Here is a 60,948-nt window from a genome sequence, read left to right on the forward strand (position 1 = left end):
TTCACAAGTTGTTGTTCTGTTTGGCTGGTCTGGATGATAACAGGTGTGCACAGTAGAAGCCGGTCAATGTAAAAAAAATTACTATATATTTTATCTCAGTGAGACTGAAACATAACATTAATCATATTCTTAATTTGTCGGAGGGTAAGTAACAAAAACAGTTTTTTTTTCTCTTGCCACTTTCCTTGATGTAAACCACATCAGATGTAAACTAAAAAGTCATAACAGAGGAAAGGATATGCAGATTATCTTCTGCAGAATAAAAACGATAATTCAATATCTGTGAAAATCCCTCTTCAGCAGAATTCTGCAAACATTAAAGAGGTCAAGAAACAAAGGTAATAAAGGCTATAAAGATCTCTAGGGCAAAGCTGAATAAATATCTTTTTTTATCTTATAGGAAAACATGTGCTGCATAAGACAGAGAGATGTTACAGCTAGAGACAGCTGTGCACACAAGGAAAACACCTTTACCACGGTGCAGTTCAGTGCAGTCTGTTGATTGCATCTCCGTCATAAGATAAGAAGGGCTGCAGGCAAATAGGGCTCGCTGAAGACGTGCCCCCATGCTCTGTCAGATTTTCATTACCACTACGCTCACGTCCTAAACAGGCCCATGCAGTATTGGTAATTACTGATGCTGTGTCAATCTTTCAGGATTCATAATCAACTGTTTTTCTACTTGAGGGAACTAACAACGCCACCTCTAATCCATCCATCCATCCCCTCACCAATACCCCTGCCCCTCCTAGTCCATTTCTCTGTAGACTCTTCAGTTTAAAACACCAGCGTAATGACATGATAGTATGCATTAACTTAAAAAGCACTGGATTCCCGGCAACCACCACAGGTACCGGGGAGATTTTGTGTGAACAGTGCTTGGTGAAAGGACAGGATTGTCATCAGAAGATACAGCAAATGAGGGCTGACCGAAGGCAACAACAGCCAAGTAATACAAAAAACGTCACATTCCGTCAAGAATCAAAAGCAGAAGCAGTCATTTAGGCAGAATATTAGGAAAATCATTAGGGAATTTGAAGGATAAGTAAAACCATTTATGATCCACATTTTTAACAGGTTGTTATTCACATTTTGTTTCTGGTATGCAGGTGGGCCCTTCGGAAATGTCATCAAGCTAACTATCAAGAAGCCCTGACACAGGCAGACAGAGATTTTAAAAAAAACTCTCATTATGCAAAGTATCTCAAATGAATCCAGAAAACATGGAAATAGATATTGAATACAGACAACACCTTTACTAATGTCGTATGCTGCCAACGAAAATCCAATCTCTCTTCATGCCAGTGGAAAATGTCAGTTACATTCACTGTTCTCTAACACATAGAAGCTGCTAATAACAAAGCCCCGGTTTATCGTTCAGCTAAAACATGTCACAAGTAACATGGCCCTCTGTGAAAACAACAGTCTGGTAGGTGCTGCTGAGACACACAAGAGAGGGCCAGCTAACCCTTCCAACACAAACAAACACACACACACACACACACACACACACACACACACACACACCCACACACACAAACAAACACACACAAACACAAACAAACACACACACACACACACAAACGCCTACCCCCCTTTGAGCGAGCAACACACTGAGGTCTAATCGATGCAGCTCATTCATATTGAACCACAGACATCAGGGAAAGCCGGGGGAATTACAAGCAGCCTCCACTGTGAGATCACAGCCTGGAGGAAGCCTGAGGAAGAAGAAGCCTGCCTTACTCTGGAAGCCTATTGTTTACTCTGTTCACTCTCCACAGCTTTTCTAACAGCATGGCTACTGGCTCTCCAAACTCCACAGGAAAATGACACTGAACAGCTACAATGTCACTAGAGCCTGATTGTTAAAACAATACACCATGTGTAGGAATATTTCAAATTGTGACAAAAAATGTGTTGTCATGGGTTGTCTGTAGTTTCTCCAATATATATATTGTGTCCCATGAATTGCACTTCCTCAACCACTAGTAAGGGATATTTCTAGGCATTTTTCCTCAATGATAAGTGCCTAGAAATGTCCCATGTATTGTATTTCCCTTACCAAAAGACTGGGACATTTCTAAGCATTTTGCCTCAATGATAAGTGCCTACAAGTGTCCCACATATTGTAGATCCCTAATCACAAGTGTTGGACAATTCAGGCCATTTTGCTATAATGATAAGTTCCTACAAGTGTCCCAAGTATTGCAGATATCTAACCACAAGAGTGGGACATTTTTAAGCATTTCGCCTTAATGATAAGTGCCTAGAAGTGTCCAGCTCATTCTGATTGGTCGGGGCATTTCTTTCTAGACATTTTGCTACTATGATAAGTGCCTAGAAGTGTTGGGGGAATGCTATGTATAAAGCAGGCACAATATAAAAGTGTTCTCAAATGGGTGAATGTGACCAGTAGTGTAAAGCACTTTGAATGGTCATTGTAAATGGATAATACAATATAAATGCATTCCATTTACCATTTATTGCATTCCGGCTTTGATGAGAAGCCATCAAAGCCTTTATTTATTCACCTTGCATTGATTTTACAATACATACATACAAATATATATATATATATATATATATATAAATATGAATACACACTGCTCAAAAGACTTGTTGCATAGGTAGGCCAGGTCCTCCAGGATGGCACATCCAAAAATGCAGTTCCATTAAGGTTTGCTGTGTTCTGAGCACAATCTCAAGAGCATGGAGGAGATACCAGGAAACCGGCCGTTACAAAAGGAGAGCTGGACATGGCCTGAGAAGGGCATCAACCCAGCAGGAGGATTGGTACCTGCTCCTTTGTGCGAGGAGGAACAGGAGGAGCACTGCAAGAGCCCAACAAAATGAGCTCCAGCAGGCTACTAGTGTGCATGTTTTGGACCAAACTGTGAACGTTCTGCTGCCTGTAACATCACCCAGGATGACTTGTTAGTGGTTGTCAGTGATGGCCTGGGGAGGCATATCATTTGAAGGTCGCACGGAACTCCATGTCATAGCCGGTACCCTGACTGCTGTTAGTTACCAGGAGGAAATCCCCAGAGCAGTTGTCAGACCTTACACTGGTGCAGTGGGCCCTGGGATCCTCCTGTTGTTCCTCAGAGTGTGTACGCAGTTCCTGGATGCCAAAGGCATTGATGCCATTGACTGGGCCACACGTTCCCCTGACCTAAATCCTTTTGAGCACCCATGGGACGTTATGTATCTAACAGAGCCAAGTACCGCCACAGATTGTCCAGGAGCTCACAGACCCCAGGACATCATCCACCGACTCATCAGGACCATGCCCAGATGTTGTCAGGAGTGCAAACAGGCACGCAGAGGCAAAACAGAGTAATGAGTCACATTATGAGTTGTTATGATGAAATTCACGCAAAATGGATCAGCCTGTGATTTAAATGTTTTACTTTGATTTTTATAAACTGTCAGTTTGACCCAAATTAATAGCCCAATGATGATTCTCAAAGTAGAGAGCAGGCACAGCTATTTTAAAATTAAACCAATAAGTGGAGGGAAAATAACTTGCAGTTCACCAGTTCACAATCCATGCCTGGAAAAGGAGCAGCGAAGCCAGACAGTGGCTAAAAGCAAATGCCTCCACAGCAGTCTTCATCTGCCACTTATGGCCCATACCAAGTTCAACACAAGCAAGCACTTATATCCCATTCACACAGAGAACTCACCAGTAAATTCTGCTTGAGCCTTTGGTCACTTAGGGTCTCCGGGTTGTGTCTCAGAACTCTGCTGTTGTTCTCTAGAAGATGAAAGCTGTCCAAACTCTGCACATCTGGGAGATGGTGGGATAAAACTTCATTTCTTAGCTGTTGGGTGGACAGACAAGAACACAAAAGGTCATTTAAATTATTTCATTCAAATAGTAAATAATAATACCTTCCCTCAATCGTTATCACAATAACAATGACAGTTTTACAATTAGATTGTGTATTTTTTGGATGACTTGTTCCAAATTACCCTTCACCAACTGCTTCGAAGTTCCTCTGGTGACGAAATTTGCTCATACTCAATGTGTCAGTTAAGTGTGGGTGAATAGGTGCTCCGAGTCAGCAGGTGGTCTAAGTGGAAAAACGGCCAACAGCTACACTCGATAAAATGGGAAGAGAGTGTGTTCCCCCATCATTGATCCTCAGAGTTTCAGTTTGACAATAAAAGGATAAAATACCCATTGGACAACCTGCCATCCTGCTGCTTTGGGTGCAGCTTTGCACTACACCTCAGGTTCATGGAGAATAAAGGCACTCAAAGGAAATTCACAAATTTCATTAAAAATAAAAAAATAATAATATTTGCATAATGAATAAGCTTTGAAGATATAAATAACTGATGGGTTGTGCTAGTAGATAATCTGTGCAAGTCACATCAACTGATTGGTATAATGGTAACTTAAGATCAATATCCCAGTCACCCAGATGCTTCACACAGCTCAATTCACATCCAAAACTTGCAAGGAACCAAGCAACACGTTGACCAAGTGTATCAATGGAAAAACAACACTCGAGAACTCATTCAACCAGATACTTACAAACCCACACAACTATAAGATGCCAACAAGGTAAAATAACATCCTCTCTCCATGTTCAACCACTTAGCCAGCACCGCTGATAGCACTACCTAAACTGCTTGTTATTGCCAAGCTAGTGGAGCTGGCTGGAAATAATAATGCCCCCTATTAAATTATTAATGGCTCAAGTCAGGTGGAACCAGATGCTGCCTTTGTGTCATAGAGGGAGAGTTGAAACTTGACTAAAGCATCGGCGGGCCATCGCTGCATGGAGGTAAAGACTTCATGGAACAGACAGGGATTCTGCTGGGTGACAAACAAAACACAGGATGTCATGACACTCGCCTGGCTGTTACCATGTGACATTTCCCTGCAAGAGCTCAGACAAGAGGACGATAGTTCAGTAGGTTGTTCCATATGGGGGCATAGCCTCGGGTGCAGCTGGCAGTTCACCCATCCTGTGTTGGTGTCGCTGTGTACCCTTATACCCTGACATTTGTGGCCATGGCCAGAAGATGACCTTTTTTAGTCCAAGCCATGCTTTAGTGCTGAATATTAATGCTATAGTGCTGTGTGTCCGCCACTCACGGGAACAAATAGTGCTATTTTTAGCCACATGTCCCCAGCTGTACATCTCCATCCGGGGGCCAATGGGCAATTAGTGTTTGTTTCTCATGGCAGGAGGCAGTGCCCTAACCTCCCTAACGCAAACAGACATCTGGATGAAGGCTCTCTCTGTCCTGCTTGTAACCCTGCTGCAAGGCATGACTCCCAAAGCCATGTAGATGTCGCCCTCCACCTCAACTTTCATCAGGGCTCAAACACTCTTTTCTCTTCAATCTACTATCATCAGGTGACTTGTTAACCTTATCATACCATAATCTGTGTTCTTGGGTGGAATTTTTACTGATGTATGTGAGGGAGTATCAATTCAAATTGTCCTCAATGTTAAGAAGAATATATGTTTGTGAAGTTACTTCGGGGGTTGAGACGAACAGCGTCCCTGGAGACATTGGAAGAAGTGTTTGAGACAGAACAGGAGCCTGCAGGACGAAGGTTTTATGTATGATTTATGATTCAATTATTCTCAACTATCACTTCCTTCCGAGTGCCTAGTAGTGAACTTAGCACAGACTAGAGACAACACAGTATGTCCCAAAATGTTCAGGTGCAAAACTTGACATAATATTGGTCCATTTCTCCACTCACAAATATGTTGCATTGGTAAAACAAATCTCGCATTAGTTTAATCTAATCCAAATAGGCCTACAAACCAAGAGTCTGAGGTGACTTTAGGACCAATTTAAATTCATGTATTTTCATTAGTTATTAGAGAGAAACAGTCACAAGCTTCTTGCTAATGCTACTTAATAGCTTTACCCTGGCTTTGTGAGTATATAAGCTACATTTAGACGATTTCAACATATCATGGTTAGATGACGAATCAGGATCACATCAGACTGAATACATTTAAACATCTAATCGTGAATGTTCTAATGTTGTAAACCATATTCTTGGAATTCAGAACATATAAACATAGTCATGTATTTCCTTAACAGTTGAAATGTCATATCATCAAAGTATAAGAATAACATTTTGATTTGGGGATGTTTACATTCACAAAAAAGTTATCTTGAATCCCTGTTCCGTCTAATTGAAACTGGTGGAAGGTAAGACACATTTACAAACAAACTACCCTGCTCAAAAGAACAGATAGCAACTAGTGAACAGTATGTCAGAACAATATGAGCTCATTATTTGTGATAATTGTAAAAATGAGATTTAGTTTTCTATTTTCGTCCATATTATAACAAATATTCATCCAGGTATTTGTTATTCAGGCAAAATGAGACACTAATTATTATTTAACCATACAGCCATTTGCACAAACTCATGTTAGCCTGTAGTCGCAGATTATCAGCATTTCTACACTATTACTGTATTTCATGATACATTTGGCTGAGCAGGTATAATGAGTCAGTTTGGGAGTCCGTCATGACAGCCTCTTTATTCATTTTAGTGAGGGCAAAGCTAATTCAATACAACTTATTAGAGCTTGTTCATGCAATTACCCTGTTATCATGTTCATTGATGCACCAGCTGGGTGAGCAGTGGATTGGAGAGCAGGCTTACCAACCACACAGAGATTTACAACATAAAACAGTGAGGTGCAACTATCAGCTAACAGAGAGGTATCCCTGCATAACTACAATCACGGCACAATCATGGACACACCCAATTCCCCAATCCCCCAATCAGTCATGCTGCAGATTATATCCATTTCTGTGGTATAATATATGAATTGTAGGAATTTCAAAAGGCATCAAGTTTATTGAATAATAATTACAGTGTTGTTACGCAGTGATGTTACAGTGAAGTTCACCTTGGACCTTTTGGATGATGTGTTAAATTATGTCATAATTTATGTCATAGGTAATGTATGAACCAAAAACATGTTTTTTGAGGTCATAGTGACCTTGAACTTTGACAACCAAAATTGAATCAGGTGATCCTTGAACACGTGTACGAATTTAGAAGAAATTCCTACAAAATGTTGCTCACAGTAACAAGAAAGGGACGGACGGATGCATTGAAAACAGCCGGAAAACTAAATGCCTCTGGCCCAAGCTGTCAACACCATGGAGGCATAAAAAAAGTCATTGGGCTGCAACACTCACCGCACAGCCAAGGCCTTTTCTTTCAGGCAGTCTGTTGTGATATTACACTTGATCAGAATATTAGAATCAATTACATCCTCAAATAAACACAAAGCTTCAACTCTGGAGCACAGTAGTATTCCATTAATTTTCCTCATCATTAAGAGTGGTGTAGAAACAGCTAATATGCTTGAACTCATTGGCCCAGAGTGTCTGTGGTGCAGCCTACAACCCTCAGTTCAGAGCCTATGTTATCAAAGTGTGAGTAATTGCCCCCAACATGGTGGACACAGATTCAAGAGTATACAAGGACATGAGCATTATAAATCATCAGACATTACAGGACACTGCTCTTGTTGCCTACTGTTCAATCAATTTTAAATTTACACTTCAAATGGACAAGGGTTCAAATCCATCAGTGTCATCTTTTAAGAAAAGCTTAATTTAGCAAATTTTGACACTGACCATAATTTACCTTATTAAGAAAATATGGGTTGATTTGGACAAAGCAGACACTGTCGTCAAAACGTGTAAGCAGGACGAAAGGTACAAAGAGGGAGTCTGAGATTGAACCTGCAGAGATAAGCTTTTTTTAATACAAAGCAAATCCTGACAAATAATCATCACTGCCTGTGGATTTTGGCAAGATCCGAATAATCATCCCCAACTGCTCCCCTCAGACGTGATTGTCCACCTTTCACAAAGAATCCAAACAGCCCTCCACCTCATCTGCACTCAGTACAACGAATACCTCCACCAGAACCAACTGCATTGTGGACTACATTTTTGTGCAAATGTGTGTCTCATAAACTCTCAAGCAAATCAAACAAACACAAAGTTAACTTCAGTAATATACATTTTCTTATAGCTTCTGATGAGTGCAGGTCCCCGGGGGAGTGAAAGGGAAGGACAAGCGGCAGGGTAGCAGCACGGACAATTCCTGAATGCACTTATTGGGTCAAGTATTTACCGAATGAACAGTCATGATCAAAATTAGTTCTGTGAAGTTATAACTGTTGATTTGAATAGGTTTTGGGTTAATTGCCCTGGGGAGAAAACATAACCTTGGCGGATAAAATGACAATTCAGAGTAATCCACACTCTTAAAATGTTGCTTCCAATATATGTTTTGTCAGGATTGGCTAAAATTCTACTGGTGTCCAAGGTCGTGGCTTGGATTCCTTTGCTGATTTGTTACACTGAAAGTGTGACAGCAACAAATGAGTTCTGTGTCACATATGTAAAGCTGTGGTGACAAAATAACACCACCCTATGAACAAATAGCTACAGCTGATTTCCGGGCGCTCATCTAATCTCGTGCTGTTTACACCAGATCAGTGTTGTCCATCTGACTGAGTGGACAGCCCTGATCAACTCCAGGAACAATCAATTATGAACGTAGTCAGATCCCTGAGGTGATTACTGGCTACTCTCCTCTGACCTCCAGCGAAGTCAGCAGCCAATCCCTGCCGAATGTCCGAGCACGACTACAGCAGCCAGTCAAATTGCCAATGTGATGACAGCTGGCACAACATACCTACTTACATCACATTTGAGCAGCAGAAGCTACGCCGTCACACTAACTTCCTCTGAATTATACAAACATCCATATATGTAAAGACACAATCCACAACGTATACACACTGGTGCATTCAAGTAGATACAGATGTCGACAACAGCATATACATAAATACAAGGAAGATGTGTGTAGAGCGGATCTAGTTTAGAGGCTTAAATGGTACAAAACATCTACATTAATCTGCCCTCACATGTAGTTACCCTCAGGATACACTACAGATGCATACTTGCTTTGTCATGCACGGGACCGTCCAACAATCAGAACAAGTGACGCGGCTGCTGACAAGGATAAGGCACATTCACTCTGCTGTCACTGACTTTCCCGGGGCCATCTTTACAGAGATTTCCCAGTGAAGACGGTGTTATGTAACGGCGGCCGCGGACCCTGCTGTTCATATCACTAATGCCTGACACTGTGGTGGGGTCACGTGCCTTATCCAGGCCACATCCAGGCGCCAGCAGCAGCAGTGTTCCAGCTGTTACTACAGCCTAGCTTCAGTCACTCAGGAGCACGCTGAGCCGGGCACCCCTCACACTGTTTCATCCTCCACTGAGCAGCCATGTTTAGCGCCACAGCCCTCTTCTCACTTTTGGTCACACCAGCACTGGAGACAATGCGTCCCACTAGCATTGCTATCCAGTTTATCTAATGCACATCCATACTGAAGACATTGATTCATTATTTGGGGACTTTAACAGGACAATGCCACATACTGAAAGGTCATAGCATTGTTAAGAAAATGATCTATATATCCTTGTCACTGTACACACTATCTACATACCTAAACACACTAGGTTGCCCAACACAGCCCCTTGAGTTTTTTTTCTGAATTGACCATAGTTTCTGCATTGTGTCTGTTTAGAGCTCCGTACATGCTCTGGTCAGATGTGAATGCCCATGGTTCCATTCATATTCAAATGAGGCTCGGCGTCAGTTTTTCGTTCCATGCATGCATAGCTGTTCACAAATTCCATTCCAGTAAGGAGATATATTGCACCTGGAGGATACGCAGTTTACACGTAAAGTCGGCATATTTACAAATATCCACCTTAGTGGACGTGGGCAGAGAGTAGAGGACTGGCGGATGTCAACATAATTCAGTATGGTGATATTACACTACATATTTGGCACATCTGTGTTATATGTATGTTAGTATCAGTGTAAAATGAAGAAGAAATAGGACTAGAGAAATTTCAAAGATATTTGTTATTGCCCACCAGAGTGCAATGACAAGTTGATTTTGCAGTATATTTAAAGCTGATCTAAGTAGTAATTTTATAGGTCTAGGGTGTGAAAGGGGCCCCTTCTAATGAAGAGCCTGAATCTACAATTCTTCTCACCTCTTTGTTTTGGTTCACACTTTTTTTCTCCGGACACAGCCACAGAGAGCAGATTTTAACACAAAATCACAGGGAACACTACCTGCCAAGCTCAGTGCCAGACTTAAATTGAGCATCTTAAGATACAGATACTTCAATCAGGGACTGCTTGAGACCGTAAACAGGGCTAAAGGGTAGTCAAAACTCAAATTTGCTAGGTGGACAGAAACATGACTAAAATAATTGGTAATCATTTAATTGCAAGTTTAAAAGATCTTTATTTATAATATCTTAACTGTTACACACACTACAAAAATCCAGTGCAAAATCCAATTAAGCAAATACCAGATGGATTCAATACGAAATAAAAGAGTGTGATTCTAAATCAAAATAAGTATAGTTTAGTAAGTATAGTACAGTGTGGTATAAAAGCAAAATGTCTGAACTTTCAATGCGGTAAGCCCCACCCATTTGCTGCGACCACAAGGGCGAAATAAACATCAAGAATTTTATGCAAATATTGTTTGACCTAAGGCTGGATTAATATTATAATGCTCAACAACAATATTCGTCCTCCCCCTTGAACTCCCCAACACCAATCCCCAACTTTCTCTCTTTGCTATCACCTCATCGCGGAGAAAACAAATTTGGGTTCAAAATATGAATACCTGTCTCCTGTGCATAGTGAAGATAAAAGTCAGTTGATGGCAGCTCAGGGATAACCAGTGAAATGATGAATGGCCATGTCTGCTTGTCAAGGTGGGCAGGAGTAACGGTACAGTATGAATGGGGGATTTGTCGTCAGAGTACTTCCCCATATCGGAGGTGTGGGTCAAGACTGACAGGCCTAATTATGGAGGCTCTTCAAATGAGTGACCTTGGGAATCGGAAGAGACATCCATACCTGTGCACACATGCACATACACACACAGACAAGATATGTTCCCACAGAGGAAATCTCGGCTCAGTCTTCACTGTCCAAACCCACTACTGCCCTCTGCTCTCATGACTGCCACCTATAGGATCTTGTCTCACTGCATAGTCTGAGGCTAATGACACCACCAGCAGAAACACTTATCTCCTTTACACACCTATTAACCCCCTTATACCACAGCTATTCATACTGTGTACACAAAAATTCAAGAACACCTATTGGATTGAGAAAAAAACACCAACACACTGTATAAGGTCTTGTCGTCACAACTTTGGTATGGATATTCTGCACAATTTTCCGATATATTCTAAGTACATTAATCAACATCATGGCAGGCCACATATGACGAATCAATTAACTTACCCGCTGCAATCCTTATGATTTTCTCTACATAGAACTAACACATCTGCTATGCATGTAGACTCAACAGAAAGCCCCTACTGACAGGCATGAAAGTGACAACCGAAATCAACGTCAACCCTGATTATCATATCATATCACACACAGACAACATACACCGCTCCTGCTTTGAGGAATCTTGTGTTCCTTTAATATCCTGCAGCATGTTTGCAGATAGGACAAGAAACTGAATCAATGTAAAAAAATAAAGCAGTGAAATTCTTACTGCATGCAAATGATGTGCAATGTCCTCTGGCTCCTCACAGTCCTGTCAAACCTTCACTAGTGTGCAGAGCAACTTAAAACAGATTGATCCATTTCATGAGAAATGCATGGAAGGGTCAATGGCAATGGGCGTGTAAAATACAGAAGATATAAATTTCAGTTATCTTAGATGCTAACAGTTGAACGCACCAAGACATGTTATGATCATCCTTATCCCTAAGCTGCAGCAGCAGCAGCATCAGGAGCAGCAGCACAGGGATCCTGCACCAGAGCCAGTACAACAATTCCTGGCTCAGAAAAACACGGCTTGACAGCAGGCGGAGGACGGTACAGTACCTTAAAGCAGCAGCAGTTAAAGGACCGGTGCAATGGGAAGTGTTTTCCTACTGTGTTGGCAGGACAGAAAAGGAGCCAACAGCAGGACCGGGACGATGGCTATGGCAGCTCTGTAGCATAAAATGGTTCATCAGTGCACGGCAGAAAGAGGCACAGCCAGGCAGCGCAGGGAAGGAGGGAGAGAGGGAGAGAGGGAGACAGAGAGAGAGAGAGAGAGACAGAGAGAGAGAGAGAGAGAGACACACAGCCAGCGAGCATCATTCAGCTCACACTACAGTGGCTGTGCAGCAGAGCACACACATCAACACGCCCCCTTTCTCTCTCTCCCTCTCTCTCTCACTTTCTCACAAACACACACACACACACACACGCTTAGTCACACAGACACAGATATGCAGGGGTGCAGAGGCGTTATAATGCGCAGCAGCACTGAGCAGTGCTCCCTCTCCAGGATGTCTTTCGTCTCCGTTAATCAAAATTGGTCATTCTCACTCCTATTCTCAGCAGTCACAGACAATCCCGTCAATAAACCCTCCCAGCAACGTTCTACATCATTCGTGCCTCTCCACCTCACCACCACTGTGCAGCAGCCATGATTGAAGATGGCAAGGTCATGTGAGGTGGCATACCCTTTGCTCTTTGCTTGGACTCTGCTCCCGGTTTTGTTGCAGTGCATCTCAGCTTTCTTTCTTTTTTTTGTAGGGACTCTGCCTCATCTCGTCACAGGTCATTATGCCACACAGGCTCCCCCAGGAGGCTTGCCTTGACAAAGCCTCACTCACTGAATGGTGGGCTAGCTAGACCAATCAGCTATCACAAACTGCAGCAACACCATTAGCATCCAATCACAGATCAGGAAATCAAGTGCAGAGTGGTATTAAAGGGGATTATTTGGGCCATCCTGGGTTATTTTTCCACTATGGAGGGATGGAGGAGAGCAGCAGAGCGGGTGCAGTGTGGCTGCCCTCTGTGGCTCACAGTGGTGCTGCACTCTGTTCGGGAAGAGGAGAGAGGAGGAGCAGGGCCCAAAACAGACACACTTTCCTCAGTGTGGATGCCTAGCAACCACAGTAGCTCCTTACCCCTGTTAAGATCCGTCCCTCCCCCTCCAGCAGGACCCTCTCTGCAATTCCAATTGAGAGCCTATATTGCACAGTGGCTGTTTAACACTCAAGGCATTGTGACTTCACATGCGATTGATGTCAAATGTTCCCCCCTATGTCCTCTGCAATGAGTGGAAACCACACCTGATGTTAAGCACAATAATATCAGCTGCTACAGACAACTGCGCTGTACATTTGATCTCCTCTTGGGCAATCACTCATTTAACTACATGCATAGAAGAGCAGGATTAAATCCACACTATTATTAGAGTTTTATATTCACTTGACAGGTACACTGTATTTCGTATAAAATGTTTAGACCAATTTAGTTTATTATCTTCACATGTATTTGTTTATATGCATACAAAAAATGTATATATAATTTTCTTTCTGTGTATATATATAAAAACAAAAAAACATAAATTCAAAAATATTGATATTGCTTCCCATGAAAAGTTGATAAGGGGTGGGGCATGAACCAATGAAGATCCCATTAATTTTGAAGTGGATCCAGAAAAATTGTCCAATCCAACATTTTTTGGAACATGATGATAAGGGGCATTAGCCTTGGCAGAGTTATGTGCTCTCTTCTAGTTTTATATCTTTACATAATATGCACAGTGTGATTGTGATGGCATGTAGCAGAATCAGAAAGTGAAAGATCCCGATTCGTTTTATATGACACTGATTGGGTGAATCATTCGAATAAAATCATTAGCTGTGGGATCAAGGTATCAGACAGAGCTATGTTAGAAACATCCACTAACCGTTGTTGCTGTTGGTCTCGTATTAGCTTATTTTATTTTTTATATAGTGATTCAGAAGATAGCTGCCTACCTTGTTATGTTACAGGGCACCAAACCTGTTCAGACAGCTGTCAACGGATGTCAGGAGGCAGAACAGGAGCTCCGGGCCTGCCTTAACTCAGCTGACTGAGACACGTTTGGAGGTGTGAACAGCTGTTTTGACATTCCCTTTTGTGAAGGTTCTGCAGATTAACAAAATGCTGTGTGAATTGCAACAACAACAGCATTGAGAGCTATGGCAACTTACACATATATTTTAAAGAAGTGAAAAAAATATGAATAAAAGGGAGCAACATGGATATTTGGGGATAAATGTCGATCCAGTCGCATGAGATTCACACAAGAAATAGACAGTAAAAAATCATTAGCAATAATATTACTATCAAAAGGGTTAGGGTTATGGTGATTCAGAATAGAATTACCATCATCACGTCCTTCCTCTTTCCCATTCCAAACGGGGCATAAATACTAACATATAAGGCTACAGACCAGAGGAACTCACTTATTGAGGTTCATTGTACAGCAGGTCCTGTCCTGCCTCCTGCTGTTTGCATGCAGAGTGAACTACTCTGATGCTGTCCACACCTGCCTACTCTCAGTCCTGTCTGAGGACTTTGGCACAACTTTCATAACAAGCATGAGTCAACAGGAATTAGAGCTGTGTGATATGATGGTGTATATCATGTAAGACAATAATTGACTTTCATAAGTAGCCTTCAGAAATGGCCTGCCTGGAAAATGCTACAATAACAATCATTTGATTTCATCAACACTAGAGGACACTCTTCCTGTGTCAGATACACAACATAACTCAGTTATGGACAATTCTACTTCCCATCATCCAGATTTGAGTATAGTAATAATAGATCATTGAGATGTTTTGATACCAATGCCAACATCAGAAATGCCATCCCATCCCATATGAGCAAAAATGTTAAGTCGGACGTCAGCGATACACAAGTTCATGTACTGTTCCAAAACTACTTCCAAAATTACTTTCACCCAGAGAAAACTCAAACTCTTTTTCCATCAGATCACTTCTTCACTGCTAATAAACAGTTGCACTGCAATGCCACTGACAAGCACTGTTTTTAGAGCGGTACGGAAAGAGGGATTTCAAGTACCGGTAGTTCATTGTTAGCCAGAACTCGCTAAAATGTCAGCAATTTGCCAATATTTCACTCTGGAAAGTCCCACAAGTAAAATGCAGACGGTTACTCTATGCAAGACTTCAGCTTCGAGCAATTCAAAGGTTGTAATTTTTTTTATATTCCTAGATTTATTTATACACAATTTTCAGTTATGACAAACTATTTAATACAAGAAGTTCTATGTCATTCATTCTCTGAATGCATTTGTTTTTCAAATGGCTTAACCTGAGCAGGGCCAAACAACAATGGCAGCAATCATCCCTTCCACACAGGTTTAGTAGCATACAACTGTTAAAATATGTCATATTAGTTGTTTCTTGTTAAATGCCCTGGTATTGGATCAATACTCAATTGGTCCAGTTATTTTTTTCAGGAAGGGAGAAATGGTATCAGAACATCTTACATAGATCAGACAGAAGTTTAAATACATGCCCAAACCCAAAGGAAATAAATATAGAAACCACTATAGTTTACATGCTACACTACTACACATGATTCCACCACCACAACAGTTACAGCCAAAGCATGTTTTTACGTATACAACACTGTAATAATGTTACAGTCTGAATGTTAATCTGCACGTGGACACTGATGTAAGATACTCAGGCTATTTTCTTACCCAGCTTTATTTAACATTACTGAAAATAACAGCTTTTATTTTATATCATCTAATTTCTGCATTAAATATACAGCAATTTAAAAAAGCCATGTTCTCCTAAATTGATCCCAAGAGCAGGATGGTACCAGCAGCACTTCAACGCCAGCCACTTGACTGACCGTTCAGCTTCTTGTCTGTCCTTGTGGTGTATTATGTTCAGTTTCTGTGAATCCCTGACACTCCGAACCTTTTTAGAAAGTTACTTGTGACACAAGATCAACTAAAAGTAAGGTTTCCCGCAAATATACTATATATATATTATATACACTATCTACAAATACAGACTAGTGCAAAACATACAACAAAGCTGCCAAGCAATTAGTTGAAACTGTGTATTTTAAAATGTATTAAGTAAAATGCATATTACATAATGGCTTGTTATGTAATCTCTTTATGATTTAGCAAATAGCATTTCGAGAAAATAAAGACTTACAATGTCAGTTTGTCTATGAGCTAAATCAGCATAAGAGATGAACGCCACATATGGTTGCGCTCATTAATGTTGAGCCCCGGTGACAGTGAGGCAACTCGGCCTAGGAGTACAGGGGGAGGTCAGATTATGGCTTCAGGCATCTAGTGCTGACCCTGCCGTCGTCCACCACCGGCTGAATCAAAGCTTTGTCCATTTAAAGCTTAACAACCAGATCACAGGATAACAACAGACCACACTCACCTTATCAGTGCCACTCATCCGGCTGTTCTCCTTCGAAGTGGTTAACCTTTGTCTCTGGCTCAACACGGCTTCCCTCTGAGACTGTTTCAGGAGTTTCTCCACCACGCAAGTCTGACAACCCATCGCCCCCTAGCCCGGGAGAACACATGAAGTTGAGCCACGCATCACGTCATGACACATTCTCTCCGATACATTTCCTGTTTTGTTGCAAGCAGTAGCTTACCATGACAGAACAGTTTGCATGCTTCCCCGAGCGCGTGTCATGGTCAGCGGCTCCAGATGATGTCATAGCTCCAGCATGATCTGATTATAAATATCTGTATTCAGCAGTTACATAATGATGGATGTCGGATTATTGTCAGTACACACAGAGCGACAAGATGCCACAGCTGCCACAGGAAATGCAAAAAAACCACTGAAATCACCTTCACTTACATTTTAGTGATACGAAAAAAAGAGCAACGTGCAAGAAATTCACTGCGTCTTTAAATAATGTGTATTTTTTTGTATATTTCTATGTGTTTATTCATTCAATTTAAAAGATTATAGCATCACATTCATGAGATGTCAACAGCATCATTATAGTTTTGGAAATACATGGTGTTGAAAGGTAATATAAACATTAAGATTATCTAGAGCTTAGCATTCAAGCTTTCCGGACCTTAAAATTATGATTTGCCGTGGCCGTAGGGTATAATATGATTACAGACTAATAATACTCTCAAACAAATCCACTCTATTTGTTTAATATCTTACTACCACCCACCTGGGATGCAGGATAAGCCTTGCTATAGCAAAAATGAAGCTGCAATTCCCACACACAGTGGTCTGGTCATCAGTTACAGTTCCTCTGGGTCAGCCAAGCCAGCGTTCTCCAGTATCTCTGCAGAGGAGACTGTTAGGTTTTCCTTCCCCGTCACTTCCAATTCCAGTGAGACCGAGCACTTTACTTTACTCTGCAATTCACTCCTATTATTTTTAAGAGCAGGGACATATCTCATATAGTGCAAACACTCAGTAACAGAAAAATCACTCGACAGCCTTCAAATGTGATGAGAGTAATTTCTACAGAGACCAAATAAAGCAACACCTCTTGCATCACTGTGACAGACTGCAATAAGAGGTCCTCGGTTTCCCTCTCATTGGCCGGAGAAATCTTTTGTTTCTGTTTAGTCATCCCCAACAGGCCTGTGCTCATTATGTAAGAGTCACAGGCAGATAATTTGTGAGTGAAGCCCTACAGGGTTATATTTGTGCAAACATAAGATGTTCACAGGGGATCTGATTTGGGATCGAGTAGAGACACTTCCTCCCACTGTCCAGAAATTAGGATAAAACATGGATGCGTACGCTGCCAACTTGTGTGTGTGGAGTTAAGATTTTATGGACTAGGGATTGAAGGATGGGGCCACAGTAGCGAGGTCCTGTCGATGTACACACTGAAACAATCACAAATCAGTCTCACCTGTCCATCACGACCTTTCATTCGTCATCAAATAACTAATTAAATCCAAACTTATCAGATAATTTGCAGTTTGGTTGATGTCCAATTGAATAACATGGAGGAGGCGAGCGGGATTTATGACGTACAGTACCTGGACTGAGAGGCTTTGAAGTCCCTTTTTTCATGAGCGGTTATATCGTACATCTTTCTATAGAGTCTGTGGTCGTGATCAGAGGTCAGTAGAGGAGACAAATACTGTACTCAAGAAAGTTTAAGTAAGAGTACGTAATTAAAATAACTACTATTGTAGGTAGATTGCATAACTTTCCACAGAAATTGAGCAGAAGCCAAAAAACACCTACACAATAGTGTGTCCTGTACAGAAGTTGCAGGTACGTTTCCATCAGTGGCGGTAGGATAATAGTCGTGGCCAAATCATTCTCTTATCTACCATACTGAAAGACTATTTATCGTGACTAACTTGGAGATAATCATTTTATTATTTTTATTACACAGTGTCTTTCAAAACAAGGGTTTTCATTTTTGACTGAGGAAGGTCCAACTCATATCAAATATAAGTAGGATGTATTTCTCCATGTCTCATCTCTGGGATGGGCGACAGGCTTAAATGACTAATGTTTAGGTTCATGTACTGGCAGAGACGAACACCAGGCTCCGGGGTTTACACTATGACAGGAAGCAGGTTTAAAGCATGGTACACTGGATGTACAGTCTGAAACTAGCGTTAGCACAGCAGACGCCCACTGTACTCATGTCAGTGTAAGTCACCATGGGTTTGTGATGCACTGACCTGTGAAGCAGACCTCTCTGTAACAGTGTCCTGCTGGAGCTTCATCCATTCTCCTGCTATGACAGATCAAAGACATGTGAGGCCAGTCACAGCTACTGTGACTGGCTGTGGAGCAGGATAACATGAGCTAACAGGTAGGAGCTAACAGCTAACTAGCTGAAAGTTAACTATAGTCATGTAACAGAGCTCACAGAGCATTTAGCTGTGGCTAATGCTAATATGATGAGTAGCCCGTGAATATCACGAAAATAAACAAGCTAAACTACTCGAATATTCGGAAAAAACAAGCTATCGGCTAGCCTTGATTTTTTTTGCATTTTTTTGCATTTTTTTTGCTAGCCTTCAATTACCTGCTGGGACCGAGGCTAACGTGACGCAGCAAAGACTAACTACTGCCCTTGTTCTACCCTGTTCCTTTGCAGCCATGACAGCATCTCATGCAGCATCAGACCCCCTGTGGAGCTGATGCACCATTTAAACAAGGTCAGGAGGTTCACTCTGGAGGTTCAGCGGTGACCTCTGACCTCTCCTACTTTTGTGTACTTCCCTATTTATGTCTTGTCAACATGCTCACATAAAGTAGTCCCTACAAGTAATTTACTAAGTACATTTTTCAGATAAAACACAGAACAATAAAACCTTCTATTTTTTAATATATAAATATAAAGAACAATACAAACATTACCAGACATACGTTGGCACAATAAACATATTTACATATATTAGATATAAAAACATAATCGTCATCGTCATTATTATAAAAACATAATAATAACTTAAAATAAAAACAGTATAAATATAGTGCAAAATATAAACATATACAAAATTATAGAAAGTTGTCACCATCAACATTTGGAGGGGGACATTATCCTTCTTTCTTTTGATGCTAACAGGAATTTGTGCTCATAATGATCCTGAAGAGATATATAGTTTATGATCACACTATAATATTATAGAAGCATATTTACGTAAATTCAAAATGCTTGCTTTCCTCATCATCTAGTTTCTATTTTAGTGGTGTCTGGGTGAATCATTATAACAGCACAGAAGTGTAAGTTTAGTGACTACTATAATACTATATATTATTGTGGTGTTTGCTTGTACTGCAGCAGATCTAATAGATGTTTGAGACAATATCTGTCTATTTCTATTATCTGCTTAATAAAGAAATTGTTAATTTTCTTCATTCTCAAATTTAAATACTCCGCTTACTGTCACTCTTAGCATCACAGACAACACGGAACATGTTGAACAGAATGTATTCTATATTATTCAAAACAAAAATATTATAAATAAGAATACACAACCTTTTCACATATTTGTTCTTGTTTAACTTCAACATGGCCATAAAAATGACTCGTTCAAATACACCACTGTGTCCAAGCTTAATCTCAGTTCATAAAGTTACTTGACATGACATCGTAGATGTCTGGATCAGTGATCTGGAAACATCGTCGTACAGATTTTGAGGACATTCACTGGCATTTCTGTCTAAGTGCACCTCTGAAGTTTTCTTTTGATCTGATTCATAGAGATGAAAGAACCTGCCCTCCAGGGACCTGCCCCCACTTTTGTCACTAATCTTGTTTGGTTGAATACACGGAAGTCAAACGCAAAGTGCTAATTAAACCTGAAGTAAACAGCACCCTCAGTTTTTTTCTTCTTCCCTCTAAATAGGGAGTCTCCAAATGTTTGGATTGCTAAAGAACAGAGAGAATGACCTTATTTCAGAGGTGTATTTAATTTATCTGGATTGTTCACCTTTATCACCCTTGGTATGGCACTAGGAAAGGAAACAAACAAGCACACAATCTGCAGGGACCTTTTTATTATTATCTTTATTCACCTGACTGAATTCGTATGTATAAAATACAAGATATAAGCTAAAAACACGAACAAATAATCGAATGTATCAAAATGAAAACGCGTGCTCTAGAAATATCATTCAAGAGTCCTATTTTACAGCATGACATCTTCACAACTAGTATTTCAGTCATCACACACATTGATCATGATAAATACAGTTCAATAAGTTAAAGTTCCATATTAAATGTCAAGGAGGCACTTTGTAAGAGCTATTAAATCAATTGATGACTTCCACTTGATTAATCCTAGCGAGATTCCTTGTTGTAGTAGCTTTTCATTTAGTTCCCATGGATTACAGTAAATATACAATAGAACAGGAGAACATAATGATTATACAATAGAGACTCAGAGCTATAGTTAAAGCATTTTGTAAGGCACACATATTCTTCGAGACTGAAACCACTCCAATGTCTATACAATGCTAAATATCAAGCTGCAGCAGAAAGCTTAGCATTAATGAAACAGCCTGCCTCTGCCCACAGGAAACAAACTGACCCAAAAGGCACCTCTGACGTGATATATCTTGGTACCGGCACTAGTGACTTCCTGGAGCTGCTACGTGTTTTCTTGCCAAACAGCAAACCTCACAATGTGGACAAGAGTCCAGGAAGTCACTGCATCTGAAATACACAAGGAATAGTCTGGCACATGATAATCCCCCATGAAACCTTTATATGTCAGGTCTTCTGTAACCTTTGGACTAGACCTGGCCAATAGGGATTTTTGTGGATGGATCAAACCATTATGACAAATAATTGTAAATGAGGCATGCAATTTATGGTTTAACCATGAACTTTATCATAAATAACCCCAAATTGAAATAGAAATCCAACTGATTGTTTGTTTTAATAGATTTTTTTCTTTTACAGAAAATCTAAATATAAGTGCACATCTTTTCAGCATTGTTTTTTATACTGTAAAAAAATCTACTTTTCATTTCAGCAAATATAAACGTTTACCTCAATTTGTCTTTGAAAGGCTCATATTGACAGATTTGTGTTAGCATACCTATATATGTGGCCGGGCTCCAATTTGGACAGAGTAAGGCTAGCTGCTTTCTGTTCCAGTCTGTGAAGCTAATGTTAAGGCTTCTGGTGGTGTAGCTTCATATAGACATGAAACCACTAGTCTCATCTACCTCTCTCTGCAAGGAGGCGATTAAAAGTATTCCTCCAACATGTAAAACCATTCCTTGAGATACAGAAATGTCTGAAGGTGATACACAATATGAATATTGGAAGCAACAGAGAATGTACACCAGTGTATTGTGATGTGCTGTCAGTGTTCATCATATCAAAGCTACGGCAAAGGGAGAGGTGCAAAACCTTTGTTCTACCTGTATAGAACTGCTCCAGAACAGTGTATCATGAGGTCTGATGTTACCAGATCATCTCTGTTATGCTGCTGGATAATATTTTTATTAAGCTGTTTCCTGCCTCTTCACTGCAGAAGCAGCCCACAGTGCTAACAGTCTGCAAACCATGACACCCATCACTCAAAGACTCCGACTATAATGATGAGTAAAAAGAGGAGAACTGCAGCCCCACATGTGGCCAGGCAGAGACGTTTCTGTCAAAAGGAGAAGAGAAGAGGAGTCAAAAAGGGTAATTAAAAAGCCTTTATATCATTCAATGGCTAAGATACATGCATTGATTCATGGGTATGGATGGACAGATGAATGCTGGGTTTGAGGAATGGAAGGTGTGGAAGTGGCAGTACTCACAGAGGACTCACACAGGAGGTTTGGTTAGTCCAACAGACAGGCCAACAATTAGTGCAATGACAGCAAGCAGGATCAACAGAGCAAAGGCAAGGATGATGCATTTCTGTCAATTGAAGAAGAGGTGATTATTTTACCTGCCACTATAAACTAAGGTACATTTTAAAAAGGCTGCAAAGTGGTCACACATGACTTGAACATCTTGTGTAGTAGACATTTACACATATTTTTATTCAAGAGATGTAACTAAGAAAGAGCCCATACCCTCCGGGATTTTTTCTGGTATCTCACTGCCTTTTTGGTCTCCTCCTTTGCACGGAGAATGTATTCGGCTGCGTTGGAGACGTTCTTCTCAATGTTGTCAACCATTTCCCCCTGTAAATGAAAAGATCAGACATTTGTTGTAGATTGTGTCTTGGTACTGGTGGTACCAAGACAGTGTTCTAGACATTTTCCTGGACAATTCATGTTAATCAAGGTTCCTAACCTCCTGCTGCGTGGATGAGACAAACTCAAAATAAATGTCCAGACCTAATTTTCCGAATATTTTCATGCTTGAAAACTGTTTAAACGTCCAATTGATAAGAGCATCTTTTACTTACGAATCTTTCTGAATTAACTCCTCTGTTACCTGAGTTTCTACCAGCATTGCCATGTCCATGAACATGGCATGGAGCTCTCTGATGCTCGTCTCCAGACGAATGATGTCTTGGTGTCGTGACTCTATCTCGTTTACAGCCTGACGTGTGATCTGTGAATCAGAAATGATCTGAGGGAGAGAGAAACAAATTTAAAACACAAGTAAACTGTCCCTGATGTGTGAACGAATAAAAGAGGCATTGCAGCTCACTACCCCCACCCCAGATCATTTGATTCTACACCACCACTAGATGGCAGTAGCAGCTATTATTTCTGCAATCCAAATACACTTCACAGGAAAGCATGAGAGGACTTACATCAGATGTAAAGATGGATGGAGTTCCACTTTCTAACATGTACTCCAGCTCCTCAATAGTGGTCGATCGTCCAGCTAAAATAGAAAACAAATAAATCATGATTTGATTAATTCCTCTTCCCCTTGAAAAAGAGAATGCCCACAGCAAACTCTGAGTACTTAAAATATTATACGTAAAAATGAATGTTAATCTATATAAAATCACGTTATTTTAAATCAATGGACTGTTTTGACGGCATACATTTACCATATTCAAAGAACAACCGTTAGTTCTAACTATCAGAAGATGAGAAATGTCTGAACACCAGTTGATGCGCCAACTTTTTTACTTTACCTCAAAGGTTGGAAACATTTCGCGTACAGGTAAGTACATACATGGGAGGTAAAATATATAAGTTTGCTGGACATTTCCCCTCACCTGGTTTCCGTCACTCCTGTCCAGCACCTAGTACTTTATCAAGTTTGGATGGGTATGTTTTGTATACTCTCTAAGTTACTAATATCAATACCTATGGATCAGCCTGTTTTGTCTGATTACAGTTCAACAATGCAACATGAAGCAGTATGTACATGCAGAAATATCAATATTTTACAATGGGATGTGGTTTCCACACACATTATGTCCCTACACTTTGTAGTATTGTGTCTTGTCATGCAACTGTAGCTGTTGGTCTTTCTCTGAAACATAAATTATTTTATATTCTGGGAGGAAGACCAATTAGACCCTCAATCAGGGAGTGTATCCGGGCTGTGTAATAATCTGGTTTGTAATGATGTTGCAGAGTAAAAATATAAATAATAATCCTACATCAAAAGATGCTGCAGACAGGCCACATTTAAAAATGGAGAGGCTGTTGTCACCCCCGGCTCAGGGACATGAGCTAGATCAACTGAGAATAATTCACAGGGCTCAAGTAAAGTGTTTGTAGAGAATAGGTTGCAGCTATTGTAAACTGCAGGGAAAGTGGACTGAGCTCTGTGTATGATTAAAAGATTATTTATCTAACACACTCTGTTTTAATTAGAGACTGGTGATCTTGTGCTCATCATTCATGCAGCACGCTTTTAAAAAACAATAAAAAAACATGACTCTGGCATTTAAAAGACAAATCCCCTCAGAGTGATATGAGTGTGAGAACCAATGTGAACAACAAATATGTGGTACGGCACATCCTGATGCGTGTTTAATCCCAGGGTAATTCATTTGTCTGGCAGTGCTGTGAAGCTGCTGTGTATTAAGTTTGCTGTGTGAGGAGAAGAAGAGGCTTCATTGTAGCTCCAGTGACTGAGCAAACGGAGAAGAAAATGTCATATATGAGCCACTCGGTGGGATATAGCTGCAAACACAGGGCTGACTTCAACACATTGAGGTTTTATTCCAAATGTAAAAATTTTCATTAATAGCAATATATCAAAAGTCGAAAATCGATATATCACTTATACATTGTGCAGCACAGTGAGGAGATATAACAAACTACCTCAGATTTGTAAAATGTTTTGCTCTTTATCAAGAGAGATTAAACCAAGCACAACCTCCATTCAGGAGAAAAATATGGCCATAAATAAATAAGAACGTTACTTTTATCCTGACAATTATTGATATTGATTCATATAACTTTTACGATATGGCCCAGCCATATTTTCGCCACTGTTAAAGAAAGGTACACTGAGAATTAGGTTGAAGTGAGTCACCGCAAGACTTAAATAACGTGTTTAAGAAAAAAAGGTTTTCAAAAATCCATAATAGAAAAAAAATTATTATCTAAATCTCATTGCAACATTCATCAGACAACTGTTTATTTAAATAATGTGATGTTTAATTGTAGTCCGCTCCTGCTGTGGTCTTAGGTTTATTTATGGTTAGGGGGGAAGCACTTGTAACTATAAGATTATGAGGAACAAAGCAACCCCTTGTAGAGAAACAGCTGCAGAAATGCTATAAACAGAAAGCTTTCTTTTCCTGAAGCCATGCCTCCTGTTGTACAACACCCTCCCTGGAGAGACTGAGCTGTGTGCAGGTGCTCGCTCTATGTCACACACCTTTCTCTATAGTGACTCCCCAGAGAGACAAATCTGGGACACAATAAAACACAGCTCTGTTTCAGCTCGCCAGCAGACATCTAGGACGACAGGTAACGCCTCTGAACGCTGTGAATGAATGGTGTGAGTCTGCAACTGCACGGGCCGTGGTTGGTGTGGCTATGTGAAAGAGAGGGTGAAGTACTGTTACACAGGCCGCTGAGCCCTTTGCCTGTTGCCTGGGCAACGCAAACACAGTGAGGTATCGGTCTCTTCCACCTGCAGTGGAGAACTGGAGCCTCTCATTAATGCTGGCCGCAGGGACTATGGGAGACGGCCCTATTTTTTGCCTTTCACTATTGTCTCATGTTACACATAATACAATGCGCCTGATACACACTGTTGTTGCATTTGTTTGTCATTAACGTTCAGAACCAAGACGACAAAACAAACTCCTAAAAAAGTTGTTGGAAATATAAAGTTGTCAAACTAACTTAACCCAAGTTAACACTTATAATCCAATCCTATGTACTTATAATTATGCTGCTGCAGACACAAATACTGCTACTTTAAAGTTTCTATTTATTCTGGCTTGTGAGTATGTACTTTGTATCTTTATATAATTTGCTGGTGCTTTATTGAATTTCTATTCTGTGATCATTGCTACTACTCCTCATTTAACCTCCATCAAAACTCACATGACACTGAAAGTCTGATGTTTGGATGAGACCAATTGTGACTTAAATATGTTGAAATGAAAAACCTTGACATCTTGAAGAGATTTGAAAAAAAAAATTTCCCATCCTGCTGCTGGTGTCTGTTTATCAACAGTCAGGTTTGTGTCCAGAGAAGCAGAGGAGGAAACCGGTGTGGTCTGTTTCCTGGATCCTGTCCCAACAGCGCCTCAGGCTTTCATTTGTCACTCTTTTTATCTCTAGATTTAGTCTGGCACTCACAAATCTTGTACGTGCGACTACATTAAGGCCAGGGCCACTTGTAAGGACTATTTCATGTCAGCATGACCAACTGATATCATTAATATTTCTGCTCAAGCATCAAAGTGTGTTGCCTAAATATGGCCCATAATTTGTGGCCTTGTGAGGGGCCAGTGGGTTGGTTTTTTGTCACTCACTTATCTCCAGCTGTCTCTGGATCCTGCCTTTGCTTCTTTCCCGAAAGAAAACTTGCGTCTCATTGTACTGGGTCATGACCTCCACAAACTTCCTTGACAGCACTGTGTGCTGAGGACAAGTGAAAACACAAGGACAAAGGGTGAGTCTGTAGATTTGTATAACCAATAACCCCCCCAAGCCCAAGTCAAACTCATTGCTAAAGTTTGGAATCAAAAGTTATTTGTACACTTGTTTAACAATGAACATGGCAGCTACATTCTCAGATCTGATTGTGAAAATTATATAATTTTACTATGAAAGGTTGGATATAACATTATCTAAATTTTCTTCATAAATATTAATGTTCTATAAAATGGGTTAAAAAGATCCTATTGGGGAAGTAAATGTAACTGATATGTGACGAGTCATTCATCAATGTGTGTCCATACCTGTGTTTTCTGGATCCTGAAGTCAACAGAGGATCTGTTTGCTGAATCATCTTTTGGCAAACTCTGCTCCATGGCTTCAGAGGGAGACAGTCATGATATAATAATACAGAACAGTCCAGACCACATCAGCTTTTGTACAATGTTGTTAATGAATATAATCATAACAGTAACTTTATCTTTATGGAACTTTTCAAAACTGCTTTTACAAAGCGCTTCATTCAGAGGACAAATAAAAACAACAGAGGCAAGAAGCCGATGTGAAAAGTGATAAATAATGTTAGGTTCCGCTCACATTTTAATTTTGTTCGCACCACGTTGGCGTTCCCTTTGATATCATTGGTCAGTGCATCCAGTTGATCCTTTGTTCCTTCTCACACACACACACACACACACACACACAAACACAGATACACACACACAAACAGAAACACACACACACACACAATGGATATACATTGACTGTGAGAAAAAAAATCATGTCATCCAGGTAACCACTAGTGACCCTCCCTCCTGTAAATATTGAACTTACTGTGATTTCATCTCGTAACTTGGCAACGGCCCAGTGGGAATTTTCCATAGATCCCACAGCAAAACCTTTTTGTTTCTTTACTTGTTGACCAGTACCGAGTCATGGATCTCAAAGCACTCTAATATGTGATATTAAACATCACTCATGACGACATGGCACTGCAAACAGGTGAGTGTTTGTTTTTCAGGGTCCTCGGCCCACACACTGAAAATGGCCACATATATTCCAGGTATGAAGCTTTAAATTATTATTTTAGACTTTAAAGTTGAAACAGTTACTTTTAAGAGAGAGAAACATTTGTAGTTATTTTAAAGGTGCCTAAGATTTGCAAATGGCAGCATGTTTAAATCGCTGTATGTTCAAAACTTCCTCACAGAACAAGTCAAAGCTAATTTTTTTTGGGGGAAAAACGTTGCTGTTTCCTTTAACAGGTTTCCTGGAAGCCAGCCATTCATTTACAATAAGGGAGAGAATATAACAAAGGAAGTGAGACATTTGCTACATTTTCTCTCTCAAAAGCCAAAGTCTTGCCAAGCACTTTTCGAGAGGACTGAGAGGACACACGAACTCCTGAAATACAGGTCTGATATCAGGATGCTCTCTATCTTCATCCCATTGTGTGTTTTTTTTTTTTTCCTTCCCCTCAAGGACACACTTACTGTCATCAGGGTTGGGTGCAGACAGGATCATGCTGTGCATCTTCCTCACCTCCTCCACCTGGTAGGCGATCTTGTCAATGAGTCCTCGAACTTCTTCAACCTAAGTCAAGTAACAACCAGAGTGACAACCAGACTCCCAGTACCATGGCTCATCCCACACAACCCAGTGATACCCACCCTCCTGAAGAAGCTCTCCATGAACCCGTCTCTGTCCACCGTGACTGCCACATCCTCGTCTGGTGCTGTCCGGCTCTGTGTGGACGGAAACGACGGCAGGGTTATGTATCAGTCAGTGTCTACAGGTGAAGTAAGAGAGGACACTTACAGCAGTCAGCTCGGCCAGTCGATCCTTCATCACCGCGCTCAGCTCGTCCACAGCCTGATTAGAGAAACATCCTGTCGCTCTCCATGTGGGACGCTGAGCCTCCTCAGGTGAGCGGAGCAGCGTCACCGAGACGATACAACTGGGAGAAGAGTGCGCACCAGGTCGGAAAGTCTGAATCCTATCAAACCTGATGGTAAATTATAGCTCTACAAAATAAAAGCTCTACGACGATAAAAATCCAGGGTCAATGCTCGTGGTCGAGTCACGTCACCACAGGAGTGCAAATGATCCGTAATAGATCCACAACACCTCTTTCCCTGGGTAACGCCTTCTTTCATCACACACCCCTCCTCTATCTGTCTCTCTCTCTCTCTTTTCTCTCTCTCTCTCTCTCTCTCTCTCTCTCTCTCTCTCTCTATCTCTCCCTCTCTCTCTCACCCTCTCTCTCCCTCGGGAGGATACACTGGCTGTCCGTCGCAATCTCTATTAAATTCAATACTTCACTTATTATATAAACAAACTGAATTAATGCAATCACTGAAAATGTCAACTGCAGAAGAAAGTGTTATATTTCCCCCAATAAAAACTAGGTTGCATCTTGATTATACTTCGTGATAAAGTACATGAGTCTCTCGTGTTTTTTGTATCATAAAATAAACAGTGACACAGTTTTTTCATCAGATGGTGAAGTTCACTTTGATCAAACGCACCAGTAAGCATATAGCATCATATGAGAAGGTTTAATGAATAATAGATAGCGGTACTGGTTGGGCACTAATCATTTGCCCATAAGGTGGCGCTGTTCACTATCTTATTCATGTGAGGTCACATTGGGAGCCTGTGAAGAGCTTTCACAAACACTGAAGTTAAGTATTAAGAGCTCTGACCTACATATCAGTTGACAACTTTCCCTGTTTAATATTTCTACTTGATTAACCTCATTATTGCTTATTTGTATTTGTTGAAACCCCCTCAAAAGTAGCAATTCATCTTTTCAGATATTATATTAGTGCGTCGCAGTGATTTTTCTGGATCTTCCTATATTAACAGACTTTTGGATTCAACAGCAGCCGCATCCTGTCGTTGTGTTGTCGTGAAATTAAACCCAGACTAGTCACAAATTCGCGCGCTAATACCTTGAATACTATGTACGATGAATACGCATCCTTCATCCAAACAATATCTGGATTGCGCTGCGCAGATCTTGAGCTCATTCATTCACTGCGCAAACTCCAATTACGCACAAACAATGCCTTTGACGCACAGCTCTAACGCCCCACCTCACAAGATCCCCAAAAATGACATCACGCTTTGTATTTCCCACGTTCAGTCCAGCAGCTCTGTACGCCTCCACGGAGCCTCTCCACACTCCCTGCACTTTCCAGATGCAGACACAGAAACTCAACGAAACAAGGACTGGTACAAAGTGAGAGTAAAGATCACGGATAACGTTTTTTCGGCGTGGAGCTGGAAGTTGGGTTTTTTAACATGAAAGGTTTTTCTGCCAAATGCCAGAACTTTAAATTGATTAGTTTTACTTTACTGGATTTTTAGTTAGTTTTTCTTATCTTTAAGTTTGGAAAAATGGACTGACCAGAGGTTTTCACATCTTGGAATAATGAGTGACTCCTCCAGGATTCATTTCTTCATGGGGATTTAACAGTTATTTTAGGAAAAAACTGTAAATCGTCAATTTACCTGAAGCTATGGAATTTCCCTTGCGATTTCACTTTTTTACAGTTTTTGTCTCAAGTATTAAGGTAAGCTTATGAAAACACATTCAATCCCCATTCTCTGATATAAATTGATCATCTGTATATATATAGCAGCTTTTATAAATACATTTAATTTCTTTACAGGTTTATGCTCAAGTGGTACAACCTGTGAAGCATCCAGGTAGTGATGAATTTATGTATGAGTGGTGTCATTCCTTATATTCTCCACAGTGTTTTAAATTGCCACATTTATTACAGTTACATTATACTGCTGTATTGGTTTAAAATATGCAGTGAACTCTAAAAACGGATTCGTTTTCTTTCTTCTAACTTCCAAGTAGAGGGTTTTATTGATTTGTTTACTGCTTTTCTCATTAATTTAGAATAATCAACTTTTACATCTGCTATGTTCATTTTGATCAATCTTTAATCCACCCAAAATCCAAAGCGGTGTGCCAGGAAAATCGATTTGGAGTAATGAAACCAAGGCTGAATGGGGGGAAAAGCTCTTTCTGGATCCTTGTTTACCCGTGAACTCTCCGTCCAGGCCTGCAGGTGCTGGCCACGGCCTCACATTATTGGCCTCTTGATGCTGTGGACGGAATCCATGAGCTGTGGGACCAGATTGGAAAGAGACCAGGTTATATTAACGGAAGTAACATAAGTATGTGCATACATAAACAGTTTTGGCTCTATGCACCACCTTTAAATGGCTTTGTCTGGATGCACTCTGCATGGTCCCAAGCTGTTTTGCACCATCCACCTTTCAGCCACAGTCATCATGCTTTTTAGATGTACTCAGAACTTATACAAGATTCATCACTGAAATTATAGGATCAAATATCTGATGTGTGAAGTAATGTGATTGTTAAATTCTGTAGTGTTGGATTTGCAGCCATGTTGTCGGTAAACCGGTTAGATCATGTTGTTACAGAAATGTTGATGAGGGATCAGGTATAGACTTGAGCATGATGTGTGGAGTCCCCGAGTTTCCTTCGAGCGCTGCCACCGTGTGCTCAGCATCACTCTGTCTCATACCTGCACACCACGTCCCTCCTGTTGTTCTGCTTTCACTGTTCTCCTGTGTCTCCCGTTCTGTGTCTGCATAGGTGTGAATCACTGTTGTCTCTCCGTTGTCTTTGTCCAGCTCTCAGAATCCACAACCACACTGTGCTCCCTTCCTCCCATAACTCTTCCTATGTGTATACCAATGACTCTGCCTACACTAACATTTCTGCAACAGTAGGTGAGGATCACATCACTTTCTGCTCAGTTTCTGCACCATCCACTGCTCTCTGTTTGTCGTCCGTATGCACACACGGTTGATTTGAGCATTTCATACTTGTCTCCCTGTTCAGTGTCTTGCCTGTTCAGCACAAGATTAAGAATTCTTGTCTTTCAATTAAACCAGCATTAAGTCAAACAAGAATTGCAAAAATACCAATACGTTTAAGCAACTGTTAATGTCTATGATTTTTTTTTATGAGACACCAATAAAGCAGATCAGTTTAAGAACAATTAATTATAGTTTACTGTTCAGTGTCTTTTTATAATTGTATTTGTTGAATGAGCAGATAAATAAACACATATCGGTATTATTTGTAGTCAAACTTCTGGCTCCACATTTTCAAGCACATTTACATCCCTGATTTATGCTCTGCCACAGACATAGTTGAAGGCATGGTTAACAAGGGCATCTTTCTGAATGGAGATAATGGCGGCACCTTCCTTCACTTTGGAAACTACCAGAACTCTTGCATCAGTGACCCTACTTTGTGTGGTCCTGAGGGTGAGTGCACTGGAGCTAAAGCATACGATAAACTTTCCAAACCATTTTCAGTCTCTTGTCTCGATGGTGACAAATGATTTTCCATCATCCACTAGGGATTACCTTCTCCTTTTTTTGGAAAAACCATGAAGTCGAGTCCCGCTATGCTGTGGCCTCTGGAGGGAAAGTTATATCCAACGGCTTCTCCGTTTTCACCAATCCCTATGGAGGTTATGTGGAGTTTTACACTCGGGGCAACAACCACAGATGGAAGGCCAACATCGATGTCCCAGGTACTGTGACTCAGTCTGTCTCTCTATTACTTTTGATAGCCCTTGAATTTTGGGCAATTTGTTATAAGTTTCTTTATAGAATTTGATCAGACAGAAAGTCTGTCCAGACAGTTGTTTTAACAAGAAAATAATAAGTTTTTTAAACATTTTTGCCATATCAGAATATATATCAAAATATCATGGATGTGTAATGACGTGATTATTTCCCTCTTCAATAAGGTTGAGTTACAAATGTGAAACATAACACGGGTTAGACTTTGACCAATACCTTGAGCTTTCTGAAAATACAGTTTGCAGTCCTCTGAGATTAAATGTTTTTGAAAAGTGTTTTGACAAAAGTGATTAAACCACATGAGGCTTGAAATGATGTGACTTAAACTGGTCTGTACTTTGCTCTCAAATGACTTCTGTCACCTTTCTTTTTCCAGCAGTAACTTAAGCTTGTGTTCATGGGGCGTCAATAATTCAATGTTGATGTGTTGAGTTATAGAGGATTAAGTGTCATCTGGTTCTCATAGAGTGGGACATGTCCAACTTTGAGGACATACTGTCAAAATCTGTCAGTCATCTCTTTGGTGTCTTACAATAGGGGGGAGAAGCTCGATGTGCCCTCTGACCAATGTCTTCAGAATGTTACACCAGAGATAAAACTCTCGCCATAAAGAAATGAAAGAGAGGGTTGAGCTGTTTAAAGGGGGTGGGGGGGTCTGTGGCACATGTGTTTTATATTCTGACCACAAATGAGATGTCCTCTGGTTGTTTTGCCTTCCTGGCAGACATGGTTTCAGACAGTGAAAGTATTGTCTTTTGAGAATCTCCTTATTGTTGGTTTACCTCAGAAAAAACGAGATGAAGAAAGTTGTCTTCTCTCTGTGGGTTAACTTTTACTGTAAAGAGCTTTGAGGACCAGAAGAGACTTTGGCCTCGAGTTTGACTCAAGATTTATGGACCATTAATCATAGAACAGCAAGGACAAATATAACATTTAGAATGAAACAAGTAGTTCATTAATCTTTTAGTTGGTTGAAATGAATCGGCAAATACTATGATTAATGATTTTTGATTTGAGATATTCTAAACAAGCTTACATCAAATAAATCGTAATAACTTCGGTGATATACATGAACTTTTTATCTAGTGCCACCATCAGGTGATCATTCTTATTTTCACCAACACTTTGGTTCTTGAACAAATACCTGCATGATGAGAATTGAAAAATGTGTTTCGAATGAGTGGTTGTCAGGAAAATGGAAGGACGTGCCAATTATTTAATATCAATTTAAGAAAAGCTATACATATAATATGTAAATTAATCTTTAGATTTAGTCATAAAATAATGAGTGAATCAAGTAAATGTTGAGTAATATATAATGAAACGAATAATTGGTTAATGCTGTAAAAAGTTGGATGTATTGTCTTTAGTGAGATTTAAAGCAGTGATTATCATTTCCTCAATCTCAAGAATCATTAAAAACATTTGTTTACAAGATTGATCCACTGAATTGTTCAGTACAATACTTAGCCTTTTTAACTCATCGACAGTTTGGAATTTAGCTGGAATTTGCTAGTTCTGACTCCGGCAGAGAGTCACTGACTATCATTCAAGGCTCATGTTCCCTAAGTGTAACATTCAGTGAACACATCACTGAGTATACACTACTTCCTCGCAGTCAAAACTGTGAGTAAGAACGTTAGGAAGTGAATCAGTTCAGCTCTTTCACCCATAAGTTTTCTTCCACTATATTAGTTAAGTAGCTACAAAAAAGATTTTAGATGAAGAGCCTGACGTTATGTGTCTGTTTTGACCAGGTTGTCCCATCCGAATTCTTTTGCTCTTTTACCCACTTATGCACGGACATAACATTCACTGGGCCTATTTTGTAAAATTTGCCTCTACACAAACCATTATTCTCCATAATTCTGTTTTTTTTCAGGGCCTTACTGGACCCACATTCTCTTCACATGGAAAAAGACGGATGGTCTAAAGGTCTACATCAACGGCACCTTCACTGCCAGCGACGCAGCTGGCAATGTCTCGGCGAACTACGGCGACCCCTACCCTGACCTGGTCATCGGAACAGTCAACGACAGGGCGTACGGTCGCTTTTTAACGGGCGCATTTGATGAGTTTGTCATCTGGGAGAGGGCACTTCCGCAAAACGAGATTATGCTCTACTACAGCGCAGCCATAGGTAAGAAACCACGCTCTACTGGAAAGTCTTCCCTGTCATTCTAGGACAAAGCATATCTAGTATAGTGCTTCCTCCGCCCTGACCCTGAACTGAGGAAATCGGGTTTAAAAAGCAATTTCCGTCCTTTTCCATTTAACATTCCGTCCACAGTGTTCATGCATAACAACAAGATATTAAACTGTATGAATAGACCCCACCTCCCTTTCAAATGGCTCTTCTTGCCCAAAACTGTTTTCTGACCTTGGACGCTATAAGTGCCATGGCTCGCATAGTTCTGCCTTATAAGTGTTTACTGTATAAGAGCGCAGAGGCAGGTTGGGCTGCAGGGGGCAGATCATTTTGTTTCAAAGTGACAGCTTATAACACGCCAGGACAAAACCCCCACACTCCTGTCTGTCTTTGCTCTCTTGCTGTTTGTCTCCCATGGTCAGATGTACAGTGCCATAAATGGGCAAAAACATGTTGTTATTTATGAGAACCCAGAGTTCAGTTTGCTCAGGGATAATAATACCAAAATTCCCAGTAGGTTCAAGGAAATGTTGAAAGCCGGAGGAAATACATGTTTTATGAAACACGCTGATTAGTGAGGGTGCACGCTGTCTCTCCCATTGTGCGTGGTGTTATGTGAAAACTATTACTGGGTGCTGCTGGAGCTTTCACCGATCACAGTGTGTGAAGCATAAAGTGCGCACTGCCTTGATTTCTTCTTCAAAGTCGTTACCAAAAGCAATATATTCCACAGACCATTACCAGACACAAAGAGCATGAGTGTTATGGTTACAGAAAAATATTTTTACTTCTCTAGAGCACTCGTATAAAATGTTGCATTGCACCAAAGATGGGCAACAATGGTTCACACTGATACCGTCTGTCCATATATGGCCATTTTCTGGTAGCTACTTGGTGCCGTTTTTTTAATTAAATGACAGCAAAGACGTCAAATATACCGCAGCCTTGTGCAGAAGCTGACGGCAGAATATTATGTATGACATAGCACAGTCCATCCTCGTAAACTTTAATCTGCACGGTGAAAGTTTGAGTCTGGTCAAGTTCAACACAAGCCCTCATAATAAAATGACAAAAAGGCAGCGTCTGTCTAAACTTGGAAATCTACCAGAGATAAAGAGTGAATAACACCTGCAGGTCACTGGTGCGGTTCCTGTGCGATTTTAATAAAGCCTTATTTATTGTCTTTGGTAGGTCAAGCCATTGTCTCTGCCACAACACCCAGATCCTCCAAGGAAGTCATTACAACAACACCAACAGCTGTAAGTCTTTCCGCATTGATTTAGCCAAGCACAGATACCAAACATGATTTTATACCACATTGGTAAAAAACTGTTGTGAATGTAAGTTTTGCTCAAAAATGCAAATGGTGGGTGGCCTAGGGGGTAGAGTGGTTGTTCTTCAACAAGAAGGAAATGCAGCATCCTCATACACATTGTAAGACAAATTTGGAGACATGGTTTAGGCCAAGACAAAAATCATCATGGAAGAGAGTCTTTTGTTGAATCAGTACAAACACAAGCGTCTCATTGAGCGATTGTTTAATTTTGAAGAGAGAAGAGGGGGTAACAGGGAAATGGACAGAACACATGTGAATAGACTACTGTTTATTAAAGGGCTTCAGAGGTAGAATCTGAATCAGAAAGAAAACAGAAGAAAGCAGAGACAGCTGCTCAATACCACACAGAAAAGATCTCCCTGTAGGGCACTAGGCGAAACAAGAGCAGCACTGTCCAAAGAACTCATCCGTCAACAAACATCCTGTGTATGTTGGAAAACGTGCCTCCCGATAGTCGATTTCATTTGGTGCCTGATGTGCTGTCTTCCCAGAGAGCCACTGCAGTGAGTCCTTCTGTCATCAGCAGTCAGGGGGAGAAGACCCAAAGCCCCCCAGATCCGGACTCAATGCCAGTGTTGGGCTTCCTGAAGGTGCTGCCCAACAGGACCATTCCTCACAACACTGCCAACAACCTCACACAGGTCCTGGAGCACAGTCACGCACACATTTTACACCACAAAACCAGTTCACACAAAGTCACAATGCCCACCTATCTGAATATGATGCAACAGTTCCTTGACGTCCACTTTCTTCCACCCAGGCTTTTCTCAAAAGTGTGGAAGAAGTGCTGTCCTCTCCTGGGCTGCCAGAGGTAAATGAGTTCACGCTGTTGTTGTGCAACGCTCACACATGACATAATGTAACATATGCAATTTGGTGAAGACTTTAATCCACGGCACTTAAGAGCTCTGTGAGCTGGAGATTTTAACATATTTTTTGCTTATCTGGTGCCAAGTGCAATAACAGTATCTGGCAGTGTGCCTGCCTGTACACATTTAATAAGACAGTACTGCTGACTCCAACACAATGCTCTGAATGTAAATGTGCAGCCTCCTGTACTGTACACTTATCCTGGTCAAAATCTTTGAGTTCTCATATACAAACACATTACGGCCAGAAGAAAGACATTCTGAGCAAGTATGTGGTTTCAGAACATTTACAGCTCAGAACAAGCATGCTTGTTTTTGCACGAGCAAGCTGAACCAGATGTTCTTGCATGAGAATGTCAAAGTTGGACGGGAGATACTGTGTTCAGTAAACCATCTATTGATCTTGTGATTACATCTTCTGATCCGATTGGTGAATATTTCCCTCTCTATCCAGTTTCCGTATTGGTTTCATTTTAAAGCTGCATAACTTGCTAGTTGGCAATTTTGTATTTGAGCCAGTTAAAATGCATGTACAACTCCTGTGTCATATAAGTCATGCTACATATTTGAAAAATCTTTAATGACCCTATGTATCTTTTGGGTTACATAATCAATCAATCAATGCTCTTATATCTCATATAACATGACACTAATGCTTACTTCAGTTCACTTTAGAGTTTCAGCTAATGTTTTAATTCAAACAATCCACTGACTCAATGGCTCTTGTCTGCTTGTATTTCTCTGGCATAGCTTAGCATTATAGCTATATGCTAAGCTGTAGCCTTAGACATGATCATATAATTGTTAATTTGTAGCTGAAGTGGCCACTGTCCATCTGCAGAAGTAATTGTCCCAGACTGATTTTGTTCTCATACTAAAGGGGGACTGCTAAATACAGCTGTATTTAGCAGTTCCATTAAGTCGGAGGAGAACATTTATAAATATTGAACAACGGGCCGTGGGAAAGTGAAATGAGTGTCTCACACAGTGTCAATGCACAATCGGTTGATTGTGGACATTTGTTGTATGTTCGTTGAGCAGCAGTCCACTCCTGTGGTCAGCGGTCTGATCGAGACCGTGGACCAAGTGATGGAACAGATGGTGACGAACCTGGAGCCCAGCCCGAACTCTCTCATCACCCTGGGTGGAACATCTTTTGTTGCAGGTCAGTACGCCATCAGCTCCCCACAAGGTGACTCACTGTTTGTAGTGTGTGTGGTTAGGGTTATGGTAAGAGGACACGGAGCATCAAGCTGACATCATTTGTTTTCTTATTCAGAGGAGAAATTGGGTAAGATAAGCAGGAATCCAGCCCCTCCACGCTGCCTCTCATGGGTGTGGGTCTTTTTGTTTGTAGAACACTTTGTTTGCTTCTAAGCCTGCTGGTGTCTTTCTCCCAAAGGGTCATTTTACATCTTGACCCTCCCCTGATAGAGCTGACTAGATGTTACTCTTTTGATTTATTCCCTTTGTTCTCACTTTTTCTAATATGTGATCCCCACAGATTATTCTCTCATGAAGGTCCCGCAGAACTACAACCTGCAGCATTATCGCTTCCCTACACATGGCAAGAGCTACATATCTGTGCCTGGGGAGGCTCTCACTTTGCAGAGTAAGTGTGATATTGCAAAATATATATTCAGTGATGTAGCTTGTGTGATGTACACAACATAATTGTTCCTACCTTGAGGCTTCTCCGTACAGAAACCTTTTCGTAGCCTTGACAGCTCAGTGCACTGCAAGAAAATATGTGCAAACAGAGAAAAGACTTTCATCAATTTATAACACAACCAAATACTCACAAAATCACTGTAAGATCACAACAAAATCAAATTGTTTCCAGAGGACACTAAAAAGTGAAAAATATGGTTGCCATGGTTTTTGACACGTGAAGTCACTAAAGATGGGGCTTCTTCAGTTTTGTTAGAAAATAAATGCAATGCCACATTTAAAAGACAATACATGTTGTTCTAAAAAAAATATTCCGGTTGTATTGAATAGGCTAAAGTGTCCCAACCATGTTCATCACTGTCAGAAACTAGTATCCAGGTTAAATGTGAATGCTGCACAGTATTTGGGCTCTGCTGCAGCCAAGAGAAAATTGTCCAGCAGGGAGACTCTCGTTACTGGCCTGTAATTTATTATGCTAAGATTTAAGAGTGCTAACATAGTGTACAGTGTAGGACAGGAGTGCCATGAGCCTTTGTGCAGCTTTATGGTGCACTGTCGATGTCCAGCTATGGCTTTAATGTTGGCAGTTACCCTTTTATTCAAAACAGAAAGAGTGAGAGAGAGAGCACGTTTTCTCCACTTTCCCCTGTCATTAAAAAGAATGGACTCACATAGCGGAGTAGAGGAGAGCTGTAATTACAGTGGGCATTAAAACTGTGTTTGTTTAACTTTGTGTTCAGGTCAGATTCCCTTGGCTGTGTTGCAACTGTGTTGCCGTACGGGCACTAGAAGAAATCCCTTTTAATAATTCATTGAAACGATTATTGTCAGAAATGGAATATATGTCATTGCTTTATTGAGAGCCAGGACCAAATTAACTCATATAGCTCTGAATACCTGGCTGTATGAAATGCTCCAAGGGGAGGTTTTATATCCTAATTAAATACAGAGAATTTGACACATTGGTGTGTTTGGACACTATATTATACTTCTAATTTTCTTCTCTCCTGGCCACCTCAAGTCCTCTTGTGGAACTTCCTGAGGGTCATTATGTTGAAACCATTTTTGGAAGGGTAAAATCTCCCCTGTAGCATACACAGCGCATATTTGTTTGACATCAGCAGGCTATTGTTGTCCTAGTCGGTGGGGCGCGGGTAAAAGGTCTTTGAAGGGCGGAACAGGACCATTTAGGATTTCCTCCAATTTAATTGTTTATCTTGCACCGAGCTGGATGATAGGTCAGATTACGGGTGGGGGATCAAGCCCCCTGCACTTTGGGTGAAGTCATGTAGAGGTTTCATAAGACTTCCCAACATCCATGTGTTCTGCAACCCCTCTCCCTTTCACTTTTGTGCGAGTATACAGTCGTCCTATTAGCCTACTAGTGCCAGCGTGCTGCATCAAGGCAGTGTTAATTAACTTCCCTTCTTTGTGAGCATTTTAGCAGCACAGCTTTACATTCCCAGCCTTCTGCCCATGATGCCTTTCACATTCATCTATGAGTTTTCTTTCCCCCTCAGCTCAAACCACCATTGTTGGCCTCTTCTACCACAACATGCACAACTACTACAAAGAAATCAGCCCGGTCAAGACCAGGTAAGCGGAAAGCGACAACGCCCACAGTCAAAAGTTAATTGAGGTAAAGCCCAGTCCAATCTAATCGCATTTCAATTTAAAAGCTCTAGCGTACCAGTTTAGTTTTGGCAGCACATACTTCCTGTGCGGGGAATGAGGCCCACTGGCTCTGAGACGCCCCAGCTTCCTGAGCCACGGAGCCGCTGATGCCTGGAGCCAGGGCCTTATCTGTCCTCTCGCCTATCTCCCATCTCACCACTCAACCTCCTCTGACTGATACACCCTGCTATTAGCGCTTCATATCCACCCCTTACCCCTTACCCCCCCCCCCCCCCCCCAGTTACTGTCTTATCCCTGGACCAGCTTGTTCCACTCATTCTGAAGTGTTTATTTTCACAAAACCTGACACAACAGCAATTAAACAACATGTTTTTCGTAACTTTGCACATCATAGAGGTTAGAGTACAGAATGTAAGATATGCGACATTCAAAGAGATTGTTTTTACCGTGGCCCTCCGCTGGGCTGGGCTCATCCAATGGTTAGGATGGTACCTCTGTATCTGCTTTGATAGAGAAGTGACGCTTGTATGACGCTGAGGTCACATATTGGATGATCTTGAAAGCCTATTGGTGCAATACTGCTGTTGTCTGAATGATCGAAGTCCCACTTAAATGTGACTGTCCTGGGCCCATATGTAACACTTATGTGTTGACGTAGGATCCAGGTTACAGAGTTTTGTTTCCTGATTTGTCTCACTCTATTTGTTTGTGTCTTTTTTTTTATTTCTGTGCCTCTTATTTCTGCCTCTGTTTTATTTAGTTTGTGTCTTTTTTGCTTATTAGGATTAACGAAGCCTCTGATTTCAAGGATCACAAGATCCAGATAGCGAGCTGTCTAATCTCCCTTAAGGTGGAGCCTTCGCCAGCCCTGTCAGTCAACCTCTCTGGAGCACCTCTCATCAAGATTGTCCTCAAACACGTTCTGGTAAGTTTCAGTGTCCTAGTTTCTTCCCATTTGACTCATGTTTTTATCTACCATTTACTTTCTGTGTGAGTCAGTCAGACGGGGGGAAAATGTTACGCTGTTCCATGTGGCCGGCACAGCTATTGGGTTCCACATTATTCAGAGGATAGATGGCCATGGTCTACCTAGAGTAGCCGGATTCCCCCCATATGAAAACTATCGTCTCTATTCTCTATTTTTTCTCTTATGTAAGCAGAAGAATGTGTATCCCTGACTGAAGCGTGTGCAGCTGAGTACTCACCAGCACAAAGAGCGAAGCCTTTTTTGGTTTTCGTTACAAACAAATTTTCCCTCACGGAGCATGTGGCTTCCAGGGAGCAAATTATGGACGTTTCAACTGTAGGCTTAGGGTGCTTTGAAAGGAACAATAACTTTATTTTATGAACAACATACTTTTCATTGCTGCTTTATGACAGGGGCCGCCGTGCCAGTTTTCCATGGGAAATGCCGTTGAAACTCATAATGAATATAAAGTCAAAAATGTGTATCGTGTTAGCCCGCTTCCCTGTAAAGTCAGAAATGTGGCAGCGCAAGTTCACTTTTGTAATTTCTTTTCAAATTACAGGATTTTTTTAACTAGATGAACAATGCACATGGCATTAATAATCAATTTAACAAACCCCTAATAATGTACTTCTGATTTACAAGACGCTTACAAGAATTGTTTGCTTTTAATTGAAATGAATTACCGATATATTTGTTTTCTCTCTTACGTGGTGCAAATGAAAACCATGCAGCTTGATGAAACCATGGCAATATTGCTTCGTTTAGCGTCATTTTCATCTGGGAAATAAATGTTTATGCTGAAATGATCTGGCCTGGTTCCTGTGACAATGATTACTGTGTTTGTTTTAGCGGACACCATGGGAGAAGCTGTAAGATCTCCTTTGTTTTAGGAGTTCTGATGATGCTCACCAGCTCTGCTGTCTGTTGAGTCAAGGTGTTTCTATTTTAGTTGGACTGCCTTTCACCTCTGATGTAAGGATAAAACATTACATTCTTTCCTCCCTAAGCCATTACAAATAAGCTATTATACTTATTACCAAAGCATACTGATTGGATTGCTCCATGCCAGCACTTCTCAGCGGTACTTCGGCTGCATAGTTGGGACGATGATTTACATTTAGCGGCTGCGTCGTAATTTTGCTCTCAGTGCTTTTGGCTGTGAACATGTCCAGGAATGAGAGTGTTTTTGCTACAGCTGGATTGCAGTGCAGACCTGAAGCTGGATTCAGTCAAAAAAGTAACTATTTTTAGAGTTATAATGTCTTTGGCAAGTGGAATATATTTATCACCTCCCCAGCTTAGAGCGAGGGAGGGTGGCTAACGCGCACTATGGAGCAGACCTTTGCTGCCATTGTTTATGACGATGTTTACTGTCTGCACAAGTTCAATCTTAAAGATGTCCTCTCATGGCACCAGTTCGGTGGGCGAGGGTACGTGATTTGCAACTGACCGCTCTGTTAATCCCCTGAGAATAGACAAGCACCGATGTGACTTCATTAAAACCGAGCAGGGGGGCTGACTGTGTCTAAAGCAGAAATATGTCTGCTTCCTCATCTGTCTTTTCATGCTGTCATGGTAACAACAAATCCTGTATGCCTACTGTCATGGCTCAAACCCAAAAGCCATCCATCTTCCCTATCTGACACCTACCATGATAAAAGGTGTCGTACCATGGATTGATGGAGTCACCGACATGTAAAAAAAACCTTGTGTCGTGGCAGGTAGCACTAAGTGAAGGTCAAAGCCATGTGGAAGGTGTCTGAGTGACCTTGCAGGCCTGATTGATGCCCTCTGAGCTCACTGAAACAGCCCGCTGAGGTCATGCCGTTCCCAGCTGACTCAGTCAGAGCCGAAATGTCGCCATTTCGCCTCATGTGGCCCAGAGTGGGTTTGATACACAGACAAGGTGCTATCAAGGTTGCTGGAGGCCCACTTGCTTTCTCACGCCATTCAGCTGCGGTGTTGAATGGACCCTGGCTCCGTCAATGATTTATTACTGTAAGTCCACTTCAGTTTGAGAGGGTTGAAGGAAACAAGAAGAGAAGAAACAGGAGGGTGGGAGGCCTTGGGTCTGTAGTTAAACATTAATACATACATAAAGAAGGCCAGCACCGCCTCTCCATCCTCTTCTTCTGTCAAAGCATCACACTCTTGGTATGATGTGAATGAACGGAAAGATTGATTTCATGAGCAAAGTTAATTATAGGGTCAAAACTGAGAGGATTCAAAAACAGATTTGACAAGGGGGGCCTGACTTTACAAGCGTATAAAGCAGTGTGTTAGTGTGGCAGCTGAGGCGAAGGATGGAGCAGGGTGGCAGCAGGTGGAGACTGTTGGTGGCCTCGATCTGCCCCTCAACTGACTTGTATTTCATTACATTTGTAATACAGAAATACAAATTAGTTAATATACTGCTACAACTTAATTAATGGTTTTATGCTGGATTATCTTCTGGCTGATACTGTTTTCTTGTTATTAAACCTTTGGGTATTTTGTCTTTTTTTGTAGAGTTTTCAATTTAAAATGTTCATCTATAGTGACAAAAAACGGTCTACTTTTTCCATTCTGTTTATCCATCCGTTCCTTCCAGTAATTTAAATAGAATTTTAGTTGGAAGTAGGTAAAGAGGTCAGGGTCAGCGAGGAAACTGTGCCTTGTGTTGACAAAGAGGTCTAGACTTTTTGGAGCTTCCCATACACGTGGGGAATAATGGATTGATTGTTCACCAGCTTCGAAAATAGGCATGTTCACTTTCCGATACTCGCGCTCCCTCATCATTTAATCATATATGCCAACACTGGTATCAGTTCTTTCTGCCACAATTATAACTGCTCTTTATTTTGCCAGTCTTTTTATAACTCCCAGCACACGCCCAGCTTAAAAACCTTGTGGGCAAAGACTCAAATCCCTCAATCTCTTTCTCCTAACCACCCACACCCATCCACACACCAACGCACACAAGCGCAGGCTGTGTGAGCCAATATGCTGATCAATCACAGATGGCGGGCCAGCTATTGCTATGCCTCTCTTGCTAAAAGATTCTTCTGCATCCCCTCCCTTAAAGGGCCCCCTCTCTATCACCCACCCCAGCCATGAAACCACCACCTCTCCTTACGAGCTGAACAGAGGAAAGAGCTAATGGACCTGGTGTAGATTCAGTCAGTTTGAGTGTGTTCCTACAGAAACAATAATACCATTTTGACAACTGATTAATGACTGAAGTCTTGTATTACTCATTTCGGGTTTTCCCCAGGTTTACAAATGGTGATATACAACTACAATTGTCGTTGTCAATTGTACAATTGAACATCACAGCCAAAATGTTATTGTTGACCCTAATTTGACCAAGTATGTTTTCCCACATTTTAAACTTCCCTGCAAAGGCTCAAAATGCAGCCCTCAACTTGTCATGCCGGCAGAAACAGGCCAGAGACCAGAGCAACACTGTAATGGTTCCTCATGAAAGCCCGTGGGAATTGAACACATGGAAAGGCATGGAAAACCTCTCCCATTGTGAGAAGGAAAAAACTTGTCATATTTGTTGTTTCTTCCCAAACTGATCTCCTCTGTACAGTGTTGCTGAACATGCTCAGCACACCTTATTGAAAATAGTTCTGTAATGTTTGGGCTTGTTTAAGTGTCCCCGAAATTTCCTCACACCCTGCACGCCTATCAGCACGGCCCGTTGTTTTCGATGTCTAGGCTACCTCAGAGACTGAGCTGAGACCACAGCTGCATGTCTTATTACATTTCCCCTGACAGCATGATCTCACTCAAGGCCAGTTGTGTTTTGCTGCATGGATTCAGATCGTTACTCCACATGCTGTATGCGGATCGGCTCAAGTCTCGCCTGTGATTGAAAAGCCCTGTTACAACAACGATGACATCTGTGCTCCATCAGCGCGATACTTTAATATATTGACCTCAAGGTGGTTCAAGGGGGAAAGTTTTTTTTTAAGTGCAAAGCTGGTTGTTTGAATAATGTGAGGCCGTACCTTTCCCAGATATACTACAACAAAGAGTTTCCTCTCCTTTCTAAATTTAACAGGAGTCAATGCAGCATTTGGGAAATGCGTGTATGGCCTCTCTGTTATTATACAGAACAATTTAGCCATTACCAAACCCTGGCTACATCTTAAGCCTGTCTTTCAACAAACACTTTCACCTACTTCAGCAAAAAAATTCTAATAATAATGGTAGCTTCATGACTTTCTGTGCTGTTATGGGCCCTGGTGGCAGCTACAGTTGAAAATTGATATCTATACCAAATGTAGAAAGTGCAGTCCAAATTACACCCTGGCGCTCTGTGCTCCCAAATATGTGAAACGTTTGAGGAAAAAGGAAAAGATCGGCCAGTTATATTCAGTCTCACACACACGCAGAGTTGTGTAATGTTTCACTGCTCTTTTAAATTTAGCACAAACCAAGGCTTTTATTTAGACTCCTTTGCTACTGAAATATGCCTCACTGCTCTTGTGGCTGCATATTGTTGTACCAATGCAGGATGGAATGAGTGGGTGTGTGCATGGCTGTGTCATTAATGATATTTTACATTTAGGGGAGAAAAAGAAAAAAAAGAATACTCAAGTTTCAATCACAAGACCTTTTTGTAGCGTTTAACCAATTTGTGGCTCTCAAGTTCAAAGTAGATGGAACTAAGAGCATATTTGATGAAACATATTGTCCACAATAGCTAAAAAAATTATATTATCTCCATTTTAGTTTGTTAACATTACAGTGTTGACTCTTATTTCACTGCTGCATATAATAACATTATAATAATGTATATTATAACATGTTGTAACTGTGAATACAAAGCTGCATGTAAATAGTTTGACTTCAGTAAACTATAAGTGTTGTTTCAGACAGAAGTTTGTGCGTCTCTCTGTGTGTACCAGGCCAATCTGTTTGTTTTGAGTGTTGAGACTTGGATGATGGGTGTTGTGTAGTTTTCTCCATCTTTTCTTTATTTGCGCCTTGTTTGAGATCCAGCTGTCAACAGCAGAGATGTAAATTGGCCAGGAGTTGCCCATGTCTTGGGATTTGCTGAGGCATATACGCTCGACCACAGCGAGGCTCCGGCTTCCAGCGCTGCCAGTCACGGGAGGTCTGAGAGACACCACAGAGGACAGAGACTCTTGCTTTTTTACAAATTGCTGGGTTCTGAACGTCGTCTCTGACTTAAAGGCTTTTGTGATGCATGAGTGTGTTTATTTTTGTCCTTCATCGTTTTACTCAGCAGGCTCACCACTCATTAATAAGAAAAAGAACGAGGTGTGCTATTTAACAGAGGGACGTAGAGAACGGATCCGATGATGAGCAGTGGTTCTCATTTTGATGTTATGGACCTTTTGTTCCCAGTTAAAAATAATTGGCGTGTTGGGCTGAATGGCTATTACGGGTGTATTTGTATCAGCGAGTCAGCAGGATACACCATTATACATCTATTATGTAAAACATTATCTTATTACCTATTAGTGTGTTATGATGACCTTTATTCGTCTCACAACAGGGAACTTTGCAATGTTACAGCAGCAAGAGGGCAGTCAAAAATAAACATCAGCAAGTAATAGTAAATAAACTTGCGATACTTAGTACACAATTGTAGGGGAATGTTAAAATATATATTTGTTTAAATAAATATATATATAAAATATAAATAGAATAAGGTAAAGTATTTACAGCGTAAAAACAGAATATATACAGTGGAAGGGATTGCTCATAAGCCATTGAATTGCACAGGATGAATGAATATTGCAGAGTAAAACCAGAGTCAAAGTGCAGTCCCTAATGAGTGGGTGTAGCTCTACTGGGAGCAGAGCTGGTTGAACAGTCTTTCTGCCGCAGGAAGGAACGGCCTGCGAGACCTCTCCTTAAGACATTTTGGATGCATTAGGAAATCCAGATGTTTTAAATTCCACCCTGTGTCCTCAAAATAATATTTCTACGCAACTGAGCTCAAGCAGCAGATGTATTTTGGCGGAAACGTACAACATATGAGTATTTGTGATAATCCACTCATGTCCATTCAGGTTCAGCCCGAGAGTGTTTGGAGGATTCTTGATCCCTTGGTTGGTTACTACTGGATTTAAATACCTAACACTTTATGAAGTAGTTAAAAAAATGTGCATCTTATAATGCATTACATAAACAATAGTGGAAATAGTTATTTCTTCTGGTGAATATGGAGATTGATAACTTTTGATATTTGTGATCTGCTGCGGAGGAGTCTGTGACATGAGGTTAAAGTACGAACCGTAGATGGAAGCTGTGGTTGGCGACTGCACCGAGGCAGACATGGTGACACAGAAGCGCCAGAAACACCATGACTATCTACGATTTATCAGCCTCTCTCTCCGTCTCTCTCTCAGAGAGTCTTCTCTTTTATCAACCCATCACTCTGCATCACTCTCCCGTCACTGGCCCTCGCTCCCTCTTCTCCCTCTCTTACCCTCTGCGTCTATTCTCCTTACAAGGCTTAAATTGATTTCCAAGGCGCCGTTTGCTGGCCTTCTGTTGCTAATAAAGAGTTGGAGCGCCAGCTGCAGTCTTGGCTGGTATAGATGCTGAGGCCGTGGGGCAACGGAGGGTGGGACGTGAAGGGGGGGGGCGATGAGGGGAGGCAACAGCCTGTTCACAAAGCTGGGCCAGATCTCCGAGTGCATTTTAACACTCGCTAGTGACTTTTGGGCTCCTGCTCCTCGCCTCAGATAGCAACTCAAAATCCCAAGATGGATATTCCACAAACAGACAGTTGCTATAGAGGAAGAAAAGCCAAACAGCACCTCTTATATGTCTGTTAGTCTTTTAGTCAATGTATATTTTAGCTTGTCTCGTGGGTATATGAGAGTTTGATGATGATGGATTGTTTCCCCTGAGCCATGGGTTACATTTTGTGCTTAATGTGGGTAATTAGTCTTCCTTCATTGCACAGGAACAATAAAGGCTCAGCAAGTGAAGAGAGCAAATACAACACGTTAAAGCAAGACTTACAATTGTGTGCAGATTACAGTTGTTCTCTCTTCCTTTTGCTTTAATTTAAAACCCAATAAAAAAGTGAATTGTCCACAGAGGAGCAGTAAATTTACCCAAGGGCCTGCATGCCGCTCCTCAAAGCTGGCTCAAGAGGACAGTGTGTATATACTGCATACACACTGTCTCTCATGGCCGTTGGACGCATCGTCCCTCCGGCTCCAATGTGCCAAACGAATATCTATGTATTGCATTCATCTTCAGGGTCCCAATACATTATGACTAAAGAGCTTCATGTGCAAAACAGACAGAATGAGAGCAGCGATTTGGTTACACAATGAAGTCAACGTATTGTGCTATGCTTTGTAATATGAATCACTGGGCCCGTGTGCCAGGAAACAGACAGCCTGACTGTCAGTTTCACTCTCACTCTCACTTTTTCCAGAAGGAAATGGTGCAGACACAGTCCATCTAATCATACACTTACTCCGTCTGCGAGTCGAGTCGAGGCCCAGGGAATGAACAGAGGTGTGGAGTCTCTCGGTATCCACCCAACCAGCCAATGGAAGTGGTGTTTGCTTCAGACGACAGACCGAGGAGGGTAGCGGTTCGACCTGGAACCAGGGCCAAGCCCCAATTACTGCATTCTCGCACTGTGGCCATTAGCTCACTGTCTCCTGGGACTCCAAATACCATATTAAGGAATGACATGGAAAAAGTGATTTTATAATCAAATATAATTTCCTAGAGAGAGTAGGGATTTCGCCTCAGTGTAATAATCTCCTTTGCTAAGTGTCGATCTGCGGCTTATCTCGATCTCAGATCTTTTCCGTAGAGGTCTTTGTTTATAAGCACAGATGAATCCTTTTTTATTTTGTAAACAGGAAAAATTAAAAATCTGTTTTTAGCTTGTATCTTTACTAAACAATTCAGTTCTGATGCTGTTGTCGAGTGTGCAAATGGAAAGAAAAAGCCAATGAGCATTAAGGAAAGACTGCTGCTGATTACTGACCGAAATATTCCATGCTGTCATGTGTATCAATTTTCCAAACAGGTTGCTATTAGTTTAAGGACAACAAAGCATGTACTTTAATTTACCAGTGTTTCCCATAAAGCAAATGATGCCCTTTATCACTTACTTTTCTCTCGCAATTAAGGATCTCAACTTCATTCAACTTTTCTTTTTCAGACCAAAGAACAGCAAGACCAAGTACTTAATCAGAGCAATAAAGTCTTCCTCTACTGTGCCTTCTTGGACTACAGGTGGGTCATGATGTAAATACAGCTTGTCTCAATCATTCATTCAGATGTGGAGCCAAAGGGGTTTTTGATCTCGATTGTTGACTCTTTGCATGTTCTTGGCTGAAACCTTTAAGTTTTTAAATCATAAAAAATGACCAGTGACTTGGAAAAGGTGCATTTCCCCTTTGCAAATCAAAACCATCCAGAGTTACATGTGCTGTTGTTTCAGTTTGGCACATCTTGAGTTGTAGTGCTGTGTGAAAAATATGGTGATCTGATAAATGGAGCCAAAGCACCTATTAGACAGAATAAATCATTTTAAAAGGGAGTGTGTTTTAGTTGGATTCAAAAGCTTCCTCTCCTTACTCCTCTCTGCCCTGAAACTCAAGAAAAATGTGAATCAGGAGATGGTCCTGTTTGAATGCCCTTCTAGCTTCAGCTAAGAAATGTTTCTCTGTGCCTCCCACTGTGGATCATATTGAGTGATCCCTGCCAGCAGTGCTGCTATAAAAACCTTGTCTAGCTTTTTTTATATGCGCTAAATTTACTCTTCATAGCATCGGTATTTTAATATACTTCTGAACAAATTCTTTCTGTGAATAATTCATAATTGCTGTGTTTTCCAGCTCAAATGAGGGAGTGTGGTCCAACAAAGGTTGCGTCCGTTCAGATGGAAACATGACGTACTCCGTGTGCCTGTGCAACCACCTCACCAACTTTGCCATCCTAATGCAAGTGGTTCCCTTAAAGGTAAAACACTGTGGCTGCACTTTAGAGCTGCTCTAATATTTAATGATCAAATGACTAATGACAAATGAAATGTGAAATGGCTTGCTCATCATCATGAACCCACAAAGTATTATTACTCGGTCCTGCTACGTGTATCGTTTAGACTTTGAGGCCAGAATTTGGATGCTTTAGCCACTCTCACTGCTTTCATGGTCTCATCTCCAGCATGCAGCTGTATTCAATGATAGACCCACGTGGCAGCCAGATAATGTTAGAGGTTGGTGAACATTCAATAGAAGAAATGAGAGTAAAATGACCTGCATCCACCAGGAGGTCGGACTCCCGTGGCTCAGGAGGTAGAGCGGGTTGTCTACCAATTCAGTTCCCATCTCCCTCATTATGTGTGCACAAGTGTCCATGGGCAAGATACTGAACCCCAAATTACCTGTCAAGGTTGTGCCGGTGGTGGCTTAAACATGTACTATGTAAGTGGCTGGCTGGCAAACCTGCACTGTTAAGTTGAGGTTTTTCCTTGACTGAAGAATATCTAATACAGACGATTTACCATATATCTTAGGGTTTAATGGGCAACTCTTTTCTTACACTATTAGCCATATCAACTTTATATCTATTGGGTTTACAGCTTCTTGGGCCACTAAATACTGCTGTATTATTATAATTTATTATTGTTGAAATCTTTCCCAGAAGACATTTGTAAATATCATACTGGGAAAAGTCTAAGATGGCTGAGTTCCATTAAGCTGCTTCGGGTTCATGTTCTTGGCCCTCGCCGTGTTGAGGTATCTGCACATGAAACTCTGATTAGCTGAGTCCCAGTGGCCTCTCCCAGTACTGCAGACCAGAAACTAATTTTCCCCACAGACCAACTTTAGAAAAAAGACATCTGGAGATCTGCTGACATGGTGCTTCGGACCGCAAACAAGTTCAGTTATCACTTGTTGCACTGCATGTTTTTTTTTTCACATGGAGTTTTTATATTTGTATAACCTTTACTGGGCCTCGAAAAGGTTTATATACTCTCATAGTCTATGTGCTGAGTGGGAGCTTTTACACAAGGCCAATGGGAGAAATTTACATTCAAATAAATGAGCACCATCTTTAAGTCCATTATGGAGTTTTTTTAATAAACCCTGGTCCTGCTATTTTGCTCACTGGGATTCTTCAATAAAACGAGCTATAATGCAATTAGTTACATTTCCTGCCGTGACATGTCAAATATCTGCCTTGAAATATGATAATTAAAGGTTTTTAATTTAAATAGCGTCCATCTTACTTGAGGAAAGGTGTATCCATCTGTGCCAGTCATATACACACGTGTGTCTTTGTTAGGAAATAAGAGGATTTCTAAGAGGATAATTTGGCAGGAAGCAGCGGTTCACCACACAGTAACCTGCCAAACAGGAGCTCCACTGCAGCCTCTGGCAGGTTTATCTTTCCCCCATGTGTCCGCTGAAAGCAGACCAACACGGTCATAGTATCGGTTTCTGTGGTGGTTTATACAGACAGTCTGTGACTAAGTGTAGTTATTTTGGGGTCACTGCACAGGTCAGCGGTCCAATCACCGCACCATCTCGACAGATCAAAAGTTGATCCTTTGAAGCATCCTTCAAAAACTGTCCCTTTTTAAAGCATCTGGGATAATCTTTATTCTCTTCACTGAACACATTTCCATGATCTCCATATGGGTCAATGTGGAGAACCCAACCTGTACACACCACAGTCTTAATCTTTGTCATCCGGGAATATGCACCATGGGAGTGCTGTCGGCATCCACAATGGCTACTTTAAATAGAGGACATCTTATTGCAGCTAACTGGGCCACTGCTGTTTTTTAAGTATAGATTCTGTTTGATGCTATACTTGCCCTCGGCCACTCTTTAATTAGTGGGCTGCCTTATCCCTCAGCTGCGAGGGAACATCCCACATATCCCTTTCCTGGAAGGCTGGGACTCCTCTACCCTCATAATGACAAGGCACATGTGAGGACGGTTAATAGAGAATCGAACCCACACATTTAAAATAGCATGAACACCAACACACCATTGATGCATTAGACCTTATGCAATGGAGAAACATAATAATCACCGCCACTCTTTAACTCTTTATCCTGAATATGTGACTGCGTCTATTATGTTAACTTTCTTTTTAAAAAAAAGGCATATATTAATTCTTACTGTTGCAGAAGTACATTGGGACCTCAACTTTAGCGTTTCACCGATACTAAAGCTTTTTGACAGTGTCATTGTGTTGAGATTAGAATGTCTGAGAAATATTCATGAGAGTCTGTGCTTTTTTCATCATCACAATTTCGACAGGGGCCCTTTGAATTAAAAGATGAAGGCAGAATGAATAAATAGCTTCACCCGTACGCTGGGGGCACAATGAACAAACCCACCATAAAGTTGAAAATAATGATTTTACATGTTGTCTTTTCCATTGTTGATGGTGATTTGTCTCTGTGCACAGCTCACTACTGGCCACCGGGTGGCACTATCAACCATTGGTTATGTTGGCTGCTCCATTTCTATCTTGTGTCTCACCATCACTCTCGTCACCTTTGCAGTACTGTCGTGAGTATCACCAGTCATGCACTTTATTTGATAAACCTGTATATTTGGTTTCATTCATGAGATGTTTTCAAAGCTATAATATCACATGTACAGATAGAATTTTTGTGTTTAAAGAAATTTAGATTAACACAACTGAACACCTCTTTTACGGTGTTTGATTATGTTATTGTTCAGAGGATATCTGTCAGTAAATGTCTCTCTGATGTTTTTTCTTTTAGTGGCCATAAACCAAATTGCCTTCAGGATTAATAAAGTTGTATTGTACTGTACTGTAAGTGACGTTGTCCTTCTGTTGCTCTGCAGGTCAGTGAGTACCATCCGTAACCAACGCTACCACATCCATGCCAACCTGTCCTTCGCCCTCCTGGTGGCTGAGATCTTACTGCTCATCAGTGCTCGCTTTGACCCGGGCACGGTAAGTACACAGATTATGTTGTTGATCCAATAATTGTACCAATATTAGAATGATCCCAGAGAAAAAGTGTGTAACGAAGTAAAGAAGTTAATGGTGGTCAAGAGAAACAAAAACTAAATGATTAAAAGTATGAATGAGAGATAATAAATCTAGAAGAAAAAGGTGAAGAAGAAACACAGAACAGCGATTAAAAGAAAAAGACAAACGGGGATAAGCAAAATGCCTGTGTATAATAAAGCAGACATAGATAATAATGAGAACAGAATGTTTTGATGATAAAAGCCTGATCAGATTTTGTGCCGTGTCCCAGCTGCCCTGTAAAGTGATGGCCATCCTGCTACACTTCTTCTTCCTGAGCGCCTTTGCGTGGATGCTGGTGGAGGGCCTCCACCTCTACAGTATGGTGGTGAAGGTGTTTGGCTCCGAGGGCAGCAAACACTTCTACTACTACGGCATCGGCTGGGGTAGGTCTGCTCCAGCACACTCAGACGAAAAACCATAACAAACGCACGTCTCACTCCTGCCTGCCACTTGTTCCTTTGCGTGATGTTCCTGTGTGTGATTTCCATTTCATCTCATGTTAAACTTGTTTGAAGAATACAGTATCCGGTTTTTATTGTATTGTCCCTTATTTGACCCAGTGTTCCACCTCTGCCTCATGCCAGGACATTAATGTGAATATGATTTCAGTATTTCTTTATTCCACATAACTGGTCCAATATTATTTGTGGCAAATAAATAATTCTGACCCTGCTTTTGAAGGTCTGAATGTGCTTTGAGTTGCCTTCCAGCATAACAATTGCCTCTCCTGATCACAGCGAACCAGAGTTGATAGACAGATGAAAAGAACCTGGGACATACGTGTACTGTCTTTGGCTGCCGGGGAATGCATGGTCTCTCTTTCACATGCTGAAGCCATTAGAGGGAAAATGATCCCTTTTTATTACTTCCTTTCTTCTGGCCAGAGTAAAATTTCATCTCGTGTGGCCAACTGCAAATTATGTGCTGGAGAGTTGTCCGACAGTCTGAAGTCTAACTGTTATACATAAAAAGTAAATACTCATTTTATAATGAATTGCTGCTGCTATTAGCCGTGATAAAGGCTGCGGACCGCTTTATCTCATGTTTCCTCCCACAAAGTAAAAGTTTCCTTGCGCTGTATAATGCTAGAAGCCAAAAGATGGAGTAGAATAATTTATTTTCATGGAAATTAGCAATTAGCAGCACGGCAGAAAAATAAAACCCCTACTGAGTTTAAGTAAGAGGAAAAGTAAGTACATACAAAGACAGGTGCTGCTTGGTTGGACCACAGTGTCACAGTGCTCAATATTTGTCAAATTAGTTGAGGCAAGTGTTAAGATGATACTTTGGAAGTCTTAATACCATATGTACTTTTTTTAAATCACTATTTGGCTAAAACATGTGGAACTTGGACTCCTGTGGCCTTTTCAGTCTACCAAACTTTTCCTGATCACGTTTTTGTTTCCTGTTTATATAAGAACGTTTGAATGTTGGTGAATCATGTCAATTACCATCCCTGCATCTGGGCAACAGACCCAGAATCAGGTCCAGAGTGGTGTGGAGCCTAAAATCCTCAGATTTAGTGCGTGACTTGACTAGATTTCATGGAGCAGTTTTGAAGATACTTTCAGTATTTGTGCTGTCCACAAGCAGCAGCGTGGGAGCAATGCACTTTAAACTTGTCGGTTGAGGCTTGCGCGTTAAATTATAGAACCGTGTGCCAACAAAGACAAGGGAGCAAAGAAGAAGGCTGGAAGGCAAACATGAATGTAAACAGTGCACAATTTAAAATAGAATATTATTTTTTATTTCCTATAAGTCCTTACAGGTGATATTTGTGAGCACAAGATAATTAAAAAAAACATATAATCTTCTCCCACGATGCACAAAGCCCAAGCTGACTGTGGAATGACAAAATGAAATTCTTGCTGCTATTGTACAAAGACACCAGATTGTCATCATCAATAATTGTTTGCTGTTCATACATTTATCTGTTCTCACAAGATATATGGAGGACCATACATGACATAAGTAAAAATAAATAAATAAATAAATGTATAAATAAATACATAAATAAATAAATAAATGAATAAATAAAAATGGAAATAAATAAATAAATACAGAAATAAATAAATAAATATGTTAATACCAAAAGAAATGTCAAAAGAAATGTCTTAAATATATTTTAACATTTATTTTTTCCCTGATACATTTCCTTTGCATTTGCAGTGTCCTTATGCTAATGAGAAAGGCGGGCCTAACCGCAGTCTCATGCAGGATTGGTCACAGGAGTGTAATGATCCAGCCCTACTACTTCTGCCTTTCAATGCTGGTGTCCAGTAGCTGTTTTCAGCGTTGAGCCAGTTCACACTTAAAATGAACTAGTTCAAGTTCAGAGGGTTAGTTAAGGTTATTTTTTATTGGGATGATTTAGCTGTCAGTAGTCCTGACTGTGAGCGACACGTCTCGTGTTGTACAGAGCACAATGAGCGAGCCGAGAGGAGGAGGAGGAAACAGAAACTCCAGCTCGGTACAAACCACCTGCAGCCTCTGCTCTGATCATGAAGACGCTGATCTCTGAGCAGATGTGACCAGAGAAACTCTGTGTTTCCACTGTTTCCACTGTTCCACAGAGTCACTAACTGGCTGCTTCACGGTGAAGAGATCAAGTCTCAGTCACTGCCCGTGTCTCTGAGCGATTGTGTGGCGGAGCGCAGGGGCTGTGTGTGTGTAGCTCAGTTGACCAATCCTGATCGAGACTGAGGTTAGGCCCGCCTTTCTCATTAGCATAAGGACACTGAAATCGAAAAATAAAAGTTGGAATAAATGTGGAAATAAATAAATAAATATGGAAATAAATGCAGAATTAAATAAATCAATGTCTTAAACTTATTTCCACTTTTATTTATTTATTTCCACTTTTATTGCAACTTTTATTTATTTCCACATTTATTTATTTCCACATTTCAGTGTCCTTATGCTAATGAGAAAGGCGGGCCTAACCTCAGTCTCGAGCACGATTGGTCAACTGAGCTAAACACACACACACACAGCCCCTGCGCTCCGTCACACACTCGCTCAGAGACACGGGCAGTGACTGAGACTTGAGCTCTTCACCGTGTAACAGCCAGTTAGTGACTCTGTGGAACAGTGGAAACACAGAGTTTCTGTGGTCAAATCTGCTCAGAGGTCAGCGGCTTCATGATCAGAGCAGAGGCGGCAGGTGGTTTGTACCGAGCTGGAGTTTCTGTTTCCTCCTCCTCCTCTCGGCTCGCTCCTTGTGCTCAGTACAACACGCTACGTGACGCTCACAGTCAGGACTACTGACACCTAAATCATCCCAATAAAAAATAACCTTAACTAACCCTCTGAACTTGAACTAGTTCATTTTAAGTGTGAACTGGCTCAACGCTGCAAACAGCTACTGGACACCAGCATTGAGAGGCAGAAGTAGTAGGGCTGGATCATTACACTCCTGTGACCAATCCTGCATGAGACTGCGGTTAGGCCCGCCTTTCTCATTAGCATAAGGACACTGCAAATGCAAAGGAAATGTATCAGGGAAAAAATAAATGTTAAAATATATTTAAGACATTTCTTTTGACATTTCTTTTGGTATTACCATATTTATTTATTTATTTCTGTATTTATTTATTTATTTCCATTTTTATTTATTCATTTATTTATTTATTTATACATTTATTTATACATTTATTTATTTATTTATTTTTACTTATGTCATGTATGGTCCTCCATAAAGATATGTATCATGTGGAAACAAGATCTAATCTATTACCTGTAGGGACTTTATAGTCTGGTCCATAGTCATAGAAGATTTATTAAGTCCTGGATACATTTATTAAGAACACCTCAACCCCTAAAGGACAATGCTTGTGTCTTGCATTATAATCTTATATAAATACCTTTATCTGTGTTTGTGTAAATCTAGTGCTGGATTCTTTTGGATTTCAGCATGTCATTTTGAGCACTGACGTCTCGTTTATTGATGTGTATTTGTTTGTAGGATTTATTTGAAAGTATACAGTGGATAGGTGAGAGGAAAAGAAGGGAGAGGGAGAGCACATATGACAAGTAACAAAGGTCCCTGGCCAGAATCGGACTAGTCGCACTGCACTCACAATATTTATATAACAATAAATGTATAGCAGATGTAAGTAAGCTGCTCCACATCACATTATTGCCCCAGGGACCAGGGCCCCTCATCAGACAAATCCAGTTAAGGTTATTATGTGACATTGGTGAATTTGTAACATGTGTGTTGGTTTTCGTTGTGTTTTATCAGGCTCTCCATTGGTCATATGTGTAGTGTCCATGACATCAGCTCTGGACAGTTATGGCGAGGTTGACAAGTAAGTATGACCTGCACTTAACAAGGAAAATGTATATACAGGATTATATGGAATTCATTTGGGTCCATTAAAGCTTGGTGGTGTTGTGTAAGAATGACATAACCTATGAAAGAAAACACATTAAAACCAATGCCTTCAGGTTAACAGCCACAATCTACATCGTTCCATATTTACATTACAGGAAGGAGACACACATGTGTTATTTCTTTAACTCCTGCACCTGTCTTTGCATTTCTCAGCTGTTGGCTTTCACTGAAGAATGGAGCCATCTGGGCTTTTGTGGCACCGGCTCTGTTTGTCATCGTGGTGAGCAATTAGCAACAATAAGCATTTGTCATCTCCCCATTGCTTCCCTTATATGATCGACATTTTAATATGAATTCCCTGTAAGTTTTTATTCTGTTAAAGAAGGAAAAACACAAAGTTCTATCTCCTGTGCCAGTGCGTTCCATCTATATTCACAGTATAAGCTCTCTTCTGATCTCCAGGTGAACATTGGCATCCTGATTTCTGTGACCAGGATCATATCTCGAATCAGCGGAGAGAATTACAAGGTTCATGGAGATGCCAATGCAGTCAAGTGAGTTTATTGATTTTCACGATCAGACCGTTCAGTTTTTAAATCATTGATTATTGTACTTGTGTTAAAAGAACATCGTTGTCTCTTGTTTTGTGTCCAGGCTGACAATTAAGGCTGTAGCTGTGCTGCTTCCTATACTTGGCATCTCTTGGATCTTTGGCGTTCTTGCCCTTAACACGCACTCTTTGCCGTTCCTGTACATCTTTGCCGTGTTTAACTCATTACAAGTACGTTGTTTCACTATGGGATCTCTTCTTTTCTAAATTGTGGGCAGTTATTTTTTAATTTCCTCTCAAAAGTGACACATTTCTACCCTTTATCTTCCAGGGATTCTTTGTTTTCTTATTTCACTGTCTTCTCAACTCTGAGGTAAATACGTTGAATATGTTATATGATTGTTTATATTTTCTATGTCATGTCCTATTGTAGAAAACACTTCAACACTAAAAAAAATGTTTGTTTAATGTATTTATTCACATTGACAGGGTTATAATGAAAAACAACTAGCATTATAGACGTTATTCAAAAGCTTCTTTACTCAAATTTATGTTAAAGGGGATTGTTGTGATCTAATTGACTAGAGTAAAGTGAGACTGTGAAATAAGTGTATTTGTACTTGACATGTGGCTTAAAAGTGGATTTTATTTGTCACCATTAACATCTGTCTTTAGGTCAGAGCTGCTTTCAAACATAAAACCAAGGTGTGGTCCCTCACCAGCAGCTCCATCCGGAACATCAATGTGAAGCCCTTCAACTCGGACATTGTGAGCGCTGCTGTTAGACGCTAACTTTAAAAAAAAGAGAAAGCTGTTCTCTTCTTGGCGGCCGGTGTCTAACTCTCCCCTTCCCGTCTTATTATCTAGATGAATGGAAACAAGGAGGGTGTGACGCCTACCAAGATGAACACATGGGACAAAAGCACCAACTCAGCCAATCGTATGGACCTCTCCGCCGTGTAGAGATGCAGATGGCCATCATGTCAGTGGCAGGAGAGCAACCTGAAACTCACTGGTGACAGAATGACAAACACTGGCCAGAGTACTCTCCTGCTATGTTATGCAATGAATTGTAAACTCGTTCACCTCAGAGAGGATGACATTAATGATTAAGGGGTTCTGATCTCATTTCAAAGACAAACAGACAAGGAGGACTGTGCCTTATTATTGTCCCATAAAAACACTTTCCTCCAATCAACGTAGGGATTTTTGAGGAGCAGGTGAGTAAAGTGACAGAAAGTCTAAAGATCCATGAGTGCAGTTCAGGGTCAGGCCATGGCGTCCTGCGAAGTGGAGAGTGTCAGTGTGTCTGTTGTCCGGTCCAGGGTTTGTTTAAGGGAAAAGTTAAGAAACGTATTTGCTCTCTTGCCAAGTGTTACGGTCGATACCACATGTCATGTCTGCATGGTAAATATGACGTTACTGCTAGCAGCTATAGTTCACCCAGGTGAACACAGCTGGTCTGGCACAGTCCAGCTAACAAAATCTGCCTTTTAGCATCTCTAAAGCTCAACATACCACCTTTGTTTAATCTGCACCAGAAACAATGTGTGTAAAATAATACATTGTGGTGCCTGACTACACTGTAAAATCTTACAAGTTGATCTTAATAAAATGACTTGAAAAACAGTAACAGTAACATGTACATTTAACTATTAGTCTCGAGTTATGTTAACTTTATATTTCATTGTTCATTTCACTTAATTTCGCAGTTTAATTAAAGCAAGTTACTTTGACTTCGTTAAACATTGCGTTCACTCAGACAACTTTATGAAACTGATTTCCTTAGATAAATAAAGTAAGCACAACAAAGACTGTTTGGTTCACAAGAATATTATTATTTTAGCAAACTCTTAGCAGGAGAGAACATTTTCTAACATCTCAGAGTTTGAACATGCAATTTAACTCACACATAACATTTTGGTGGGGTGATAGGTAAAGTATTTTCAGGGTATGGTTGGTACAAATGAAAAACCATAGACAGAAAAAAGTAAAGACATATTTCCCCTAAATAGTGTCTTAGATTTATTCATTAAAACAATGACAGTAACAATATTCATTAATGAAAAACTGCAAATGGAAAAATTGACCTAGCGCAACACCACAACAGCAAATAACAACTGATCAGTGATGAGACCCTTTGTAATTCTGTTATAAATAATGTATTTATTTATTTGTGATTCTGCGTTCTTCATCATGTTTCCTGTAAAGTGACACAGCTCAACAATCATTATGTTCTCTTGTTAAATTCTGTGTATTCTGAGTGTTTTCTCTCCTTAATGCTCTATTTGTTTTTGCAGTACCTCACATCCTAGCAAGCAGCGGTATGTTGTGTTATTGGAGAATTTTGGACAATTCTGTGAACTTATGCTATTTCTTTTACCCATTTCTTATAGAATTTCATAATATTTTTTTGTCAAATAAAATATGAATTTTTGTCTACAACAGAGGGACTTGATGCGGTTATTGCTTTTTGTCTTAACATACTGTGAGATTAGAGGGAGTTGGCATGTTTTTAAATGTCCTGTTGATATTACACTGTACCAACATTTAGATTCCTGAGACAGGATTTACTGTAAGTCCCTCTGTGCTCTCTTTTCATGTCAGAATAAAAGTTAAATATTTGTAGTATTTCTAAGCTTGTATATGGCCATCAGTGATTGTTGTTTAATGGTACTATGATTTATGCTTCCAGTTATCTTTATTAAAAAAAAATTATTATGACAAGAAATCTGTGTTGTTTTCATTGAAAGAGTTTTATGATCATGATCACACAGGGTTGTCCACTCACCAGAAGGTTGTGATCCCTGTTTGATCCCTGGCTCCTTCAGTCTCCATGCATGGGTCCTTGGCCAAGACACTGGACCCCCAAGTTGACCCTGATCATTTTGCTGGATGTGTATCAATGGAGAGTGATGGAAAAGAATGAATGTGTTTGTGTGAAGGTAACTTGTTCTATAAAGTGCTTTGAGTGGTGGAGAGGACTGTAAAAGCACTATATAGATAGATATTGTTATAATACACAAAAAATATAAATGCAACATTTTTGTTCTCGCTCCCATTTTTCATGAATTGAAGTAAAAGATGTAAGATTTCCAGGGCTGGCGGGGTTACAAGTTGTGAGGCCGGTTGGAGCCATTGGAGGTAACTTACGGAAGGGAAATTAACATTCAGTTCACAGGCAACAGCTCTGGTGGACATTCTAACAGTTTCTAACATACCAATTGCATGCTCCAACAAGAATTGTGGCATCTGTGGCTTTTATGTTGCATTAAAGAACTGCATATTTTTGAATGGTCTTGTATTGTGACCATTGCAAATAT

At 40.7% G+C, this 60,948-nt stretch overlaps 2 protein-coding genes across 3 annotated transcripts; one reads left to right on the forward strand and one right to left on the reverse strand.

Moving 5' to 3' along the window:
- Positions 1 to 20,425: 20,425 nt before the first annotated feature.
- Positions 20,426 to 28,512, reverse strand: stx2b (syntaxin 2b). 2 transcript variants are annotated; one of them, XM_062385018.1, is made up of 11 exons: positions 28,252 to 28,512; positions 28,104 to 28,178; positions 27,927 to 28,026; positions 27,031 to 27,105; positions 26,739 to 26,812; positions 26,310 to 26,418; positions 23,160 to 23,233; positions 22,835 to 22,972; positions 22,468 to 22,578; positions 22,207 to 22,309; positions 20,426 to 22,052 (listed from the first exon to the last, which is right to left on the reverse strand). In XM_062385018.1, the coding sequence occupies exons 1-10, from the start codon at positions 28,279 to 28,281 to the stop codon at positions 22,214 to 22,216; spliced, it is 882 nt and encodes a 293-aa protein (XP_062241002.1). In that variant the 5' UTR covers positions 28,282 to 28,512; the 3' UTR covers positions 20,426 to 22,052; positions 22,207 to 22,213. The 2 variants fall into 2 exon arrangements, with proteins under 2 accessions (XP_062241002.1, XP_062241003.1); XM_062385019.1 differs by lacking the exon at positions 22,207 to 22,309.
- Positions 28,513 to 29,613: 1,101 nt separating this feature from the next.
- Positions 29,614 to 60,344, forward strand: adgrd1 (adhesion G protein-coupled receptor D1). Its single transcript, XM_062384877.1, has 25 exons — positions 29,614 to 30,011; positions 30,111 to 30,147; positions 30,514 to 30,630; positions 31,633 to 31,755; positions 31,851 to 32,027; positions 33,962 to 34,219; positions 35,420 to 35,487; positions 36,056 to 36,205; positions 36,325 to 36,375; positions 37,475 to 37,598; positions 37,938 to 38,045; positions 39,625 to 39,700; positions 40,523 to 40,664; positions 48,871 to 48,944; positions 49,550 to 49,673; positions 52,140 to 52,243; positions 52,547 to 52,658; positions 52,969 to 53,122; positions 56,983 to 57,049; positions 57,289 to 57,355; positions 57,538 to 57,629; positions 57,730 to 57,856; positions 57,957 to 57,998; positions 58,301 to 58,393; positions 58,493 to 60,344. Exons 1-25 carry the CDS (start codon positions 29,958 to 29,960, stop codon positions 58,586 to 58,588), a joined length of 2,637 nt encoding a protein of 878 aa, XP_062240861.1. The 5' UTR covers positions 29,614 to 29,957; the 3' UTR covers positions 58,589 to 60,344.
- Positions 60,345 to 60,948: the final 604 nt, after the last annotated feature.

This window comes from Platichthys flesus, chromosome 3, assembly GCF_949316205.1.
Source record: "Platichthys flesus chromosome 3, fPlaFle2.1, whole genome shotgun sequence".
Classification (NCBI taxonomy): domain Eukaryota; kingdom Metazoa; phylum Chordata; class Actinopteri; order Pleuronectiformes; family Pleuronectidae; genus Platichthys; species Platichthys flesus.

Coding starts and splice junctions, on each gene's coding strand:
- adgrd1 (XM_062384877.1), top strand. CDS start 29,958: ATGGAATTTCCCTTGCGATTTCACTTTTTTACAGTTTTTGTCTCAAGT. Junction 30,148..30,513: donor ACAACCTGTGAAGCATCCAG/GTAGTGATGAAT, acceptor CTCTCCGTCCAG/GCCTGCAGGTGCTGGCCACG. Junction 58,394..58,492: donor AGCCCTTCAACTCGGACATT/GTGAGCGCTGCT, acceptor CTTATTATCTAG/ATGAATGGAAACAAGGAGGG.
- stx2b (XM_062385018.1), bottom strand. CDS start 28,281: ATGAAGGATCGACTGGCCGAGCTGACTGCT. Junction 26,419..26,738: donor TCAGGATCCAGAAAACACAG/GTATGGACACAC, acceptor ACTTGTCCTCAG/CACACAGTGCTGTCAAGGAA. Junction 22,310..22,467: donor ACCAGAAAAAATCCCGGAGG/GTATGGGCTCTT, acceptor TTCAATTGACAG/AAATGCATCATCCTTGCCTT.